General features: G+C 39.8%; 5 protein-coding genes across 11 annotated transcripts; 2 read left to right on the forward strand and 3 right to left on the reverse strand.

Annotated features, from left to right (window-relative positions):
• The first annotated feature begins 8364 nt into the window (after positions 1-8364).
• On the forward strand, positions 8365-11332 carry LOC135436905 (uncharacterized). 3 transcript variants are annotated; one of them, XM_064694675.1, is made up of 3 exons: positions 8365-8489; positions 8571-8946; positions 10564-11306. In XM_064694675.1, the coding sequence occupies exons 1-3, from the start codon at positions 8430-8432 to the stop codon at positions 11226-11228; spliced, it is 1101 nt and encodes a 366-aa protein (XP_064550745.1). In that variant the 5' UTR covers positions 8365-8429; the 3' UTR covers positions 11229-11306. The 3 variants fall into 3 exon arrangements, with proteins under 3 accessions (XP_064550745.1, XP_064550744.1, XP_064550743.1); XM_064694674.1 differs by lacking the exons at positions 8365-8489; positions 8571-8946 and adding an exon at positions 10412-10497 and having other exon boundaries at positions 10557-11332; XM_064694673.1 differs by lacking the exons at positions 8365-8489; positions 8571-8946 and adding an exon at positions 10443-10497 and having other exon boundaries at positions 10539-11332.
• Positions 11333-12057: 725 nt separating this feature from the next.
• Obp83cd (Odorant-binding protein 83cd) lies at positions 12058-13783 on the reverse strand. The gene is made up of 3 exons (XM_064694077.1): positions 13717-13783; positions 12562-12891; positions 12058-12470 (listed from the first exon to the last, which is right to left on the reverse strand). Exons 1-3 carry the CDS (start codon positions 13756-13758, stop codon positions 12123-12125), a joined length of 720 nt encoding a protein of 239 aa, XP_064550147.1. The 5' UTR covers positions 13759-13783; the 3' UTR covers positions 12058-12122.
• A 10942-nt stretch (positions 13784-24725) lies between these two features.
• Gasp (Chitin binding Peritrophin-A domain-containing protein Gasp) lies at positions 24726-40896 on the forward strand. Of its 2 annotated transcripts, none has more exons than XM_064693710.1 (5): positions 24726-24937; positions 33456-33665; positions 33729-33917; positions 33985-34195; positions 40118-40896. In XM_064693710.1, the coding sequence occupies exons 1-5, from the start codon at positions 24895-24897 to the stop codon at positions 40170-40172; spliced, it is 708 nt and encodes a 235-aa protein (XP_064549780.1). In that variant the 5' UTR covers positions 24726-24894; the 3' UTR covers positions 40173-40896. The 2 variants fall into 2 exon arrangements, with proteins under 2 accessions (XP_064549780.1, XP_064549779.1); XM_064693709.1 differs by lacking the exon at positions 40118-40896 and adding an exon at positions 34564-34912.
• A 14526-nt stretch (positions 40897-55422) lies between these two features.
• On the reverse strand, positions 55423-59013 carry LOC135436082 (solute carrier family 22 member 3-like). Of its 3 annotated transcripts, XM_064693510.1 has the most exons (6): positions 58656-59013; positions 57930-58330; positions 57465-57870; positions 57158-57387; positions 55567-55931; positions 55423-55507 (listed from the first exon to the last, which is right to left on the reverse strand). In XM_064693510.1, the coding sequence occupies exons 1-6, from the start codon at positions 58799-58801 to the stop codon at positions 55466-55468; spliced, it is 1590 nt and encodes a 529-aa protein (XP_064549580.1). In that variant the 5' UTR covers positions 58802-59013; the 3' UTR covers positions 55423-55465. The 3 variants fall into 3 exon arrangements, with proteins under 3 accessions (XP_064549580.1, XP_064549581.1, XP_064549582.1); XM_064693511.1 differs by lacking the exon at positions 55423-55507 and having other exon boundaries at positions 55595-55857; XM_064693512.1 differs by lacking the exons at positions 55423-55507; positions 57158-57387 and having other exon boundaries at positions 55641-55857.
• A 4242-nt stretch (positions 59014-63255) lies between these two features.
• Positions 63256-65097, reverse strand: LOC135436454 (organic anion transporter 3-like). 2 transcript variants are annotated; one of them, XR_010437534.1, is made up of 4 exons: positions 64753-65097; positions 64026-64426; positions 63561-63965; positions 63256-63479 (listed from the first exon to the last, which is right to left on the reverse strand). XR_010437534.1 is itself a non-coding variant. In XM_064694047.1 (3 exons), exons 1-3 carry the CDS (start codon positions 64797-64799, stop codon positions 63874-63876), a joined length of 540 nt encoding a protein of 179 aa, XP_064550117.1. In that variant the 5' UTR covers positions 64800-65097; the 3' UTR covers positions 63518-63873. The 2 variants fall into 2 exon arrangements, 1 of the variants encoding a protein (XP_064550117.1); XM_064694047.1 differs by lacking the exon at positions 63256-63479 and having other exon boundaries at positions 63518-63965.
• Positions 65098-71065: the final 5968 nt, after the last annotated feature.

A 71065-nucleotide genomic window follows, 5' to 3' on the forward strand; every position in this document is an offset into this window, starting at 1 on the left:
CAATGTTTAGTGACTTTCAAACTGTTAAGAGAATCTATGTGAATCTAAAACTGTGATACTCAAGATATTCTTCTTGGGTATGGACTAATTAACTTGAAGGCTGCAAGTTCGAGAGAATGTTTAACGAGCTGCGACTCTTAGAAGACCCTTCTTGATTCTGGGTTAAGTGACTCTAAAACTGTTAATGTAATGCAGTAAATACAAAACTGTGATTCTCAAGACATTCTTCTTGAGTATGGACTAAGTAACTCGAAGGCTGTAAGCCTGAGTGAATGTTTCCTCAACTGTCTCAGAAGAGCCTTCTTGATTTTGGATTAAGTGACGCTAAAACTGTTGGTCTGATTAAGTGAATCTACAACTGTGCTTCTCAAGACATCTGCCTTGATTATGTCCCAAGGGACTCCACAAATGTGAACCCAAAAGAATGTCTCACGAACTGTTTCTCTGAGAAGAGCCTTCTTGAGTGTGGGTGCAGTGATTCTCAAACTGTTAGCCTGAATAAGTGAATCTACAAATGTGCCCCTTCGAAACATCCTTCATAACTATGGGGTAAATAATTACAAAATGTAAGCCTGAGCGAGTGTTTCGTAAATTGTGCCTTTCATTAAATCCCTTCTAATTGTAAGTTCAGTGACTCTTTAACTGTTTGCCTAATGTAGTGGCTACTAAACCTACTGAGCCTTGGAACTGTGCATTTATTTTGTGCTTAATGCATCTCAAACTGTTAGAAAAATTCAAAGACTTTAAGGCAAGAGAATCTAAGAATTTAGGCCATTCTGAGTAACTCTTCAGATGTGTCTCTCGAAAGAGTTTTCTTGATGACGCAGCAAGTGATTCAAAAACTGTAAATCGATGGCAGTGCCTGTAAACTGTGGCTCACTCGGGCATTGCTGATTGTGATTTTTGTAGGCGGCAGTGGGCGTGGCGGGCATTTGATTTTACGAAAGATAATTCGCAAGAGATTCATGATAATCAAAAATATGAATACACATAATTTACACGAAGTTGACATGGCAACAAAATCTTAACGCTTTATATTTCAAGTTAAGAGTTTTTGGCTTTATTTGCATTCAAGTGAAACTGAAATGCCCCTTTGCACTTTATGAGCAGGGTATACAAATTCTGCATACAGCTGGCTGCCGGCCAAAAATTGTGTCAAAATGCATTGAACGCAGTTTTAATTCGTTGGGTTGATAACCTCAGCACCGGCCAGGGAGTACCGCCCGCCCCGCTCGACCGACGATTCATTCATTTGGCTGTCGTGTATTTGTCGATTCCATTGACGAACTGGGTCAGCATGTGGCGGTGCCAAAACCGTTAATAGAAAATGCATTAAAGCCAGCCAACAAAAACAAGGAGGGAGACATATGCTGAAGCGTTTGTTCCAATTCTGAGAGCATGCCGCACATTAGTCTTAAGTAATGGGGCGCTCCGGCCATCACGTGGCGAATCAAAATTTATCAAAAACGTCACGTAATTACGAGGCAGCCGTCACCAATTGACAAACCTAAGCACAAGCTCGCAGATACAGATACACAGCTAGCAGATACAGATACACAGCTAGAGATACAGATACAAATACGACTTGCGACTTCTTTTCAAATTCCCAGCCAGCTGCCTGACGAATTCACCAACAGATGCGTTTGATTTGTGTTGTTGCCTCGTGTTGCCGCCTGCCACAGCGTCTTCCACAGATTCTCAACTCTATTGTTGTCGTCCACATCGTCGTCGTATTGTATCTTATTTTATATTCCAATCACAAAAGGCGTTGTCAAAGCGGCGACAGCAACGCCAAAAGTTGTTGCCAGCTGAAGCCGTACCCGAACCCGTCTTTGTACTTAACATGTGTGTGCGTGTGTGTGTGTTTGGGAGCGGGAGAATCTCAAGAAGTGATCGTCACGTCACTTGCTCTTGGGTTTGTCTGCGTGCGGGGGCAGGTTGTGGGCACGCACTTGGCAGGGGCTCAGCTGCTAATGGAGTCTTTTGCTAGTACGTTGACATCATCTCTCAGAGATTGAATGCTTGACGCATTAAAAAAGATGGTTTCGATAAGCATCAAGGGGGTTTCTTTTCGAAAAGAAATTGGTAGAAACTATAAATACCCTGTACATGCTGATCCACATTTACGAATATCTGATCACATTCCCGCTTCAGACCCGGCTCGAAAGGAGTATCTGCCAGTCAGGCTTTAACGTTGCGTGCACGTTCATCTTATTTATGGCATATTTTGGAATTCTTAGATATATATTGTATTTTTTTTTTTTTGCTACCTCAGATGTGAGTAGATGTGTCTTATAATGAGAAATCACTTAGGCAACCGAACAATATGGGCACGGCTTCAAATGCCAGCCTTAGTTAAGTTTTTGGATGCCGTCAAGTTTTGACGGAAGTACATTACGTGGCAATAGCTGTAAAAGTACATCGAATCATAATGTTTCAATTTTAATTTTAACTTTCATTAAAAGAACATCGAACCATCAAGGTTTCAACTTTTTGCCAAAGTTAGTTTTAATGGGCTTAGCTCGATAAGTTGTCGATCGTTCGATTTTCAAAGAAATGTTGTTCTCTCAGATTTAAAATATCGTAAGCAGTAAGCAGTAAATCTACCAAAATGCCTCGAGAAGAATCTGTTAGTCTTTGCAAACTATGTTTCTTGGAAATAAAAAAGTATTATATGTTGATTTATGGACATCGAATACTCCGATACATCGGGGAGTCGCATTTTACAAAGACTTGCATAACTGCTTGATAATTAACTTTTTTCTGATGTTTAAACAATATATACATTTACATATATATATAACAAAAACTCGTGTTATTCATATCTTAAATAGACTATGGGCAAAAAATGCAATTATCTTAAAATATCATCAATATTTGCAACGCTCTTGACAATTTGTTGCGCCTGTTGGCCAAGCCCGCATATATATATAAACATATATGTGTGTATATTTGTGTATATCTATTTTTTTTCTCATTTCAATGCCTCAATTACTTTGACTTTCGATTGGATGACACAGCAGGGTCTGTGGCTTGAATTTTATCGCCCATCGTTGGGTGTTGGCTGAGGCGCAGCTTACGCTAAACCTTTTTCCAATAGCTGCCGCTTAATTGCCCATTTAAATTAATATAAATTTCAATTTGTGTGCACCAGCACACGCCCACCATGTTTTTGTCGAATGCCTGGATTGGCAATATGCAAAGCACAATGCGCATACCACATGTTGCCATTGCCGCCTGTCACACCCCTCACTCTCCCCCTCTCCGGCAACAGCCTCGCCTAACCAAGCGCATGGAGCGCGCGACATGCGAGCTGTAAAAGAAATGTGAATATCAGCGCTTATAATACGCATGAAAATGAAATAAAATCGCATTTTTGTGATTGATTGAAGCATGAGTAATGAAAAATTGAGCGCGCAGCAGGCGAAAGGTGCCGCCAGGGGCGAGCAGGAGGGGCGATGCGTGTTATGTATATGTCTGCATGACTCTGATTTTATGCACTACATTACCTTTGGATTTCAATTTGAATCAAATCAGGCAGCAATTTACCTAAATAAAAAGAAAATATGACGAAAACTGCAAGCACATGGGATCAACATAAAAACGAGCGGGCGGCAGAGTTTTCTTCACTTTTCTTTTTTTTTATGTGAAAATTGAATAAAACTGAAGTGAATTGAATTAACTGTCTGCAGCTGCAGGCAATAGCTTCAGCTGTTGTCTATATACAAATATCTCAATCTAAATACAAATCGCTGGCTGCTGCCTGATGACACGCACGTAAGCTGAAGGCGACAACAACAGCAAAAAAAATCGGCACAAACTTCCAACTAGCCAAACAGCAATGACAACATCAATACAAAAGACGCTGCCAAGGAAGTGGGCGAGGGAGAGAGTGTAGGGTGTAGGGTGTGGGGCGAGGGTGAGTGCGGCTAGATGTGCGTCTAAGCTAAACAAAAGTTACGAGCCATATTAAAATGTCATCGTGTCAATGGTGCAGACGCTTGACCAGCACACACACACACACACATACAGAGACAGCGAGAGCTCTGGCAACTCTGGCAGCAACCAGCAACTAACGACGACATGATGAAGCGTAAACAAACATGTTCAACTAGCAGACAGACGGCGGGCTACAAAGCTAGGGGTTGGGTGTATGTGTGTGTGTGTGTGAGTGTGAGTGTAAAGTAAAACAAAATGAAATTTTACTTTGCATTTGAAATGATTTCCAGCAGCTGCAGCAGCTACGTCTCTCCTCCACACAAACTCACACACACATGCTGAAGATTTTTATTTGTATTTCAAATGTTTTGTGAAAGTGCCAGCAGCATTTGAGGCCAGAGTCCATTTGCTAAACGTACTATGCCACCCCTCCGCCTGCTACCCTGTCCATCAGTATTTTTTATTTGTGTGATTTTTGCAGGCTCTCAACTCCGACTGCGGCACAGCCAGACTGCTACCCAAAACTTACCTACCTAGGGCCACACGCTGCGGAGGCTGAGAAGCTGGCGACTGACCTGCCAAAAAAAAAAAAAGAGAGAAGAGAAAACTGCACAAACTAACATTTTGGGGCGACGCCCAGTGGACACCTAGTGGAACGGGGCGGCACATGACTTTCAAATGCTGCAAGTTGAGGCAGGAACTGAAAACTGGTAACTGGTAACTGGGAACTGTAGCCGGGAGTAGATGACCCGCATGAAAATGCTGGCCCTGGCATATTTTTATGCCGCAAGCATGCAGGACAAATGGCTGAAATTTTTGCCGCTGCTGCTGCTGCGTCGCTGTTGATGATGATGATGGCAACGACCAGGCAGAGGAGCAACAATGCCACTGGGCAATGGACGGCAACGTGGCTGGGAACGTGGCTGCCTGCAGTTAGTTCTCCGACATGTGTACGTGGCTGGCCTGCATCAGTTCCCTTTTTCGGGGCACGCGGCAGGAGTTGAGCAAGAGAACAAAAACAAACACACAAAAAAAAAAAAAAATACTGACTGCTCCTTAGCAAGCTCGGACATATTTTCTTGCTTCAACATTGTCGAGCCAGGGGGAAGTGCGCTGGGGAAGGGGGGGGACAGTTTAGGCAATGCCCGGCAAAAATATGGAGAAATTGAACAAGTCGTTTGTCGGCGGCCCTAGAATTTATGTGTGTGCAGCGCGCGCCGCTGCCGCTCGAGTTGAAAATTAAACATTGCGTATACGCCTAGGTGCATAATAATTCATGCCTGGTCCAGGCAGGCAGCCAAGCAGGCTGGCAGGCTGGCAGGCAGGCTGGCCACCAGGCGACCAACTGCAACGAAATTGTGTGTAAAATGTTTTAATATGAGCTCATAATATACGAGCCAAAGACAAAGACCAGGAGACAGTCAGCCAGAGGGGCAAGGCGGGGGGATTGGAGCGACCGCAGCTCAATTTCTGATTTATAGGCCAAGCAAAAAAAAATAAATAGCAAAAATGTTGCCACTCTTGACAGCCCAAGTGTTGTACGTCCGCCGTAAGTGTGTTTGTAGTCGGCTTGAAAAAATGTTATTGTTTAGCTTTTGGCTGTCCAAGGACCTCGATATGCCTAAAATGGCTGCCAGCCGGATATCCTGTGGCGCACAGCCTGCATGCATACGACGTCCAATTGAATTTGCATTTGGTTTCGGCTATCAAAACAAACGGCAACAAAAATACCAAAATACATAACAGAAAATACCAAAAAAAAAAAAAAAGAAGAAGCAGTAGAAGAAAAGAGCAGAGTATGCTTTTGCATGCAAACAAAACACAAAGCATCGTGTAGTTTTCGCATGTAACTTTTTGACATTTGTTTTTTTAATTGCACTGGGACCTTTTCTGTTGTTTCTTCTTTTTTTTTTGTTGAGTGCAGCAGAGAAAAACAATGAAATTTTATGATGCTTACTTTATGCATCTGGCCACTTTGAATACTTTTGGCAAAGTCCAACAAGGTTAACTGCTTTAAATGTGATGAAAATGCAAGCCAAAGAATTTGGAATTGATTTTGTTTGGCAATAAGTTTACAAGTGTCTGTAAGTTAGTATTTTCGTTTACTTTAATTAAGCGTACTTATTTGAAAATATTCAAATATTCTATTATAAGCATGGATTACTACTACTTCAACATTTATGTTTATGTTTATGTATATATCACATATATGTACATATACATCTATGTACCGCATATAAAACAATTCAAGTATCAATTATCTGCTTCGGCCTGCTTTTAATTCAATATGCTTTTCTACGTTTTCCATTTCAGGCTTTTCGGCTGCAACAATCACATTCGACGCATTTGCATTTCACATACATATTTTCAATAAATGGCTTCGACAAAAAATGCATTTGTGAAGCGTTTTGCAAATATTTTTGAACTGTTGAATAAATACTACACAGCATTCAGGTGGCGCGAGGGGGAGGGGGGGGGGGGCTGCACCGCCAGCAGTTTGTTCAATTTATGGGAGCAAAGGTTAAAACGTTAACTGAAAATGGTGACCCTTAAAAAAGTCACAGGTTGATGGCCGCCCCATAAAATGGTGTGTGCCCAACGAACTGACATTTGAAATTCACATATTTTTTAAACATTTTTATACTATTTGCTCTCTTTTCTTTTTGGCTAAAAAGCAGTGGCTGACAGCTAGTTTTTCCAAGGGGATCTAATTGGATATACCAAATTTGCTAGCCGAAGTCAAGAAATCAAGAAATTATATAGAAATTAAATTAAACTTTTAAAATTTTTTTAAATGTTTTATTACTTATGCCAACTTATTGAAGTCAATAGTGAGATTTCCGTCCTAAATTGAAGAGTGCGCTACAAATTAATTGATTCTCAATTCTAGGCGATTGCAGACAGAAGTATGCGAATCCCCAGGCTATAATAAAGTACATAAGATTAGAGATACGCTCTTTGAAAGTAAAAGAAGAAGAAAGAAAATATCTAAAAACTATGGTGTACCCCATATTTTAGATAGTCGCCATAAAATATAAAATTACCTATATTTAAATACAATTTCTAGCTTTGGTAAATAAAGATTCTCCTTTTTTACTTTAGAATTTTACTTAAGAATAAAGATTTTTTTAACAACAAATATATTTGGTATTTAAATATATTTTCGTATTTATGTAAATTTTTTTAAAATATAGTTAAAATATTTGGGAGTGTAATTAAATTAGCTAAGGGCGATTTTACCAGAAAAGAGAACAGAGTTCTTAAGTCAGGGAATGCATAATTTTAACTACTTTCTAGACAGTTGCTGTAAAGCTAGTCTCAACAAACCTAGTCATCAAAGAGCACACCGTAATAAGCCATGCCAGATAAATTCGTTTTGAAAAGCTGTCCACAACATGTGATTGCGTGAATACAAAGATATGCATCTTATTCTCCAGGCAGGCCCATAAATATGCCTTTCGGCGACTACGACTCTGGGTTTTTTTTATCTGCACATTGGGGTTGAGAACCCCGCACCAATATCAGTTGCAACAAATATTCCCCTGGAGCCATTCGGACGGTGGAGTTGGAGTTGGCAATCTGTGCATTGTGTGCGCCGCCTGCCGTTAATTACACAAATGCAAAAGTCCGCTGGGCGACCAAATTGGTTGGTAATAAATAAATTCAATTGAATAATTTATTTAATTTATTTGTGGCGCTGCGCAGCGACAGAACAAAAAAAAAGACCAGCTAAATATATAAACAAAATATGGCTCTTCCTCTTCTTCTTTTTGCCGCTGCTGCTGCTGTGTGGCAGGTAAAAATGGCTGCCAGGCGAACATTTTCATGGCGGAAGTGTGCAGCAAACTGCCGACGAGGTGTTAGAATTTGCTGCAGCAAAAAGCCAAAAAAAGCCACAAAAAAAGCGACGAGGCGCCAACAAAAATGTTGGTGTGTGGCAGAGCCCCAAGTAAATTTGTGGCACAAAAAACAAATCGTTTAATTGGCTCAAACAAAACGTAACCACCAGGTACTAAAGCCACCGACGTAGCCGTTGGTTATATAACACCAGGCCAAGCCAACGCGCGGCCCAAACAATGCCGTTGACAGCAAAGTCGCAGTCACAGTCGCAGTCGAAGTCGAAACCCAAACCCAAACCCGTTTGGTTAATGCTGCTGCTACAGTTACCCGTTTTTTAAGAGCAAAACTGACGCAAGGGTATCAACAGAGCAGCAGCAGCAGCACCTCCAGCACCTCCAGCACCGCCGCACCACTTGCACCACCAAACTCTTCCCCCGTCCAGTCCGGCGGCAACGGGTTTGGCGTGTTTGTTTCACTTTGGCTTTCAGTCAGCAGCAGCTCGCGTCTTGGTCTTATTTTCTAGTCGCAGCCGATTGGCCATATACAAATTATGGAAAATCTTGGCTCGCCAGTTGGCACATTCGCACTCAGGCCCTGCCAGAAGTCAGTCCAGTTCCAGTCGCAGTCGCAGTCGCAGTTGCAGTCCAGAGATGAAACTTAACGCCTTGTTGCTCAGCCTTGCGGTGGTGGCAACTGCCACAGTTGGCCAGGTAACTTGGGCTTGTGTCCTTGACGAACCTCAACTGGGAGCTACATAAAGGTGTTCCTCTTCTCTTCTTTTCTTTTTTTAGGTCAGCGCCAAGTTTCAGATACGCACTCATGACGATGCAGTGCAGGCGCACGAGGAGTGCCACGAGCAGTATCATGTGCCCGATGACATTTACGAAAAGTTCCTGAACTATGAGTTTCCCGAACATCGCCGCACCGCCTGCTATGTGAAGTGCTTTGTGGAGAAGATGGGCCTGTTCACGGAGCGCAAGGGCTTCAATGAGAAGGCGATTATAGCGCAGTTCACATCGAACAACTTCAAGGATCTGGAGCCAGTGCGTCATGGCCTCGAGAAGTGCATTGATCACAATGAAGCCGAATCGGATGTCTGCACCTGGGCCAATCGCGTCTTCTCCTGCTGGCTGCCCATCAATCGCCATGTTGTGCGCAAGGTTTATGGTCAAAAATAATCTCATGTGATAGCAACTCTCTAAATAAAAATTACTGTTGCCCAACAACAACAAATAAAAACACAAAAACAAATTAGAGTGCTTTGGTCGGGAGTGCACGACTAAGAAGCCGAGCTTGATAAAACTTTCAGGTCATAATTCAAATGTGTGTAAAGACATCCTTGGTATCCTTGGCAAATCGGCAAAAAACACCTGATCTTAGACCCGAACTGAAATAAATTATTTTCAAGGATGGTTTCAAAACAAAGTTAGGTAGAGAAAGGGAAAGGGAGACTCTTTGGGTAGAGATCAAATATAGTCCACCACTCCATTATGACAATGCGTAATACATGCATTAATTTTAGAAAAATTGGCAATTATAATAAATTGAAAATTTCTTTGTTTCAACAACATTTTAAAAATATACAACAAATCAAGGTGTGGACAGCCAGGTTTACGAACCGAACCTGAACGCAGGATATTGGCGAAAATGAACCAGCGACTAATTTTTGAGGTTTGCTGCCCGCATTTTTCCTCCTTCAAGACTATTCTCCCAAAAATGTTTTTTTACAACTTTTGTGGGAAGGGTGTCAAATCCTTCAAATTTGAATATTCTGGATAATGTTCGGGTTACACTATACGGCAATCTGCTTACCACATTTGTTGTCTCTACTTCTTTAAAGCTCCGATATACTTAAAAAAATGTATTTCTATACCGATTTTTATCGATTTTATACAAACGGGGCAAGTTATCGATGATTTGGTTGGGAATATCTCTTATCTTATACCTCTGGTATCGACGCGTTTTCACATCAGGACAATCGGACGGACATAAGATCGGCTTGTCTGTAAGTTCTGAGTAGGGATATGTTTACTTAAAAGACTCGATGATTTTTACCGATTTTTATCGATTTATTTATTTATTGACTTTATTAAGTAGGGAGAAGTTATCGATGATTTGGCGAGCAACAAGAGGAACTTTTTCATATCAAGTGTCTAATGTCTATTATTTAATATCTCCGATATCAACGCGTTCACACAGAAAGGACAATCGTACGGACGGACATTAGAATGACTTGACACTTTATGCCTATTTTTTATCGATTTTATAAAACTGGGGCAAGTTATCGATGTTGTGTAATAAGAGCACACTGATATACGGACGGACGGACATTATACCCAATTGGATGTTCATGTTTAACAAAAGTAACATATATATAATTTAAGGGGTCGGTTAAGCCTTCTTCTGACTGTTGCATACATTTGCACAAGGCAAGTATACCCTTTTCGCCCTTTCCCATGGGTTTAGGGTATAAGAAATAAAAACTGACCTAGTCAGTGCTGGTTCTAGTGGTTCAAGCTCTGCTCTTCCAGTTGCTGCTGCTGCGGCTGGCAAACATTGAACTCTCTTAATCTGAGGACGCAGCTGCTGATAAGCGCAGCTGCATGTTTCGAGGCTGCGACACGACGGGCTGAGCGCGCCGACTGGCGACAGTTGAGATTGTGCATTCCAAGCGTTGAGATGCGTCTGACCGTCAGCCTGTTGGCCTTGTGTGCTGTGGTGCGTTCTGACCCCAACCTTTCGAAACTAGACAAAAAAAGCAACCCAACATTTTGCAGACCGTAGCCGATCTCACGGGCGATGCGCAGATCTTGGAGAAGTGCCTGCGCGAGATCAGCAGCCCGGAGCGCATCGACAGCGATCTGAAGAAGCTGGCACGCTATGCGAACTGGACCAGCGAGGAGCTGCCCTGCCTGATGCGCTGTCTGGCCAGCGAGAAGGGCTGGTTCGACATCCCAGGCAACAGGTGGCACAAGCAGCGCCTGGCCGAGGAGCTGGGCGCCGACATCTACAACTATTGCCGCTACGAGCTGCGCCGCAAAACCCGCGACGGCTGCAGCTATGCGCATCGCGGCCTGCGCTGCCTGAAGCAGGCGGAGCTGCACGCGGGCAACAGCCTGGCCACATTGCTGCTCTGCAGCGGCCAGCTGAATGCCACCAACGTGCAGCTGCTGCAGTACAGCAAGCTGAAGCCCAAGGAGTCCATACCCTGTCTCTTTCAGTGCTTTGCCGACACGCTGCGCTTCTACGACGAGGCCGGCAACTGGCGACTGACCAACTGGCAGCAGGCCTTCGGGCCCAGCCGCCAGGAGCCGCAGCCGGATTACAGCGCCTGCCGCAACAGCGAGGAGCAGCGGCGCCTGGCGGCCAACAAGTGCGCCTGGATGTACGACGAGTATCTCTGCTGGGAGCGACTCAACGGCAATCTCAATGGAACAAACGTTGCTTAACGTGAACCCCAACTGCAAATCTTCATTTCAGCTCGAAACGTGTTTCTGTTCGTGCCACACTTTGCACCTCAAATGCTAATTACACTTTTATAGGCGTAGCATATTCAAAATACACTCAAAAAAATGTTTCTACTTTTTCAAAGGTCACAATAAAATGAGAAAATTTCTTATCCTCTGAAAGTTTTCTTTCACATATACTCTCTATATTTTAAAAAATTGTATAAAACATTTTGAATTACGAAAAATATTTTATGCAATTTTCAAAAATGTATACGTAAATATTTTTGAAAACAGTTTTCACAATATATATTAATTCAAATATAGTTTTCTTTTCGATATTAAAACCCAACGTTGTATTTATGATTGAACACAACTTCGGGCTGATTGTTTCTCTATGATATAGTTGATAATATATTAATCATATGTAAGGAGTGTGAAAAAGCAATTACTGAGATTGGTTAGTTTATCTTAAAAAAAAAAACTGATTCTGCAGTGAAAGTATAATTACCGAAAAAAACAAAAAAATATCTTTATATAAAAAATATATAAATGTATGTTTGAAAGGTGCGAAGTTTTGTTGACAAAAGTATTAAAATCTCTGCAAGGATCGTAACAAAATGGAGCACAAAAATAAGTTATAAATTTAGTATTGTTTGGCATTTTATGAAATAAGAGCTGTAATTTTTAAAAATCACAAATGGAACATACTTTTATTATATTTTCCTATATTTATTGGGACTGTGCGAGTGCTTATGAAAACGTTTCATTTGCAATTTGGATTTAAAAATTAACGTTTTTTTCAATTTTTAAAATATTTAAACGTTTGCATTACTCTATGATTTGCAGACATGTGTCGAGACACTCGTTTTGTTCGCTCAGTGTAACTAACAAGTGCTAAACGGCCACCACAAAGCAGGTGAATTGCTGGTAAAACGTGGCACAGGGATTCCGGCCACGGCGCTGTGCACAGCCAGCCACATGGGCGCCCACCAGGGGCACGCCCAGCACTTGCCGCATCGCCGGCAGACGCCAGCGGCGCGTGCGCTCATCGAAAAGCTGCAGCTGCGAGATGAAGCAGCGCGTAAAACAGGGTATGGGCTCTGTGGGCGGAAACTGGGCGTAGTCGGCAATGCGATTCCACTCCACCTGATCCACCTGCTGCAGGCATTCCTTCATCGCCGACTTGGCGACGCGCGTGGCATTCGGCATGTTCTCTATCAATATGAACGGATCATTCTCCAGCTGCAAATACATATAGATAACATTCTTATCAGCTGGCTGCTCGCGGTCACTGGCCCGGCCAGCAGCTCTTATCTCTCCCATCCACACTCACGCTGACAATGCAGTGAAAGCCCGCATAGGCGTGCTCACAGCTGCTCTGGGTCTGATCCGCGCCCAGCTGAAGCCGCTCTTTGCACGCCTCGTAGACGGCCTCGCCAAAGTGCTGTCGGATGCGGCGCTCCTCGAAGCCCGCCTGGTCGTGATAGAAGTCGAACATCTCGCTGAGATAGCACTGCGTGAAGCAGGGCACCTCCTCATAGTTATCCGACCATTGCGTGTACCGCTCCAGACGCTCCGCGTTCGCCGCACTCAGTCCTCCATAGTTGCGCAGACACTTCTCAATGCTGCGCTGCTCGCCGCTCAGCAGCGCCGAGCTCTCCAGCTGGAAGCGTGTCAACTGATTAGCTAAGATCGGTAAGAATTGCAGAAGACATTTCGCAGTCCATAGAGCATAGATAATCCTCAAGCATTATCTACAGCAACTGAATCAATTTGAAAGCTATCCTAACGAAATTGACAGATAATCGAAATTCCGCATCTTTACTAGTATATGATATAGACGGCTGACATTATAATTGGAATATTGAGTTTGAGTAAGGAAAGGAAAGATGCCAACGGTTTTTATCCAGCTTTGCCCATGCCAAGTTATTCTTTCTACCTTTTCACCTTTTCCCCGATTTTCCGCTAGTGTGAAATGTAAACAAAGTGAAAAACAGGAACTGTGCAAATGTAAGGTAAACTTTACAAGTCACGAAAACACGGGATGAATCTTCAACAATTACGAGATTAGAATAGAGCGAAAATTCAGCATTTGCTCATAAAACCTTTGCGCCGCATTTTTTTCACAAAGATCAACCATTTTCCACGAATTTTTCACTCTTGCAGGTGAAATTAAAAGAAAAAACCTTTAAGCCTTATAGCTATGAATCAAACTCGAGCTGTACCATATTCCTATCAATATCCATCAAATTCTGATCACTTTTGATTACGTCTATACTAAACTATAATTGCTGTCTTGATAGACAATTGCATTGTACCGAAATTATAATTGTATTTACAGCGGCCAACTCAATCAAAATTTATAAAAAAAATATAGAAATTTTCTAACACAATTCTGCTTTCTGCAAGGGTATTTGCACGTTGACACAACGAATATAACTCTGCTTTATATGAATTGCTTTCACAGCCGCTCTTCTTCAGCTCTTACCACAGTCAGCCAGAGGCATGTTGCAAGCAGCACAAGACGCATGATCTATTCGGATTTTTGGATTTCCTACACGTTCCAAGTACGAGCAAATACTGAAGCACTGCCAAATTCTAAGCAGCGTCGAGCACAAATTTCGGTTTTCTTTTCGCTTCTGCCAGACCAGTTGATAACCCAATTTGGGCTGCCTCAGGTTCAATTGAATGATAAGCATGTCGTCTATCAGCGCAGCGTCATGTAGTTCAAGTTTAGAGCTTGCGCAAGAGTTAAAAAAGCTGAGCGAGATTCTCAATGGGATTGCCACAGAGCAGGGTGTTGCTGGAGGCGGGCAGAGCTCGAGCGGCTTACGCAATGGGCCAGGCCCAAGCTAGTTGCATTTTTTTATTGATCAATTGATCAACACCTGCCAATGAGGCCACAAACAAATCAACTTTTTTTGTTTTGTGTGTTGTTAATTGATCTGATGTTTATTTAGTTGTGTTTTGGCGTTTTGCCCGGCCAGTTGTCAGGCATTTAATAATATTACAGAGAGTTGTTGTTGTGCTTTGTTTGTAAAGGAGCGACATCGTCCCACTTTACGCATTTTTGAGCAACCGGATTTCTCGAGCTGTTGATGGTTCGCCAAAACAAAAAAACAAAAAAAAAAACAAAACATGTTTAACACGTCGCACAGTCACTTCTGCCTATCTGCGCATGGAGATCTTCATCTTCAACTTCTTCAACTTCTTCATCATGATCATCTGCTTCATGTGCTACCGTGTCTCGAATAATTGCAATCGAAAAGTGGTTCTGCCACTAAAAGTTGTAGCCACAAGTGCCTCCGCTGACCAATCCTGAATGTTGAATCGCCAGCCACGTTTATTTCAACACTGGGCGAAAAAAAAAAACTTGTTGTCCAACGGATCATATTCGATTTCAATGAGCTCTGCAGCTATGCTCTTCGGCAAAGTATCTGTTTACTGCACTGAGACGAACTGTCCACGCAGTCAGATAACTAAAAACCAGCTTCTAGCTGCGAGTGTGTAGATGTAGATGTGAGCCAAAGCCCAGTTTTACACATTTACAACAAAGTTGTGATAGTTTATAACCATTGCTATATCATAAATAAATCTAATTAATGTGTTTTAATCAGAATGAAGAGCTACACTCGAAATATGAATCAATTAAATGGGTTTCTACATTTATGCAAATGAATCGAGACTTTAAAACACTTTGAAAGGCCAGATTCATGTACAGACACTTTTAGAGCATATTATATGTATGGCATATTTGGCTTGTTTTTTGCCAAAGCTACAAACCGATTTTGAGTCAAACCGTTTTGAGCCCGGAACTGCAAATCAATTTGAACTGTGAGACCGAGACAGCTGAACCGAAATCCAAAACAACAAATATATTATTCGAAAATGATTTGCTTCAAATAAGAAGCTAACTTTTTGGCCAGACTACCTTACAGAATTTATCAGACAATACTTTCCTTTCAAATATGTTGGATATGCAATAGTTTCAGCAGGTTTCTAAAATATATGACACACCAAGGTTTGAACCAGAAACTGGCTTAGAGGATACGGAACCAACAACCATTTGACTTGGAGCTTGCAGCCCTGGTTCCATCTTCTTTATCATGCGTTGGAGCTTATTTTGTGATTATTTCTTTCAGTAAGTTCTCCTCAGACTCGGATCTCGTTCTCTCCGTTCTCGATTGTCGCATTCTTCTTGGTGATTCTGCTCAGTGTAAATGTTATTCCACATGATTCCACAATTTCTTTCGCAGCTTGGCCGCTTCGCAATGACCTTGGCTCGTTTTCTTGCGTGTTTTTTTTTTTTAGCCATTGAAATTATAAAATCCAGTTTTTTATGTTTTTCTTCTTCTTTTTTTTTCACTCTTTCAGCTCGTTTCCTCTCTTCTTTCACTCGCGCGTTGTCAATTTGTACAAATTTTCGTTATATGGTTAATTGCTGTACGCTTTGTTGTTGCCAAACAGCTTTTTGGGATGAATGCAGCCTATGTAGCAATGCTCATGATGATGTCGCTGATGATGTCGCTGATGATGATGATGATGATGATGACACCGTGGCTGAGTGGCGTCTGGGATGCGCTTGCTGCACCGCTTGGCAACCATCGTCTCGGCGTGACCTTTGGCAATTTCAAATGCAACCATCGAGACATCGAGACATCGAGAGGCGGCTGTCCGACCCGTTGGAATATTTTTCAGTTTCTGATGGGATTGCGAAACGGCGAAGCCAAACAGAGACTTTGGCTGTTTAGCATTTTAATGGAGCTTAGCATGGATTTGAATATATATTTACGTTTTTTCTGTTTCTGTTTATTTAAAGTTTTTGTGAGGCTTTCTTTTGATGTGCTGCCCGCCCGGCTTTGTGTCGCAGCGTCATGAATTTATTGATAAGTTTGAAATTTTCAACGTTTCTTTTGTGGGATTTCAAGGTTATAACCTAGTTTTTGCCAAAGGTGCGTTCAGCAAAAATCAAAAAACAAAAAAAAAAACAAAAAACAATGCATATTTTATGGGTGAGAAATGAGCTGAAATCGATTCGAGTTCGATTCGAGTTCGGTTCGTGCATGTTTAATCCATTTAAAACGAAATTGCGAGCGCGCTGATAAAAAGCCAAACGATATGCAGATAACAATAAAATCGTCCTTGATTTACTTTGTGGCCAACTTGGCCAAAAGCAGGCAGGATGGCTAAGCGAAACAAGTGGACACTTTGCATTTATTTCTGTTTTTGGGTTTTGGATTTTTGCTTTTAATTGAAAGCAGGCAAGCCTCGGCGAAATTATGGTATAATTAAAAATACATCAGCTCATTGGGCAAGCTGTGCGATTTGCAATTTGCGTTTTTGGCCAAAATGGAATATGACAGCTAGCCAAGCCGATTAGTTTTGGCCAAAAAAAATATCAAGTGCTCCGAAATGAGCATAATTAAATATACATCTGTGCGCGTGTGGCAAGTGGATTTTATATGCTGCCGCCCAATGTGACAGCTGCGGCCAATTGCACAGACAATGGAGGAAGCAGCCGAAAACTGAAACCGAAAGTGGCTTCCCCACCCCCCCTCCACCCCCCTCACTCGCCCGGCTGAAGTCAACAACCTGCGCGTGTTTGTTGCCTTCAATTTTTCGAGCCAAACTCATTAACTCAACATCTTCGTTAGTGGGAATTAATTATGCAGATGTATTCATTGTATTGCGATTTCAAGTGTGGTAAAATGCAGCGCTCCATTGTCGTGATTGGATTGGGAACGACGGGCTGGGTCTTCGGCGCGGCGACTGGCTGCTAATGGCCACAAGGTGTGGGCAATGATGATCATAATGTTGCTGATGATGATGTTCACAATGTTGATAATGATGATGAAGATAATTGTAATAGCTCTTGTCTCTAGTTATGACAAGCAGCGACAGGCCGGGGCGTTGGCTGTGCCCTAGTTGGGCATAATACACATGTCCCATTAGCTCGGCCGCATTGCAAAAGCTTTTAAAAACATATTTTGTGGGCTTAGGTTTTTGTGTTATCACCACAAATTAATCTAAGAAACGTTTAGGCTTCCGCTTGAGCCGATCGCCGAGCGACTTTTCAGTCAACAGAAAAGCTGAAAAGCAGAAAAGCTGAAAAGCAGATTTTTGAAATTTTCTTTTCTTTTCGTTTTTGTTTTTGTTTTTGTTTTTGAAAGTAAATTTCACTGATCATTGACCTCGACTCTCTGTGTGGTGGTTGCGTGTAAATGCCGTCGCTGAGGCCTGAACGCTTTGGGGATTACGTAAATCCGAAATTAGTTAATAAATGAAAACTGTGAACTGTGAAATGAGCAATACTACTATTGTACAATATATAGAAATCATGCCGTTACGTTTGAATAAAACGCCGCAATGCTGCAGCTCCAAGCTGCAGTTTTCCATCAGCCCAAAGGTAATACTAATATATATACTAGCCACAGGGTCTGTTGGCCAAACAACGTAATAAACTTATGTAAATTGTTGTAAACATTATTGTCGTCAATATTTCAATCGTATAATTAGCTTAAAGTGGTGGCTGCACAGTGGTGAAAAAAATTTGAAAATATATTAAAATCTGTCTTAGCCAGGTTATTCGACTCTGTTGGGATTGAATCAACCAAGGGTCTATCTCATTACTGCTCATATTAATGTATCCTAAGATTCTGGTCATTATTATGCAAAGAAACACATTTACCTATTTAAATTTAAGCAGAAAGTTAATAAATATTTTATTTTCCCTCTTCACACTGGCGTTCGATCCACAATTTCAGCTAAGTATCTCGAAACAAGCGACTGGCTGGGGCCTACTAAAGAGCACACCCAACATCATTGTAGATAAAAGCAAGCTAGGTGAACAAGTATACGAATTGAGAGAACTGAATTTGAACTGTCAACCTGTCACTTCTTAGTCGGACCTGCAGACACCTAAGTCAAGACAGGCTCACGACATCATCTTGAAAAATCACACTTTCGGTCTTTCTTCAATAACATAGAAGCTTTTCCGCCACATGGAGCTCGAGTTTCCCCTCTTAATGATCACTTGGGCTTCTACGTTCATAACGCAATTTTGTATATAATCGCAATAGATTCTGATCTACAAAGTAATCAAATTAGCATACATCCCATTCTCAAATTACTCAAGTCAAGGTATTGTCCAAAAAGTAATCATCAAAAGATACATTTAGATTACGGAACAGACAATCAAGTAGTATAAATATATCCTGAGTCTGATTTTGGCTATTGAAAGTCTTCACCGGAAATCTTTGTTAGAATCGCATAAATCTTTGTAGAACTAATTAAAACTATTTTTGGCTTAAATGTATAGCACGTACTGACCAAAGAACGCTATCATAGATGTTCATCGGAGACCTTTTTTAAGATTTATTGCTGCTCAGAATCTTCGCATAATTAACTTATTAAATAAGTTCGCTCGTTCTGCATCATGTACGGAATATTTATTTCTTTTCTGTTTACAAAGTCAAAAAGATAATGTTGGCTCTAGGCTTACTGTTCGACTGTCTGTCTGAATGAATGACTTTTTTCCGTGCTACTTAAGCTAAAGAAACCTAATTGGAATTCAAACTCGCCTTAAACCATATCAGGAAAATTATAAAAATATAGGAGGGACTTAAGTCTATATGCTTCACAAATTTAGAGCTATAGTCAACAGGTAAATTACTCAAATAAATATTTTAATGAGCTCAAAAACCACCATTATTCAGTTTTTCCTTAGAGTTGCAGTCTAAAGAGTCACCAATTCAATTGGGCAGAAAACTTTTGGGCCCAGTTCTTAGCTGTTTGTTGTTAGTAAACATATGACAAAGCAGCTATAAAGTATCTTCTGCCGACATTGTGTATTTTGATATCAGTTAACAACTCCTGCAAATCTCTTCAGGAGTTGTCGCCGGCAATTTTCAGTATGCCCAGTCCACAGGGAAATCAATGGCAACTGTCGAGCAGGTGACCTGGCAAGGCTGGGAGCTGCCGATGCCCTCCTTCATACGGCTTCGGCTGAAATTGTAGCGATGAAAAAGAGAAGGATACGCAAACTCTGCACCTGTCCAGCTCCATACAAAGCCAAGTTTCCTTGGAACCTAATTTCTTTCGGATACCAAACGCATTTTAGACTTTATCCGTGCCTCGGGTGCATAGTTCCAAAAAGTTTCTTTGGTCTTTGCCAAAATGTGAGTGGGATCAATCAACTGCAGCTGCATAATCGTCCACTCATAGTCTAGCGAGTCGGAGGTGAACTGCATGACGTCTGCTCCACTAACATACCTACAGAGAGGTCAGACAGGCCGAGAATTCGCCAAATTTACAAGCCATGTGCCTAAAGGCTGTCAAAACTATGCTTCTTGACAGACAGACTGCCCGCCGATTATCTGCCTAAAGAAAATTGTACAAATTGTTGTTGCAGGCAGATCTGGCTGGCAGATCTGGCTCTGTGGTCAGCCATGTAGCTAAACGATATTCATAAAAATTTTATAAATAAACGACAAAATCTTGGAAATTAAGAGCTAAAAGCGAATTCTAACGATGTTGCTAATTCGCTTAGCGCAAGATCTTATAATTGACTTTACGATTCTTGTTACTCTATTAATTTATATTTTACTCTATTTGTTTATATTGCAACTAATTGCATTAGTTATGGCCACAGACAAATGATCTTATAAATAGCACAGGCTTTGGCCTTTGGCGAAGCGAAAACGACAACGCGGCCCTAGTTAAGTTGCGTTAGCTTTAACTCGGGTCACTTACTAACGAGGTCGTTATTTAATTAAAATATTTGCATTCAGCCTTAATTTGTTTAGTTATTAACGACAACGTGTCAACGCTTGACCTTAGCCAGACATAAGCTCAACCTCCCGATTAACTAATTTCTGACTGGCACACAAAAAAAAAAATAGTTGAGCATTTCTTGGCAACACCTTCGCTGCGTGCGGGAGTTGAATGCAATAAAAACCCGTTCTAACGGATTTTTTTTTTATTCTTTATTTCATTTTTTTTTTGAGCAATGACAAACGAAAGATTCAACTAACGAACCGGCGGCGGCCACAGTTAACGACAAATTACCGTTTCGAAATGCACTTGCTAAATACGAGTTAAGAACTTGCCAACGGCCAAATCGGACGAGCCCCAACTACCGGTCAAGTCTTCAACGTTTGGCTTAATTGAATGCGACGCACACACACACACACACACACACACATGGTATTCATTGCATGGGTGTGTGCGACGAATCAGATAGCATACGAATGGCATGCATTTGAGCAAGGTGAGCGGAACGAGGCGCCCAGCTCTGAGTAGGCCAGTTCGAGCCAAACCAAACCAAAGCAAGCCAAGCCAAGCCAAACCAAGCCAAGTCGGGCCGGGCAACTTTTCTTCCGCGTTGCACATGCGACGTCAACGTGGCAGCGCCGCACCCACCCACAAACGGTCGCTGCTAAAGTCAACAATTAAAAACCATACGGCTCACACAATCTGCGCAAAGTGCTGCCAACGCTGGCTGATGCAATTTTTGCATTTTTCAAATACTTGAAAATTTCTTGTCTACAAATTACTATGAGCGAGCGCATGGTGTTGGCCAATCAGTTTAGTTGGCGACCTGCGACTTGCGACTTGCGACTTGCTGACTGCAAGTATTCTCAACGATTTGGCATTCAATTTAGATTGGACCCCCGTTGCCACAAACACACATAACTCGCCCTGGGCAGCACACTCCCCGAAATGCCAGGCAAACCAGCCAGGCAGCCAGATCTATAACGGGCCAGACGCCAGTCTGACAGCTGCATGGCAAACAAGTTTTGGGTGCCTTTTTTTTTGGGGGGGGCTAGCCAAACAAACCCTAAAATTCGGGTGCAAGAAATAAAACAAGCAAGAAATCGCAGCAAACGGTATACAAAAGATTAAATACCCTTTCATACCTGAGTTTTTCAGTTTCACATTTTGTATAGAAGAGAGTCGGACAGACGATCCTGACTATAATAGACTGTTGCTATAAAGGTCGCTTTCTAGCGAGAGGCACCCAAACTCAGATCATTATAGGGCATATAATTCAACCATTACCTATTAGGGTTCGATGCGTAAGTGCAATACTCATTGACAATAACAATCATAATGACAATTATATTGCTAATGCCAATGCTAATGCTAATTATATTGCTAATACTAATGCTAATGCTAATTATATTGCTAATGCTAATGCTAATGCTAATGCTAAAGCTAATGCTAAAGCTAATGCTAATGCTAATGCTAATGCTAATGCTAATGCTAATGCTAATGCTAATGCTAATGCTAATGCTAATGCTAATGCTAATGCTAATGCTAATGCTAATGCTAATGCTAATGCTAATGCTAATACTAATACTAATGCTAATGCTATTGCTAATGCTATTTCTATTGCTAATGCTCATTCTAATACTAATGCCATAAATGATAATGATAATGATATAGATAATGATAATGATAATGATAATGATAATGATAATGATAATGATAATGATAATGATAATGATAATGATAATGATAATGATAATGATAATGATAATGATAATGATAATGATAATGATAATGATAATGATAATGATAATGATAATGATAATGATAATGATAATGATAATCATAATGATGATAATGATAATGATAATGATAATGATAATGATAATGATAATGATAATGATAATGATAATGATAATGATAATGATAATGATAATGATAATGATAATGATAATGATAATGAAATGATAATAATACCAATAATAATAACAATAATAATACAAATGATAATGATAATAGGAATAAACTATTTATGCATTTTTCTTGGAACTTGTACTGTTTTTGAAAAAACTCGAATACCTTTTGTAAGAGTATAATCAAAGATTTGACTTTTAGATTTTCAGCTCTACGACAATATGTTTTAACTTAAAAAGGCTATAGGCAGTGGCCTTTTATTTATGCAGTATATACAGTATAATATAATATGCATGCATACTTCAACTAGCAGCAGCAGCAGCAGCAGCAGCAGCAGCCGCAGCAGCTATTAACTGCATCGGTGGCAGCTATTGAAAGCGAAAGCATAACTGACAAGGTAGCTTAGTTTGTGTTTATATGTTGTTGTCGTTTTTTGCACTTCTAAAACTGGTTCGCTGTCTGGCACTGTGGGCAGCCGCAAGTTTTCTAGAGACCACTTCAATAACACAGTAAAGCCAGGCCAGGCCAGGCCCGGCTACAGACCAGCTCAACTCTTGACTGCACAATTTTTGCAGTAGTCACAAGTCGTTGGCAGCTGTAATTGTTCTGCAAAGCCGCCTCTTGTTGTTGTAGCTGTTGTTGTAGACTGTAATTTCATATTCTTCCTGCATTCCGAAACCTTGAATCACATTTCTTGCATTTAATTGCACACATTTACAACCAATGTTTTTTTTTTTCGCAAGCGGCGCCGTTGAGTGGCCGTCGTTGACCGCCGCGCTGGGTCAGTTTTAATAGTCGCTGCAGCGGCTGCTGCCACTGCTACTGCTACTGCTGCTGCAACTGCTATTGCAACTGCAACAGCGACTGCGACTGCGACTGCAACTGCAAGTGCGAGTGGCTGGCCTACCTTTTACTTGCACGCATCGACAGTTGACGGCCTGTTTTTAATGCCAGCCCCAAGCAATGAGTGCGTATTTGTTTATATGCGAGCGCGGCGGCATATCAATTGCATACATTGCCGGCCACCGGTTGACCATCACATTGCTTTTACATTAAGAAATCATGTTAATTGCATTGATTTACATTTAATATGGTTGCGCTGAGTCAATTGACACACGGCACGAATAGCTGACTTCGTTGGGCCAAAGAATTGATACCCTGCTTGCCGGCAAATAGCCGAAGTGCGTCATTTAGTATACAGCGCTTCAAGGGGCATTCCTGAGTAATTGATTCGACGAGAAAGTAATTGCATGTTGATCAAATATAAACAAAAATATTATTATAAATATTATTGAAAATATATTGAAAATTATAAGAGTTGTTCGTACAAAACTTCTATTTTAGTCTGTCAATTCATGCAGCATCAAAGTTGTTCAATGCTTTTGTTTACTATGATAATTAAGACGAAGTTTAGTTAAGATTGAAAAACAAAATGTTAAACTTTATTTTCGATCAATGGTCACCAACCAGACAGTTAAAGCATAGAGTTTTCCCATGTTTGTTAAGTTTTCACTTAAGTGTAAAGATTTTGAAGAAATTCTTAATAGATGTATACGAACAAGATTTCTTAAGACACAATAAGGTATGCTTGTTCAACAATTCTAGTTGATGACATCTAAATAATATCGGGCTCTGATCTGATTGAATGAGGAAGAACTACAAAATGCTGCAAAATTACGGCTTGCGAAGCTATCTTCAAAATTAAGAAACTAGTTTGCACGAAAACAAAATATTCCTGTTCTACATTTTTCTGAAGAAACTGTTCAAATATATGTATATATACTTTATAGAGTCGAATATATGTGTGTGTGTATCACATTTCGTGACCAACTTTTAGCTCAGTCTGCAAGGGTATAAAGTAACATTCTACACAGACAACGCGGCGTATGCGCAATGCGCCTAGAGCTGTTGCTAGAAATGCCAGGCGCATGACTCAGTCGCAAGACAGACAATACACACGCACACACACACCCACAGACACACACACACATACAATATATACAGCCAATGAGGTGAAGTTCAACTATGAATTTCGGTTTTTTGGGTAGGTAAATAGAAGCCGTGCCCTGAGGCCGGCAGCACTCGCCCAGAGTCCCAGGCCATAATTAGCTACAAGCGTCAACAACAACTCGAAATGGATGCTAGCGTTGGCTACACACACACACACACACACACACACACACACACACACACACACACCCGTTGAACTTTCAGGTATAAAATTCCATTTGCAACCCCCGCCTCAAAGTGCAAAACGTAACGCCGCAGATCAATTGAACGTCTGGTTCGCTTTGGAGGCAGCCGAAATACAACAATAGTGCGACGCTGGCGTCGACGCTGGCAGCGCTGCCAACGACGCTGGCGGCGGCGACAGTGCGCTGCGTGCATACAAAACAAGCAACTTACAGTTAAAAGCGACGCGTCGCTTACAATTACAATTACACGCGCGCACATAGACAAGAGAGTGTGAGAAAGACAGAGAGAGAGAGAGAGAGCGAAGGCAAGAGCGAGTGAGCCAGCGCGCTAGCGAAAGGAAGAGAGATGGCCAAGACGCACGGGCGCGACAGAGAGAGGTAGCGATTGTAAAGTAACACACAAAGCTGACTGCTATGAGCCCCGCATGGCTGCGCTTGGTGGTACCGTTGCAAGCGTCGTTGTCGGTGAACGTGCGCCGTCGCTGCGAGCGGCGCAGTCAACGCCAGCTGCTGCCAGCGTCGCTGCCGCCGTCAGCGTTCTCTGGATTGTTCGCGGCTGGCGCGCATGCGCAGCGGTATAAAAAGCTCCCGCAACAGCCACAGCCACACACAGTTTCAAGTCGTCGGTCCAAGTGGTGCGCTATATCAAAGTTTTGTTCAAGTGCTGCGAGCCGCCTACCCCCCTCTACTTTAAGATTCGGTTACGTTTCGTCGAGCAACGGTTAAAAGCGTTATTACCAAATACACAACAACAACAGCAGCAACAGCAACAACAACAACCAAACACAATGAAGAAATTTATAGTTGTATTTGTGGCATTATTCGGAGCCGGTATGTATTATCTGTTAGTTATATGATGTTAAGGAGAAAGAGATAGAAAAAAAATATAAAGAGAAGAAAGCACGCTCAAGGAGCTCAAACTCTCTCTCTCTCTCTCTTACGCAATCAGCCACACGCTGAAGGACACTTGACAAAATGCTCAGCGGCCCAGTGTTAAAAAAGAAGATACAAAATGTGCTTTTTAAATCGAGTGTGTTATAAGAGCGGGCGCTTGTGCAACAGGTGATCAGGCGGCTATGATCAACTATCGCCCAGCTTGGCCCACTTTTACCAACTTGGCAAATAGCAGGCGGAAAATATGAAATGAAAAACCCAAAATAACTAAATAAATAAAAAAAAAGCGAAGGCGCAAAAGCCAAATGCAAACACCGTAAGCGTAATCGAGCTGGAGTTGGCCATGTTGCAGCAATCCCCGACTTGACGTTTACTTGCATTTTCTGTACACACACACACACACACACACTCGATTGGTGTGTATCTGTATCTATTGGTTTGCTTCGATTTCATTACCTCATCGCGAGGCGACGCCTTAAAAAGTGCAGAAGAAATTACAACAGAGCTTCGGCAGAGGTTCAGCTTGGCTGCATCGCTTACATCATCATCATCAACATCATGATGATCTTTCTTATAAATGATCTTTGGCCAGAGCTGAGCCAACTTTTAGCCACATTTGCATGACATTGACATTGAAATGCTTTTTCAATATTTGCGCAAAAAACTGACAATTTTGAAACACGTTTCGAGCCGGCTAATTGAAAAGATTGCTGCGTGATTATCGGCTTGTTTTTTTCTTTTGGCGCAGGAATTTTAAATACGCAGCAGCTGCTGGGCCACGCCCAGTTGGCCCATTAACCAAACTTGTTTCGTTTGGGCCATCAAAGTGATTTTAGCCGCAACATTGTTGACGCTTTTTCAACTGGCGAACAAAAGCAAAAGCAAAAGGAATAACAAAAAAAATCGCTTTTGGCCAAATTGCGTGCTATGCATTTTGTTGTTGTCTGACTTTTAATTGGCAACAATTTAAAAGTTATTAAACTAAACAAGAGCAACATTTAATGGGCCTAAGCAACGCATTGTCAAGTTCAAATCGTTGTTGTTGCTGTTGTTGTTGCTGCTGTTGCTGCTGTTGCATAAGAGCAGCAGCAGCAGCAACTGTTGCTCGGCGGGGCATTCAGCAAAAAAAGCAACTGGCCAAATAAGCAAACACTTGGCCCAAATGTTGCCGCAAGCATGCTAATCACGGCGATAAACAATTTAAGCGTTCAAAAGATTTCCGAAAAGCGACGCAAAACACAATAAATTTCCGCATTCGGTTGCGCGACTTTTTTACCCCCTCCCCACCTTTTTTTTATTTTTTATTTTTGTGGCGCGTTTCTGTTGCTGCTGCTGCTGGATTTTTGCATTGACTGGCTGCTGCGGTTTAGTATCAGCGGCAGCAGCAGCAGCAGCAGAAAAAGCGTAACAAATGCAAACAATATATGTGTGTGTTGCCATTTTGTTGTTGCCACACAGCAACAACAACAACAACAGCAGCAGCAGCAGCAGCAAGTCACGCTTGAAAAGTTTTTATTTTGTGGCAACAAAATCAAACGAAATGGCCAAAACACACACACAGCTGCGCGAGCTATGGCTTGCATTAGTGGCACAACAAACACACACACACACACACACACACACTCGCACACACACTCGCACACATTAGCTGGATATCTGCGCTGATTTATGGGGCCAGGCAAGTGTAGCGCGCGGGTTGGCCCAAAGTAAAAACAACAACAAATAGGAGCCCGAAAAAAAAGATGTATATATAAATAAAAATACGCCACTCGAAAGTCAATTTGCGTGCCACATTTCTGTATTTTTTTTGTTTTTTTTTTTGGCCGCAGCTCAGGCTGTCGTCGAAGCGTTAAATTTGAAAAATAAATCTATAAGTTTTCGGCGCGCGGCTCACATGGGCTAAGACGGATTTGTGGCTCAATATGTGACGCGTCAGAAACTATTCGAATATATATGACACGGATGACGCACACGAGACACGCGCCAGCTCTCAGCAACAACAGCAACAACAATATCAACAACAACTGCAACAACAGCAATAAACATTAGGCAAACAATTGAAAGGCAGATTAACCCACATATGTGGCATGCCGGCAGCTATGTGGGCAAATATTTAAATATCATTATGGCGCTATAGGGCAAAAACAGTTTTTGGCCAAAAGAACAAGCGCCCGAAGAAGGCAACAACATTTAGCGGAAATGCTGCTAAAAGAGTTGTTGTTGTTGTTGTTGTTGCTAGGTAAATACCAAAGCCGAAGTGGGGCCAGAAACGAAACGAAACGAAACGAAATGAAATGAAACGTGCTTAAATGTCAGCAATTTTCTTGATTTATATGGCCGGCAATGTCTTGGCGCTGGCAGGGCCCAGACAACAAAGGCAACAACAATACAAACAACAACAACAACAAGCCCAAATGATAGATAGTTACAAGTGCCACAAAACACCTATTGTGGAGGCAAAGAATAAATAAAAAAGAGAAACAAAATACAAGCAAAGCTCTGATTGCAGCTCTTGCGGCTAACGATTATGAGTCGGAATACATATCTATAAATATATATGTATATAGACATGTACATACTTTGGCAGCGGTCTGGCAAGGAAACTCTCAGCAGTTGGCTTCAAGTGTTTTTCGCTGGAATTTGTTGCCTTTCGAGTGGGTGTGCGTGTGTGTGTGTGAGTGTGTGTGTGCACTTCTAGTTCAATGAACTGCACTCTGTTGATATTCATATTTATGAGTCAGCGCTGCGAGCAGGCTGCAGGCTGCATGACATGAAATGCAAATTTGTCACTATTTGTCATGATATCGCTTGCAGGACACGTAGCCATAAAATTGTGATATGCATCTAGAAGGGAATGCCATAGATGACAGGCCAATTGATGAATGGCTTGATCAAACGCTGGCTTAGCTCCGACTATGCTGATCCTTAGCCATTAAATGTTAGACACGCCCAAGACAACAAAAAACTCACGCTGCAAATGCATCTGAAACTGAGTTTGTCTGAATTCTAGACGAAGTCTTCGCAGCTGTCTGCGATATGTTTTACTATCTGAAATATCGTTTAAGCTTAAACGAACGTGGAATTCGACTTGTTGTTTTAATTTTCGTATAAAATGCATTCCCTTTCCTATATGGAAAAAGAGTCGAAATGTTTGACACAAGGAAATAATTATTTGTTGGGGATGGACTTGGCTGTCTTTCCCATCGATATTTTAATCGATAGTCTCGATTCGATGTACATGCTTCAGTTCATTTAGTTTCAACTTCAATTGATTATTTTAACGATGGACTGGCACATTTTCTATTCATAATATAACATTTCAAGATTCTCTCTCTTTTAAAATTCAACTTTTACGAAGCAAGATTTATCACATTTCGATAAAAAGTGCTGAGCGAACTTGGTGACTTTTTAAAATCGTTTAATTCATGTTCTCAATACTTTTATGTGAGCTTCAAAGCCATTTAAAAATGTTCTGCTTATATAATTGATATATAGTGCGACATTATAAAAGAAGATAGCTGAAGGATCTAGTCGGAAAAGAAGCTGAAGCTAGCCTCGGGGATATGTAGTCGGTGCTAAATATAATATATGCCCAACTAAAGATTTATCGGTAAAAGCAGGTGACATAGAAAGCGAACTGATTTATATATATAGGAGAGGTACAGTGCCTGCAATGTCTCCTTTAAAAATTCAAGCTAGAGATCGTTCAGTTTTAGAGTCCCCAAAGGATTACCTTTATAAAAATAAATAAATAAATGTATGTATGTTTATATGATTTTCACCTTAGCTACCCTGCGATATGACATGCGACTAGTTATTTAAATAAATTGCGCAATTATAACTCTCACTCGCTGCCCCATTTGGGAATTATTTGAATGGGGGGCGGGGACTATGGGGGCGGGGCCTGGGGGGGCGTGGTCTGCAATAATAAATGTAATGCTCTGCCATGTGCATATCACATATCATTTGGCATTGTTGTGAATTAATAATGTAGTTGCAAATTGTGAATGTATTCATTGTTCAAGTTAAATTATTCATTTATTTGTATTATTTGCATCTTGACAATGTCTGTCATTTAGGTGAAACATAAATTAATTCAATTTTATTATTATATTATTTTTGTCTTGCGCTTTTTATTTATTAATTTCTGCATTATGAGCCGCTTTATCAGCCCGTGTGTGTGTGTGTTTGTGTGTGTACAGTTTTGGTTAATTAAATGATTATGTTAATGGACGACCGGATGAACGGCAGTAGATATAAACAACAACAACAACAGCAGCGGGAATGATATGCATTCAACCGACAAGACCAATACAATTGGCGGTTTTACTGTTAAAATGTCAATACAAATTTATTATTAAAACAAACACACACACACACTCACAGACAACAACTACATTGTTTACAAAAAACTGTAAATAAAAAACGTAATTAAGCGCTCAAAATTGATAGATAAAACAATTATTGCAAACAGCAAATTAAACAGCATGCAACATGCGGCAAGGCAATCAGTTTTGGCCAAGTAAAGCTCGGCTAATTTACGAGATTGGCCAATTGGCCAAAAAAAAAGGCGTGTGCCATATTCAAAATGCAGGGCGTGCCGCCGACCGGAAATGTCGCCCAAAAGAACCCAGAGACGACAGAACCGACAGCCGCGGCGAGTGGAGAGTGGAGAGTGGAGAGTGGAGAGTGGGTTAGTAGTATGTGGCAAGGCAAATGTGGCCGATTCTCGTCAAACCGGTTCTCGAATGCGGCCTAGAATTGAGTTTTTGCTTTCGTTTTCATTTAGCGGGGCAGCTTCTAGAACGAATTAATTAGCAGTTAAAATATTCCGCAAATGACATCAGTTGTTGTCGTTGGTTATTTATAAAATCAATCAAGGAAATGCCAAGGAAAATATGCTAAAAATTGAGCATCCAAATTGGAGAATGGTTTTTAATTTAAATTGGTAAATAAAAGATATACTAGATCATGCGGCAGGTTTTATATATGCATACTGTAAACATGGCTTGAGTACTTTTGGGATACAAAAACTCGTCATGAATCACTTTTCAGCAGATTGATTTCATATTTAATAGAAAAGTGTAATTTAATCGAGTCTAAATAAAAGAACTCACATCAAGAGAACAAATATATATACAGAACAGAACAATCCAGAAAAGAACAAATATATGAGTTATTCAGAAGAATTTACCATTATAAAATAAAATAATTATAGAAAGTGGCATTAAATAAATTAAATTTAACACAATTTAATTAAAATAAATAAAAAAAAGAGTTACAATAAAATATAAATTTTAAGGTTGACCAGAGTTCAAAAATAAAATGACTTCGTATTCATTTAATAGAATTTCTTGAGGAATAAAACTATAATATCCAAACATAATGTAAGAAAAATAAATATAATTATATATATAGATATATTTATATATTTATAAATAAATATATTATAAAATAAAGCAAAAAAGAGTAATAATAAAATAGAAATTTTTTAGGGCTGGCAAGAGCTTAAATATAAAAAGACTTCGTATATATTTACATGGAATTTCTTGAGGAATAAATCATTTAAAAAAAATATATGCTTATAGACATTGAAGGACCTTAGAAGGCAAGGTACAGCCTTTAGCGCGCTTTAGCGGCACTTTGATCAATGTCCAGTTAATTTTCATTAGAGCAAGCCGTTCACTTTTCTGCTTTGGTAAATGTTAAAATTTATTGCGTATACGCCACTTGGGCCAGCAGCTAGCAGCAGCTGCTCAAAGGTAATTGTTTAGTTAACATGTGGTATTTACGCTGCGCGACAAATGTACACACCCCCTTCCCTCACACACACACACACGCACACACAGATACACACACACACACATACATAACTGAATGTAATCATCAGTGTGGGCATGGCAGAGCAGAGTGTGTACATATGTAAGCGCATTAGTGCTGCGGTCTGCTGCTGTGGCTGCCACTGTTGCCGCCAGAGGCCGTGCCCCTTCTCCATGACGCATTTCTATTGCCTGTTTGCATTAGAGAGGGGGGGTTGCCAGTTGGGGCTGCACTTGGGTTGAATTGCGCTTTTTGTGCATTGCATTGCTTCAGTTGTTGCAACAACAAAACTAAATTATTATAACTGTTGGCTGCGTACACTCCGAGAGTTTGGCTTTGTTTGTTAGTTGTTAAATGTTGTGTGTACATAGTCTCTCCCTTTCTCTCCCCTTCTTTCTCCCTTTCTCTCTCTCTCTCTGTGTGCTCAGCTGCTAAGTGCTCGAAAGTGCCTGTTTGAAATGGCGCTGCGTTTGCAGGCACACCTGAGCTGGGCAGCCGCATTAGAGCTTCTGTTCAAAACCAAAAACTGTGCCCTGAAAATTACTCAACAAGTTGTATGTGCATAAAATCTTTATTATTTTTGGTCTTTCCAAAACTCATAAACAGAGCAAAATTGCAAAGAGTAAATTGTTATTATATTTCACAATAATTGCTGTCTGCCAAACTCTTGTTTTAATAGTTAGAGCCGCAACAACTTATTGTTTTCTTTTTTTTATATGTTTTTAACTTAAAAGCATAAAAAGTGGCAAGAATAAATAAAGTTATGTGAGATTAGATTACTTTATGTAAATCTCTAAAATATTTGTTGAAAAGTTTTAATTTGTTTTCAAGCAGAGGAAATTGGCGAAGAAAAATTAACCTAAATAAATTGTTAGTATATCTATACTTTATGCTCATATCTACTTTGAAATTTATAACAAAATTATTTTAGTCATACAATAATTTAATAGTTTTTTTCCTTTAAACAACACTTATGTTGCGCAGTGTTGGGAATTATTGTAAAAAAAAAGTTCATATACAAATTTATGAAAATACCAATTTTGACTTTACTCTCTACAAATCTCTTGCTTATCATAAAACTGACTGCTGATTAAATCTAAATATCTCCATAATTAACAATATTCGAGCAAACAAGTGAAGGGTCAGGGGGGGGGGAGAGAGGGGGAGAGCATGTTTATTTTAATTTATAATGCAATTGACTAACTGCTCCCAACTGACCCGCTGACCAAAAGTGCGAATAATAAATATGAGCCCAACATTTATAAAGGTGTGTGTATGTGTGTGTGCGCGTGCAGTTGATGAGTGTGTTTACACACACAAACACACACACAACCGCACACACAGCTGTAAAATAAATTCCATATGAAAACAAAGTTTTTAATTAAATTCTGCAAATAATTTGATAATCGCCAACGGTTTTGATTTCTGTTGTGCACAACCAAAAACTTTTATGTATATTAAATTTGATATTTGATTAGTTTACACAACATGAAAATTGCATGTTGTTTGGTTTATCAAGAGTTGCTTCAGGCTTAGTATACTGTTTTTTTTCTCCCTCATATATTTATTTATTCTTTTTCCAATCTTTTTGGCCTGCTGCCCTGGGAGGGGGGGGGGGGGGGCGTGGCAGGTGTGGCAGGCTGCACTTCTGATTGGGCATTTGTAGCCCGACCGCAGTTTTGCGGCTTTGCAATTAGATTATCACACAAGGGGGGCGGGGGCGTGCCAGGGGCCAGGGGCCAGGACACTTGCGTTTGTTCATTTTGTTGCGAATTCGTTTGGCAAATGTTAAAAACGTGAATAATTATTTGCTGGCTGCTGTTGCCATTTGATTTCGCTTTGCAATGAAATGAAATTAAATAGAATAAAATAAAATCAAATGCATTGCCGAGTGCAGGCTAAAAAATACCGCATTAGTTGGGGTATATAAATGGAATTTAGTTCGTTACGCTTTGCGGTTGCACTAAGCCCGGACGAGCAGCGCGACGGGCGCGGGGCAAGGGGCGCAGCTCTGACAGAGCGAGAGGCGACGATAAGTCCTTGGTGGCGCGTTTCAGGTGCTTCAACCCAGCCGCACAGGGTTCGGTGTGGATATCGATATTGTCGGCGGTGACGCTGTAATTTCATCGCCGAAAAAAAACACACAGAAAAAAGAGAAACAACAGCCAGCGCAAAAAGTAAATGCAGTTGGCCCTGAGCTGTCAACGCAACACAACACACACGTGTGTGTGTGTGTGAACGGGTGTGCGTGTGTGTGTGTGTGTATCTCAGATCTCTAGAGCTGTCTGTTGAAAGTTGCCAGCAAGATTTATTGCCAGCCATCGTCTGGGACGACTTTTTAAAGTGAATGCCTTTTGCACAAGTTGACAAATTGTTGTGCGTATATGTGTGTATCATGTAAATACACACATATATATATGTATATATGTGTGTGTGTGTGTAACAATTAGCCGCCCATTTGGCATTGGCCATGCAATTACTCAGGGGGCCACTTTGGGGCCTATTAGGCGCCACGCCTCGCTGTGCCATAAATAATGCAATTGATGCAGGCCAACAAATTGATTTCGATTAGTTTTAATATTTTTATGCACTCGAGTCTAATTGGACACTTTCTCCACTCTTGCCACACTTGCAGCTGTCGCCCAACAGAGCTTCAAGTGTCCGGATGACTTTGGCTTCTATCCACACGAGACGTCCTGCGACAAGTACTGGAAGTGCGACAATGGCGTCTCCGAGCTGAAGACCTGCGGCAACGGCCTGGCCTTCGATGCCTCCGACTCCAAATTCCTCACGGAGAACTGCGACTATCTGCACAATGTCGAGTGCGGCGAACGCTCCGAGCTAGGTGAGTTACCACTTAGACATATCTAGTCTGGTGTCAGATCTTAAATGAATATTTCTTTGGCAGAACCGCCAATTACCACGCCGCACTGCACGCGTCTGTACGGCATCTTCCCCGATGAGAACAAGTGCGATGTGTTCTGGAACTGCTGGAACGGCGAGCCATCCAGATACCAGTGCTCGCCCGGCTTGGCCTACGATCGCGATGCACGCGTCTGCATGTGGGCCGACCAGGTGCCCGAGTGCAAGAACGAAGGTGAGTGCCAAAGCTCAACTGCCAAAGTTTTCTTTCCCCAAAAAAACTAAATGTTTAATGCTTGCAGAGGTTGCCAACGGCTTTGCCTGCCCGGCTGCTGGTGAGCTGGCCAACACCGGCTCCTTCTCTCGTCATGCACATCCCGAGGATTGCCGCAAGTACTATATTTGCCTGGAGGGCGTGGCACGCGAATATGGCTGCCCCATCGGCACAGTTTTCAAGATTGGCGACAGCGATGGCACCGGCAACTGCGAGGATCCCGAGGATGTTCCCGGCTGGTAAGTTGCCCACTTTTTGTTTGCTTTTTTTATCGTACCTTATGCGTGTATACACTATATTAAGCACTTGGGTTTTGCTTGTTTTTTTTTCGGTTGTTAAATGTTTTTGCTTGGAAACGTTGATTTTGAGTTTCGAGTTTACTTTGCCACGCTTGCACCACAGACCACAGACCACAGTCCACCCAACAGTTAACTCAAAGCCGCCTTTTCGTTAGCACCCATCACAACAGACTCGATTCTTTCACTAACCTCTTATCACACACACACACACACACACACAGTCACAGACACACAGTCACACTCAATTACATACATTTCTCTTGGCCTATTCTCACATATGTCTTTACCTCGTCCCTTTACAATTGCAGCGAAGACTACTATGGTGATCTGGACTTGAAGAGCATCCGCAAAAGCGAGCTTCTAGCTGGATTGAACACTGAAGGTCGCACTAAGAGCGCGCCCAAAACCAAAGCTGCCACCTCATAAACATAACAACAACAACTAAAAAAAAAAAACAACAATTAAAAAGAAAAAGAAATACTATAACAAGAACAAAAAGAAACTACAACTACAACAATATCAACTCAACTCAACTCAACTCCTTTGCCCCCAACTTTCCTACTCTCACATATCACAAAGTCACCTCTAACAAATTGATAAAAAAAAAAAGAGAAAAGAAGTACTCAAAATCAATCTATTTTCTACTATATATCACATCAGTTTCCGTTCACTATCCTTTCGTTTTTTTCTTCTTTAACCTATTCATGAGTCAAATTGTTGATATATGGTATATATACATATATGTATATGTTCGGTGTCTTCCAAATTTTTGAAAATCTTGAGAACATGTTATGTAATCAAATGTGCGAACAACAAAAGTGTAAACAACATCGAGGAGAGAGAAAAATATCTTTCAAATTGAAGAGTAAAATTGAGAGATTTGTACATTTAAGTGATCTTTGTTTATAAGCTTATAATTTTATTTTATACATAAAAAAAAATACACAAAAACTAAAAAACAAAAAACAAACAAATTTAGTTATTTCTATATGACATTTATTTAAAAGCCTTTTCTGGCGACATTTTTCTTGTTTCAAGCTTCCTTTCTCATTAGCTGCCTTGCCTCTAATTGGCCAGAATATATTCCTTTAAATAAATATGTGAAGCTTCTTAAATGAAGAAAGAATTTGGGGCTTCGCTCTAAATCAATAATTTTATTTTCGGATGCATTCTTCTATGCGAATCACTTCACCTGCATCTAAAAACGAAGTCAAATCGAAGTTTCCTGGTAGATGTTGCTTTTTTCTCCGCAAATGCAATTCATTTGCAACATTTTCTGTTTGAATTATTTTAATAATAATTGTTAAGGATTTTTGGCTATAACAGACGGTATCAGCCAAATTGTATCTGTTGCCATAGCTAATCTTTCTCATATGGATATTGTTCAAGTAAATACATGAAAGAAGTTCTATTTATTTTACTTGTCCTTATTAGAAAACCACATAGAATTTGTACCTTTCCTAGAGTATTAAAAGGTTGGAGGATAAAAAACTAAGAATTTGATCCAAGATCTTTACAATTATCATCTTAAAAATATGATGGACTATGATAGTTATTTCGTAAGGCTGTAGTAGTTAAAATTGCAGTAATAACTTATTGACAATAGAGATATTCGAACTATTCATTTTTCTAACTTAAAATCTAAGATGAAGCCTTTAACTTTCATATCCTTACTCACACCAACTAGTCCAAAATTTAACAGAATTTGTACTTTTCCCATGATATTTATTTCATAAAAATGCTTCAGTTCGGAATATAAAATAAAGGGTGTGTGGCTAACTAAGGATTTTCTCCAAGATCTTGATATTTATCAACTTTAAAAGTAGATGGGCTACTATGAGAGTTATTTCGTAAGGCTGATGCTGTTATGTATATGTTAACATATTTATAGTAAACATATTTACAGAGCATCGAGATATTAATAGTTCTTATCGTTTTTCCACTCTCTATCCAATCTGAAATCAAGTCTTTAGCTTTCATACTATTCACCACTTCAAATAATCCAAAACGTTGTCGTAATTTCTACGGGATAATCAACCTGTGCCTCTTGAAGACGTACTGAAAGTAAAACCGAACTGCACCTAGGTCAAAGTTGAGTTGCCCGACCCCACGATTTGAAGCTCTATTTTGAGCAACTAGAAGTCGAACAATTTTTGGCTGGGAAAAGTACGAGCAAACTCGTAAACACTCGTAAATTATTTATAAATTTGCCATTGGGCTGTTGAGGCATGTGAGCTGGGGCCAGGGTGTTTGGGGGGGTATTTAGGAGGTGTGTCAGGGGGGGCTGGGGCAGGGGCAGGGGCATGTGTTTTTGCGCTATTTCGTTTGGCTGAGTTTGCCGTCTGAAGTCGAAGAGTCTGCAAATAATAAGTAAACAGAAAACTTTGCGACGCCAGCCATATTTGTCGCAAATGAAAAGTTGGCAGCCATTTCGACTGCCCAGGAAGTCTTTGCCAATGCGGCGTCGACAGCGGCGTCGGCGGCGACGACGGCGTCGACGTCAGCGTCTGCGTCGTTGACATCTTTTGAAATGCACAAGAACTTTGTTAATTATTCATTAGATTCTATAAACAAAAACGCGATACAAAAACTTTAAATGAATTTTCAAATTATCAACACAATTGCAGGCAGAACCAACACACAGACAGACACACACACACACACCCACACGCACACACACGCACACGCACACTAGCACGTGGGCAGAGGTGCGACGATAGAGGCGATAGCGAGGCAGGCGGGGCGGTTGGCCGCCCCACTAAATCATAAAAGTGGGCAAAACTTTACTATGCCGTTGACTTTTGGGTGTGTGTTAAAGTGTGTGTGTGTGTGCATAGCCACACACACGCACATTCGCATACACTTGCCACATTTTTGAAAGAGTTTTAAAACTAATTAAATAAAAATTATAAAACTCAAGGCGCAGCCAAGGCAAAAGGACACTTTTAGCTAGGCTGTGTGTGTGAGTGAGACTATGTGTGTGTGTGTGTGTGTGTGTGCGGGCAGAGCTTACTGGCAAATGTTTGAATGCGCGCGCAAAGGACTGCAACATTTTTGAAAATTAGTACAAAGTGGCCGAAATGCACATAATTCGCTGTTGGCCCCTGCTCAAAACTGCGGCAACAGAGAGAGAGAGAGAGAGAGAGAGAGGGGGAGGGGAGGGGATATACACACACAAATCCCGGCAAGAACAGAGCTCTTGTTATCATATTTTGCTTTCACCTGCCTTACAAGAGTCGCCTGTAGTTGTTGCAATCTCCAATTAAAAGTTGTTGCACTGGCAACGAGTCGCTTGCCCCGCACAATTTTTGTGGCGACGGCAAAATACGCCAAGCACATAAAAGTGTTTTATAAACATAAATGATTAAACAAAGTTGGACAACCCGGCTGCCACAGCAGCAACAGTTGCCCGGGCACAAGCACAAGATATTCCGGGGCAAATAGAAATAGAGTCGTGTCCGGGGCTTACAGCAGGACAACTGCTGCTGCTGCTGCTGCTGGCTTTACTGCTGCTGCTGCTGTTTCTACTGCAACTGCTGCTGTTTCTACTGCTGCTGCAACTGCTGTTGATGGATAATAAGCGCGCTTTAGCTTTCGCCATCTGTCCGCCTGTCTGCGTCTGTGCTGGCTATGAAAATCCTTTTAACGTTTTGACTCTAATTAATTTTAATGATCTTATAAACGCACAGCAAGCACAGAAAACTAACAGCAGCCAACTGCCTGCCAATACTAAGCAGCACGGACCACATAAATACACAATATGCTGGCAGATATACAGACTAGTGATCCATGCGAGAGCGCATTAGCTGGAACACAGAATAAACAATGTGCAAAAAAGTACACTAAAGTACAACTATCGCCGAAGTTTAGATACACTTTTATATAATTGCTGAACTTGGTCAAGATAGGGCTATATTAAATAGTAGTCCGATGTTGACAAGAGCTTGTGGCTGCTGGAAGAATTCTTAAATGCAACTCTTGGTTAAGTTAGCTCAAGCTACAAAAAAGTTGTTTATACAAGAACTTTATTTTTAACTGATCGTTCCTATGTGATATACTGAACCGATGTCAATAAGACTTAACTCATATGTAAGGGAGAAAGTAAGACTTATAAATGCAAGGATTCTTCAAGATATTTTCCTAAAGAGAATAGTTGTGGTACAAGAAAACGATCAACGAGCTATATATGATCCGACTTTGATATTACTTTTGCATACTTGTAAAGAGAAAAGACATATATGCAGGGTTAGATCAAGACATCTTCATAAAAATATTATCGTATATGCAAGAACGATTAATTTCTATGGCAGCTCTATGATAAAGTGCTTCAATCCGGCGTTTTTCGCCATATGCACTGCCTGCAACAGAAAAGTGAACCTACGCAGAGTTTTATACATACAGCTTGTCAGCTGATTCAACAAATGTCTCCTTATTTTATACCCTCTATGTATAGAGAGAGAGATTTATATATGCGTTACTCATTATCTGACAATATTAAAATATCATCTACTGAAAACTTGCTGTGACTGATATAGTTAAACGATATTAAAAAGCGTTTTCTATGATCTATTGAAGCGTACTTAAGCTAAATATCTGGAAGGCCAACAGAATTGTTCTATCTGACATAACATTCGCTTCTGGAGAGACTTGTAAGGAAAGATACTCAATTTTGCTTAAATATATTCAAAGCCCAAAAAGTTGTTCCTACTAAAACTCTCTTTCGACCGATCGTTTCTATGGCAACTATACATAATATACTGATCGACTCTGGTTGAATCTGATATATAAACTGATAGAAAAAAGCGAAACTTTTATTTTCTTCCAAGCGTCACATATTCCTCGACACTTTTGTAATACCCTTTTAGCCAGAGAGTATAATAAATAAATTTTATATAAAAAAAAACAAAAAGATGGCCAAACAATTTCCGTTCATATTTTTGTAGCTTAGAATGCCATGTCCTGGGGTTTTGCCCAATTCCATTTAATTTAATTTAATAGCTTTGCGCATTTTGTCATTTGCTGGACGAGACCAACAGACAAACAGACCAACAGACCAACAGACCGTTAGACCACATCGCGCATTTTCTATGAAGAGCGCTGCGTGCATGTCCTGCTGCTGCTGTTGATGCCTGTGTGCCTGACAGCGTCTGCCCATTCCCGGAGACCGCCGCTTTAAAGGCAATTTGCTGTTTCCCTATGGTCTTTCTCTGTGTGTCTGTGTGTGTGTGCGGTTGATGTTGTTGTTATTGCGGGATGCCAGGAAACAAGCGAGCATCTTCTTTTAATCCTTGATGTCCTGTTGCTTTGCCCTTGCGCCATCCCATTCCATTCAGCTGACTGTGACGCAAATCCTTGTACAGTAGCGTTCGCCTTTTCATCAGAGCCTCGCCACTCGCCACTCGCCACTCGCCGGTCGCCACTCTCTTAACAAGTTTTTAACAATATTATTTTTTTTAATTATGGTTTTCATAAAAAAATCTTTTGTTGATTTATTAGACAAAGGACGGGCACTTCAGGCGGGGCATAGCTTCATAAAAGTAGCAATCTGAATGTGCCAGCATACCACCACAAAGCGTCGACAACAAAAAATGTGTACAAAATCCTCTCTCTGTCACTTAAAATAATTTTGGCCAGCTAACCATACACACACACACACACGTTCAGACTCTTGTGTCAAGCGTGGCAGTCGCAACAGCAGAAGAATTTAATTAAACAAATCAACGCAAAGCCAAACCAAAAATTAGTGTATATTACGTATACGCAGCGTAAAACAAACAAAATTTATATTTATGCATGTTTCCTTTCATTCCTTTCTCTTCTTTTTTTTTGTTTAAATATTTTGTGTTTTTTTTTTCTTTATAGCGAGGATTACTACGGCGACGTAGACCTCAAAGCTTTAAAAAAATTGGGCTTTTAAATAATACAAATGAAAAATATTAAAAAAAAATAAAGAACAAAAAAATAACAAAGCACACAAAAGCCAAGGCAGTTGGGCCAACATCCAGAAATCGCGACGTAATGAGCAAGAAGCCGGCAGCCAGGAGCCAAGAGGAGCCGGGAGCCAAGAGGAGCCGGGGGCGAGGAGCGAGAAGCCGCCATAACAGCGGGTTGAAAAGGCTTGCCACACAGCGTTAAGTATGCACAAAGAATATTAAGAAATACTTACACACACACAGACACACAGACACACTCGCACACACACACACATATATTGTTAAACAGTTGACTTTAAAGACTGAACAAAAGTAGAGACAGCGAAGCCTTAACAAAATATATAGAATGAAAGCCCACAAGCGAATCGAACAACATTTAAGTATTTAGTAACCAAGACAATAGCTTAAAGAACAACGCATACTAAATCTGTACAATATATTATTATGCTCACATATATTTGGCTTCATTAGCATTCGCCAGCAAACCTCACCCCAAACAAAAACAAAAAAAAGAAAAGTCGTAGTTATTAACAGAGCAAAGCTAAAGCAGCAAATGGAAGCAAAGTCAAATTTAAACTTAACTTATTAACCAAATGTCAAAGAAATACATAAACAAATACACAGCCGAAGCACATAATTATATGCAATGTATATAGCTGCAATTTATATATTAAGTTTCATACAAATAAAGGTAAACATTAAAATAAATATTGAACAACGCATTTGTTTTAATTGGCAAATAATACTAAAGGACGCCTGCCACTGTGTAAATACCCCAGAGCAACAGGACAATATGACAAAGAGAATAACTCAATCTATATATAAAAGAATTTCTCCTGACTTAATTACCGAATCAAAAGAGCTGCGCGTCGAACCAGCATACGGCAAGTCGCCGGTTCAAAGTCTGCAAAAATTGGTTTGTTATATATTTGTTTTGTTAATTGCTAATTCTTCACAAAAGAGGAAAAAATGGAATTGAAAACCATTCAACAAAAATAAATAACTTCAGTTTTTTGTATGTTTTAACACGTTAAATGCTGTCACATAAATTTTTAATAGGTTTAACTAATTGATTTACTGTGCTAAGCGAGGGGAGACTGAGCACGAAGTTTGGGGATCCGATTCCAGTAAAAGCCGAAGATTAAAGTTGATTGAAATCCTTAATTAAAGAAAAATCGACAAGATAAACATATCTTTAATTGGAATTATACTTAATCTATACATCTATTCATAACCTTTTACGCTAGTTTTAGGCATGCAAATTCTGTTAATAAGTATTTAATGGAGCCTTCTTAAAGCCATTTGAAGTAGCAGACTTCACTCTATACAAAACTTTATATACAATCGATTAGAAGAAGCTCTAAATTTGTATGCACTGCTGTTGGGTTAAGCTAGTTGCATGCAACAAAAGTGGAACATAAAACAAATATTTTAATCAGTCGAAGAACAAGCTACGTAGATTGCAGCTGTCCAGAGCTTAGGGAGCATAGTATTGGTATCAACCAATGTCAGAGGCTAGGCCCACAATTTATAGGCCGAACTTAAAGGCACACAATATACTGAGAAGCAGTGAGAGCAAATAACCACAACACAGTAAAAACACAACACGCATACGCACTGTTAGCCCAACAAATGCCTTAAAGCAAAAAACAAGTAAATAAACAAAACATGCTAGATCTGCACACACACACACAGACACACAAATTGATAATTATTGAAAGAAGAGCAGCAGCAGTGACCTCTTCCACAGACACACACACACACACAGATAGAGCACACACATGCTGCAAAATTGTAACGATGCACAAGTGTAACATTAGCCAACGAAAAGATTGAATAGCAGCAGCAGCAGAAGCAAGGAGACGATGCCTGGCAGCGGCAACAACAACAACTACAACAGAATGTTGCATGCCACACGACTCGTGCAACAATGCAGCCTGCTATCTATAGACAGTCTGTGTCTGTGTCTGTCTGTGTGTGTGTGTGTGTGTGTATTTATACACAAAAGAGACATGCTGTTGCATGTTAATTGAAATCAATAAGTGCAACACACACACACACACACCAACACACACAGTCGCACACCCTGCTCTGCTTTCAAAATGTGTGACAGCGGCTTTAATGGCAGCCAGACAGCAGCAGGGGCAACATCAAACTGGTTAGATATCGAAGTGAATGTGGTAAAGTAAATTATTTGCACAACGGCTAATGACAACGACAACAACTGCAACAACTGCAGCAACAACAACTAGGTCCTGCGGCCAGCATTCGCATATCCTTTTCTATTTATTATTTAGACAGGCGGCAGTTACTTTGCCCATTGCCAGCTGCTGCTGCAGTTGGGGTGTAACATTGCCTTGACTTCGGCCAAAACGTAAATTATGCATTGTTATTTTTAGAAAATTTTTACCTAAAACTGACTTTTACTTGCCGCCTGGCAGCGCACACACACACACAAACACACAGCAATGGCAATTACCGTGCCACCAATGGAGGCACCAGAGCAATAGCAAATGGCAACAGCAAATGGCAACGGCAACGGCAACTGCCGCAATGCAGTCGCATGTAGTTGCCTGCTGCAAATGGCTCGTATAACGTGCAAAAACTGCAACTGCAACAACAGCAGCAACAACAACAAAAGCAACAACAGCAACAACAACAGAAGCAACACACACTCGGCAGCTAAGAAAATTATGCTTGCAATAACATTTACATGCTTGTAAGAGTGTATGTGTGCGTTTGTGTGTGTGTGTGTGCTCGAAATTTATACGCCAATTGCTGCTTGTAACAGCCGAAAGCAGAGGTCAAATTTTCATTTCAGCCCCAACGCAACAGCATCAAGTTGCTAAAACTTGGTTAATACCAAAAGCTGAGCAGCTCAAATGGCGAGAAAATTTATTTTTAAATAGCATTTATACTTATAATTAAAATCAGCACAAGGCTTAAGTGCAAGGACTTGCAAAAGATTCGAAAGAAAGTGAAAAGAGCTAAACACTAAAATTATTTTTTAGGAATGCGCACAAATGTTGCCTCTACAAATTGAGGAGAAAACGCAATCTTTAATAATGCATGTTTGCAGTTGAAGATAAGTAGGGATATGTGGATATATGCGAAACTTTATATACATTTTTATGTTTTTTAATATTGCATTTTATTCTTATTCTGGAAGCCAAAATTTGAATACGAAAATATTAATTCGATTTTCCTCCTTTGGAAAAGACAATAAGTTTTCGAAAATAAGTAAGGGCGGGATTGTAGAAATTTAACAAAGAAATATATTCTTGCTTGCAAAATGCTTAAACTTTAGCATTAATTTAAAATATTTAATCATTAAATTAAAAAAACTTACCATGGTCAAAATAGTTGCAAGAATCTGAAAAGAAATTTAGTTATGATAAAGTTAGTTGAGTTTAAACTTTTGGGGATGATTATCAAAATTTAGATCTAAATTATTTACATGAATTTCAACCAAAAGATAGACTCAGTCAACAACAATTGAAATTCGAAAATCTGTCCGAATTCATAAAGAATTAAATTTCAGTTTAATTGAAAATAAGAGAAATCTATTTGTGTTCGAAAATTTCCAATCAATTTTGATTTAAATGCATATTTTCAAATAATATGCAAAAAGGTCTGAGGCAGAGCAACAATTTCTCACATATATAAAAACAATTTAGTTTCTGAATGCATTTTAAATGAAAAAGCAAGTTAAAGTCCAATCAAAGTGTAAAATGATCTCAAGCAGTCAAATTGGCAAAATTTAGACAAGCATTTGTCAGTGCAAGAAACAACAAATTGATGCAGCAGATAAATTTGTTGAAAGCACTTGACTTAAGACAAAGCAATTGCATATTACGTTGCGTATACGCCGTGTGCTGCCATAAGCTCTCTTGGTTTCATTTAAAGAACCGGCCACAAGTGTGAGCTGAAAGCCGAGCTTATCAATGTCACAACAGGCCAGATCCTGGGCCAGCTCCAGCTCCAGCTTCAGCTTCAGCTCCAGCTCGAGAGCATAAGCCGTCATTCAAAGTGGGAGACTTGAGTCTGATGACGACTCGATTCAATAAAAATTGGCCTCTGCCGGTCATTGTTAAAGTGGCCACTAATGCGCTGCAGCTGGCAAGTGCCTTTCGTACTACTTATATACATAAGTGGAAAAAGCAACAAAACGGAGCGAGAAATGAGCCAAAAAAACAAATAAAAAAATAAGTAGAGAAACGAAAGGAAAATTATATTCCACTTGCAGGACTGGCTCGGCTGCTGCGAAATGCAATGACAATGTCCAGTGCTGCTCAGCGCTTGATGTTCAATGTGTTTCGTGATGATGACAAAAACAACAACAACACCAGCAGGTCAGCGCACTTAAGTCGGAGAGTGATCGACTGCCAGATACCCTGTAACTGGTAGCTAGTAGCTTTAATTGTGTAAAATTTTATTTTCAATAGCGTCTTTGCTTAAACTGAGTCTTATTATTATCATTTCCAGGTATTTCAGAGCATTCGGAAAAAGAGTGAATGATTCGCCCGATTGAAGGCCTTGGGAAAAGCTAGTTTAGGAGTCCCTCTTTTTTATCTCTATTAGAACTCTAATGTATCAATTGTAGCGCCTCAAGCTCTTAAATTCACCAAGATATAATCTAAAAATGCGCTTATTAGAAAATCGAAAATCGGAAATTAACCGAGTTATGCGGGTGGGAAATTTCTAGCTATGTCTATATAGGATTTTTTAGTCTACCATATTTACATGAATTTCGATAAAAGGTCAAGACCATGAACAAAAAGCCAAAACTTATGAAAACCGCTTGAGTTTTGACCGAATTATGGGACTGGCAAATTTTTACCTATGTCTATATAGGATTTTTCAGGGTAGAATTTTTACATGAATTTTTACGAAAAATAATGTTGCCAGATTTAGATGCCAAATTGATTTAGAGGCCAAACTATGAACAAAAAGCCAAACCTTTGAAAATCAATTAAGTTTTGACCGAGTTATGGGGGTAGGTAATTTGGACCTATATGTCTATATAGGATATATGTCTATGTAGGATTTTTAAGGGTACCATTTTCAAATGAATTTTGGCCAAAAAAAATGTTGTCAGATTTTGATGCCAAATTGATAAAGGGGTCAAACCATGAACAAAAAGCCAAGCCTTATGAAAATCGGTTGAGTTTTGACCGAGTTATGTGGGTGGGAAATTTAGACCTATATGTCTATATAGGATATATGTCTATGTAGGATATTTAAGGGTACCATTTTCAAATGAATTTTGGCCAAAAAAAATGCTGTCAGATTTTGATGCCAAATTGATAAAGGGGTCAAACCATGAACAAAAAGCCAAGCCTTATGAAAATCGGTTGAGTTTTGACCGAGTTATGTGGGTAGGTAATTTGGACCTATGTGTCTATATAGGATATATGTCTGTATAGGATATTTGAGGGTACAATTTTCACATGAATTTTGGCCAAGAATAATGTTGTCAGATTTAGATGCCAAATTGATATAGAGGTCAAACCATGAACAAAAAGCCAAACCTTATGAAAATCGGTTGAGTTTTGACCGAGTTATGGGCTGGGAAATTTTGACCAATTTCATATGATTTTTGACCAAAAATAATGTTGTCGGATTTGGATGCCAAATTGATCTAGAGGATCAAAGGGAACATATCAAACCATAACCATATGAACCATAGCAGAAGAAGCTGTGCAGATTCTATCGAAATTCTACTTTCTTCAGCTTGGCATACAGCTGTGAAGTTTTGCTCAACTGCAATATACCCTAGTCTTGAGCACTTGCCGTAGTTACAGGGCATAACAAGAACAACCGCAGTGACAAAGCGCGACCAAGCATTGCTTATTTTTATTTGCCTGACCAGGACTAATGCCCAACACCAACAGCAGCAGCAGCAGCAGCAGCAGGAAGAGCAACAACAACAAATGCGCTCTAACGCCCTTATCCCTTATTCTTGCAAAGACTTTGCCGCTGCGACTGCTGCTGCGCTTTTGCGGTTGACCGCATTTGCTGTGAAAAAAACCAACAAAAAATCTGTTGCCAACGTAGTAGCTGCTGGCGATTGGCTGCTGCTGGGTCCAAGCTGGGAGCTGCTCTTGACCGAGTGGAGGCTATAAATATCTGCGATAGCGAAATGCAATTACGTGGCAACAATGAATACAGCAGCAGCGATTGCTCGCTTGGCCGCTGTTGTTAGCCCCCCCACCCCTCTCCTACAACCTTCACCATTCCCCTTCCCCTTTAGCAGTGCCCCTTTTGGCCTGTGGCCGATACGAATCCAGATGCCCAGGTTCTGGCCCACATCCGGCAATTGACAATGATGATGTGTACGTAGTTTTTTGTCTTCGCGCTGCTCTTTATGCGAAATACAGGGGACATTGGCCATCGCAAGGGGCAGGGGCGGTGGCGGGGGCGGGGGCAGTAGCTATGGCCAATGTATACGGCATTTGCGCCACAACATTTTGCTGCATTGTTCGCAGCACATCTCGAAGAAATGCCAGGCACTGGTCCAGTCCCAGTACCAGTTCTAGTTTCAGTTTCAGTTTCTGTTACTGTTTCGGGGGCAGCTACATTGGCTACGTTTTGTGAATTTATGTGCGCTTTATAGAGAGTTCAATGGCAGCCATCATAAAATATTGAAAATGACAGCAGCAGCTGAGCAGGCGAAGAGAGAGAGGGAGGGGGGCGAGAATTGACGGGCGAGTGGGGGGATTCCAAGTAGCATTCCATAGAAGTGTAGCTGAGCAGATTGACATAAGAACTGCGAGTTTGCTGTGCAGGATCAAAAGCAAAAAAGCAGAGGCTAATCTGTGCTGAGATATCAAGTAGTTAAGTATTTTATCTAAACAAATATTGTGAATTAAGGATAAGCTCGAATGTGAGAGCTGGCTAAATGATTAAGTATGATTGAATATGCCAGTGTTGCAAAACCATCTTCAATGCTGTGTTAGTGTTGATAAGAACTGCGAATGTGCAGGATCGAAAGCAAACAAGTAGAGACTAATCTATGCTGAGATATCAAGTAGTTAAGTATTTTATCTAAACAAAAATTGTGAATACCAAGGAAAGAGCTGGTTTATGAAGTAAGTATGCTTGAATATGCCAGTGTTGCAAAGCTATGCAAATACTGAGTTAGTGTTGATAGCTGTATTTTACATTGGGTTTTTGCTTTGGTTAATTCTACACACTTTTTTCTTATTTAAAAAGCCTTGTCGAAATAAATAATTAATCAAAATCAAAAGCATTGCAAGGTAAAATTTAATACGTATTCCAACACTAGTATTTCCATTATAAAATTTTATTTTTACGACAACATCTGCTGGCTGTCATGCCTCTCGCGAAGTTCTATTAATGATTGTTTTTATACAATATTTTTTGAATTAATGAACATTATTTTATCATTTAGTGCTATTGACCATCAAGGCCATTGCAAGAAAGTTATTAATAGCATTCCAACACTAGTATTTAAATTATGCAATATTATTCGAACGATGACAGCTATTGACTGTCTTGACTCTCGCGAAGTTCCATAATTGATTATTGTTAATCAAGAATACTTGACAGATAAGAGCTATTGACTATTAAAGCCATCGCAAGGTAAAATTATTTACAGCTTTCCAATACTCATTACATTACTTTTACAAAAGCAGCTACTGGCTGTCATGACTCTCGCGAAGTTCTATTATTAATAATTCATAGGCAATATTGTTTGAATTAATCAACAGTATTTGATAGAAAGTATTAAGTGGTTCCATCATTGATAGTTTTCCAACACTGGTATTTAAAATCGACATGGATCTTTGCGCTTGTCACAAGCATTATTAAGTACAAGCTTTTGTCCGGGATGAATTATATTCTGTGAAAATATGCGAATCGAACACTATTATTATGCGAGCCCTCTCATTTATTCAGTGCAATAATACCCCTTGTGAAACTGTAAATATATCGTATATTTTATCTACAATTTGTGTTAGGTAAGGCTCTGCCTTGCGAACAATGGCGCACAAAGTAATTGCCGAAGGACTGTGCTAGACCAACCCTATACGCTTCCCTCGAGCCGTTGTCGGGGCAAATAATAAAAGTCGGTTGGCATTTCGACGCTTTGCTATTAACTCAACGCATACCGAAAAAAAACAGTAGTAGACAAGCTCCAATTGTCGAGCCCGGCGGAGTGGACACATTCCATTGAGGGAGTTGGCCCCTCCAGCTCCTGCTACGTACCATAAAAAGGCAATTTTTCTAGTTGTCAACGGCAATAGCGTGGCTTAAATTACGGGCCCTGCAAACGGATGCCGATTGGCTGACAGTTAACACCCCAGCCGCATAATTACGTACTACGCCGGACTGGCTTTCGGACTGGTCTCTGGGCTTGGCTTGGCCCAATCGCAATTGTAAGTCATTTGAAAACAATTTTGATTATATTTTTTCCAAGCGATTTCACAAATCCGTTTTATGCTAAGGCGTACAGCAGCAGCAACAAAATGTGCGTTTGCTTATGGGTAGTTAACAACATGCCCCATAATAATAACATACATTTGCTTGAAACAACACACCCGCAGCCCCCCGCCCCCAGCTCCTAACATTCGCCTTTCCCTCACCCCACTCTAGGCATACGCACATTCCCCGACGAAATGTTTGCTGTAAACGACCTTAAAAAACCGAAGGCAGAAAAACAAACAAAACTGCCAGCACATAGTATAACAAGTAAGAGTGTTCTGGTCGGGAGTATTAGACTGGGTAATACCCTTATTCTAGAGCCAAGATTACTCTAGCTTTCTTCCTTAAACTATCCACTTGCTCTTCCCTTTCCCCCACTTCATGCATGGGAAATGCGTTCTCGTTTAACTTCGGTGCTTATTGTCCGATCTTTAAGAAATTTTGGGTGCTTAGATAAGGCTTACAAAAGATTTTGCATACCTAAGTGCAAGGCAGCAGCTCGTATAATCCTCGAGTTATGCCTTAGAAAACCTTCTTTTAAGAAGGATATTTACTGATATTAGGCAAAGGAGAGGAGATATAGAAAGAATTTACTTCTTCTCTCTTATATTCAAGTCTCTAGTTTCTTCTTTTTTTATTCAAAGGCGCTAGATTGACTTATAACTAATATACCCTTACTAACTTACTTTCAATGGGTGCAGGGTATAACAAAAAATCAGAGGCTGTTGCCAATGCGGGTTGTTGTTATTGTTGCTGCTGAAGCAAATTGCAAATAACAAGCAAAAGTTCACAGGATCGGGCAAAAAATGTGCGTAGCATTAGCCGTAGTCGACTTGATTTTGATCGCTTCAATGAACATTAATACACTGGCAGAACACCGGAGCTGGGCTGGGCAGGGCAGGACAGGGCTGGGCAGGTGGAGGAGGGGCGGAGATGCCGAGGGGCGTGGCAAGCTGCTTAAGTAGATGCCTGTTAACATGCATATTTGTATTTAGCTTTGGCAGCAACAACAACAACAGCAACTAGTACGACGCAAGCTCACGTAGTTAGCCATGCCTCAAAAATGCCCTGTGCTGAAAATGGGCGGGTAGCTTAGGCTGCACTATAGGTAGTCCTATTTGTAGAATCTACAAGTGCTGCTCTTTTGTATTATAACAATTTTATTTCATTTTTTATTTTTTTTAATTTAAAAATGTATTATTTATTAATATAGATTAAGCTTCTTCAAATTTGCAGTGGACCAAAGTATTCATAACAATTAAAAAAACAAAACTGGCCTGTAAATATGTATAAATATATAACCAGCTATTACCCGGCTTAACCCGGCGGGTTCAGTTTATAATGTTTAAAATGCAGCTGGCAGTGGAATTGTGTATTTTTAACCAACTTCTGACTTTTATTAATTGATTCAACAAAAAACATATTAAGCCAAATGCTTTTGCTTTTAGATGCAAACTTTTTGCTTAGACTGTAAATAATATAATAACTGAATTTAGGCGAAAAATAAAATGCATTTCCCTTCTATACAATTTTATTAACCATTCAATCTGATATTTGCATGCTAGAAACTTCTCGCTTTTATGTAACCAAAGATACAAAACATTTAATAAATAATTAACTATTTGTTTGGCTGGCTCGGAAAGGTCGCCAAATCCAGCAGTATACATTTAATAAATATGTAATATAAAAAAATTCGTTATTTTTTAAACAGACATACAAGTTGAGTCGGTTTTACAAATTCCCAAGTTCACAACGTTTTAACGACAAAAAGTTGTTTAAGTTATTAGTTAAGAAATGTGTAACACATAGAAAGGGCAGATCCTCGATCCTATAAAGCATATACAATTCTTGATCATTGTTGAGCATCAACAGACGTGTCCGTAAAAACATGTCCATCTGTCTGTCTGTCCTTTGCTATGGAAACTAGTCAGTCAGTTTCCAAACTATCTAGATGAAACTTAACGTAGATCCGTCTTTCGGTTGTATATACTCACTATATATATAGTATATATATAAGTATATATGTATGTCGGAACCGCATGGATCGGACGACTATATCATGTAGCTGCCATAGCAATAACCAGTCGAAAAGTATGTGCTTGTAACTATTTTGTTTCACAAAAAACTCGGTACTTATTAGTTTAAGTATGCTTCTTACATACTTATATATATGAAATAATAATATCGGACTACTATATCATATATCTTTTTAAGAAGAATCAGTTGATAAATGAGTTTTTGCATACAAAAATGTTTAGTTTTTCGAATTGAACGAGCTTCACAATGCTTATCATTTATTTGCCTCATTTATCATTTATGAGCCACATGCTTGGAAGGGTATTTAAGCTTCGGTGTGCCACAGCTAGTTGTACTTTCTTGTCATTATTTGATTAGAACTTGAAATATGGATATCACATGGCTGATAAAACTGGCAGTATTAAGTTATAGGGTATCTAATAGTCGTGCTCAGCCCTAGCTGTTGCATTGATGCGTGCTGTATTGTTTTTTTTTGGTTTTTTTTCGTTTGCCTGGTAAATGAAGCCTACTTATTGGGGATCTTGAACTGGCAGCAGCATGTAAACAACACAGAGCCTGTGCCTATGTGTGCGTGTGTGTTGGCGTGTGTGTTGATGTGTGTGAGTGTGTGTGTGTATTTTTGGGCTACTATATGCGGCGCTTATTTCCGGCGTGGCATATCTCGTTTTAGATGCGTGCCACGGCAATCTCTTTTGTGTCGGGTTCTGCGCTGCGTTTCGCGTTTTCCTGTCATAAATGTTGCTGAACCTTTGTTATGTTTCCGTTTTACTTTTATTTTAATAATTCATACAGCATTTATGGCATGCACACAGATACTTTTATTTATACACATTTGCTCCTACTTCTCCTCCCTTCGAAATGGTTCCGGCATCAGCACCTGTACTTGCCACCTGCCCGCTGCCCGCTGCCGGCCTCCCATTGCCCATTGTGCACATCATAAATCTCATTTTTCCGCTTCCGTTAAGCGTCCATTGGCCATTGGCTCTTTGGGCCGGCCCAGCTTTTGTAACGTATCAAAATCATTTTAATTAAATATTTGCTTAAATATCTGACTTTATTACGTTAACTCGGGGGCATGCCCCATTCGCATATTTGCGCCCCGCATTTTGCTGCCCCGTGTGGCAACAAGTGAAAGTCGAAAATCTTATGCTCAGCCGTTAAAAAAAGAAAACGATTTGAATTACGGAGCTACAAAATGTACCACCGAAATTTCCCCTGAGTGTGGCGCACTCTTATACGCACGCTTCCAGTCAGCGTTGTGCCCTTTGGTGCTAAGAGAAAATTTCCCTTTTACTAACACTCGACTGGCAACTGTTCGGCAGTTAAAAACAAAACACTTTGAATTACATGAATTACAAAATGTACCAATGAAAATTCCCTGTGCGCACTCTTATACGCACGCTTCCAGTCAGCGTATTTCCCTGGCTGTGCATTTTCTCTTTTACATTGATATTCACGTGAGACACTCTGTGCTCTCTTTGTTTGTGGTACTTTTGCTCTTCTTCTGTGCTTGTTGTTCTTGTTGCTCTGGGCTTTTGGCATCGTTTGCGGCCGCCAACAATTGTTTGAGATGTTGACTTTTTAGTGAGTGGGAATTTTCGCCCAACCCTCCAACCTTTTTTTTTGGGCAGGTGAGTGGCAGACCCACCCTGCCAGGGATTTCAAAATATCTTGACGCTCATTACGCGGCTCACACACAAACACACACACACACACAGAGGTGGCCACAAAGCTGGCAGCTAAACGATGCCATTTCCGCTGCCTGTTCAATTGAATCCGCACGGGGAACGCGGCAAATGCGATATATAAAAATAGCAATAGAAATAAATGCCTGAAATCTATTAATTGCTCGACAGCTGAAAGAGCGACAACTATGCAAATTTTGCCCACCTCCTTTTTTTGGGGCATGGAATATGATTGAGTTAAATGTTTCAGTTTTGAGTTGGAATTTATGGATAAATAAATATTACAAATAATATGCATACAGATTTTGACATTAACAAGTTATGCGAGAGCAGCAAAAATATAATATTAAAAATAAAATCTTTGTAAAAAAGAAAAAAGAAAATTATTATGGGAAATATGTTCAGTAATAGGCATAAGTGTGCTAACAGAGCTGGTAAATTTCAGCATAATTTAATAATCTAAACTACTTTTGAAGTTTCGATAAACTTATAAGAAGAAAGTCATGGTCCTGGCTGACCGCATCACAAGGAGGCGCCTCCAAGGGTCACAAACCCGCGACCTACCTACAAGGCGCATCAGATGAACACTTTACTTAACCTCAATCATTGCTATGTCCAATTCATTATAAATATCTCATAAATACATTAATGTAAATACCATATTAGCTACATGAAGTCTTAATTATAACCTTATCCTAGTATTTCGCCTGGAAAGGATCAGAAGGAACTGATCGATTCCAGCGCAGATTAAAAAAAAAAAAATAAATAAATAAAACATGATAATAAATAAAAAAAAATATATATATATGTTTAATATATATATATGTGGGCCACTTTTTACCAACACCAACTATTCAATGTTGTACATTCTGCGTGAGTGGGAGGATAATGATATATATATAAAACCATTTTCCTCCCACTCACGCAGAATGAACAACATTGAATAGTTGGATTTGGTAAAAATTCGCCCATCATAGAAATGTGACTGGCCAAAATAACAGCGAGCAGAGTCTTCCAGCTTGTTTCCACGCCTTATCACATATCCAGTTCGTTTCGCTGGCAAAGTTTTGATGGCCCATGTATGACTCATAGTTGTGCTTTTTGCTGGTGCCAGAGTTGCTTGAATTAGTTAAGAGTGGATTGCAGCTGGTGGTGGTGCCCCCAAGCCTAGGCCATCAGCACACCTGGGTGTTATTGACGGGCGTTAAGTATACGCCATGTAATTAATATGGTCCTTATACATACCACAAAATTGATTATCGCTTGAGATTCGTAATGCATGGTCAAGTTCTCATTTAGAAGACTAGTAAGTATTTGTTTTGTTTTAATTCACTTCCAACGTTGTGTTATTTATGTTTAAAGCAGCTTCTGCAGTAATACTCACTGAGTACCTTTCACAAGAATAGGGACTTCCCAGAACTTCCCGGTGTACCGCTGAACTTGTGGCACTTGCATCGCCTCTCACTTTGTTAAATTTGCTTATTCACTTAATTATTGCAGTCATTGAACGCTTTGAGTTGCCGCTAAGTCGCAGCTTCATAAAAAACAATTTTATGATTAAGATTTGATAGGTATTACAGAGAATTGTATGTGTGTGAGATATTGACAAGTAAAAGACTCAAGTCGAGATCTCCCGACTAGGGGATACTCCGAACCCTCTTCTTTCAACACCAAAAAAGTAATAAAATAAATTAAAACAAAAAATAAAAATTGTTCTATAAAATGGCAATTGCAATGCTGTTGATAGAATTCAAAGAAGACACGCGTGAATGTGTGTGTGAACATGTATACAGAAATTCTTGCGCTTTGCGCTAGCTGTCGCTCGTGGGCAGCCAAAAGACATTTTCTTTAATAACTTCTTTGTTTCTTAACCGATCTTGATAAAATTTTCCACAGTAGATCTTATTGTGCTGTAGAATAATCGTGTATTCTCAAAATGACAATTGCATTTAAATTGTGGCTTATATTGGTAGGCAGTATAAATTGTTTTTTTTTTGGTATTTGATTTATAGCTATGAGATGGTAAAGAGGAAGTTGTGAGCTATAAAATGAAAGATACTAGATATGTATATACTATTCTAGAAGCTTTATGTCAAGTTTGGTGACTGTAGCTAATATTACTTACCAAATTTTCTCAAAAAACAGCATTTTTATTTTTATCGATTACTTGAAAACGGGGCAAGCTATCGACTATCGGAAACAAACTTGTTCTACTAGGGGGACATACAGCTAAAATTGCAAGTCTCTAACTCTTATAGGTTTTGAGAACCTAGCGTTCATACATACGGACAGACAGACGGACATGGCTTTATTAACTCGGCTGTTGATACTGATCAAGAATACATATATATCTGCTTCTATGCGTTACACATTTCGAGACAAAGTTATAGTACACTCTGCAAGGGTATAAAAATAATCCTTTAGCCCTTTTGGAAATATTCGAAGTCAGCCAGTCAGGACGAATAGTTCGATTTATACAGACATTAATTGAATACAAATCGGTTTCAAGTTTCAAGATACCTTTAAAACATACGTCCCGGTTTCTGGTGCACGCTGTACATATGTCGGAACCGGCTGGATCGGATGAATATAGCATATATCTGGCATAGGACCGATCGGTCGAATAGTAGGCTGTTGTATGAAGAACTTTTTTGTTTATTAAGATAGCTTGACCAAACTAGGCCTTTATTAGTTCTACTATGCTTCCTATATATATGCAAAATCCCATCAACATCGGACAAGTAAAGTTGTTGTATTAAAAACGTTTTTGATCTTCAAGATATTTTTGCCAAATTTTATAAGTTTAACCATGCTACATTTATGCGAAATCCTATCAACATCCGACTACTATATCATATAGCTGCCATAGGAACGATCGATCGAAAATGAGGTTCTTGCATGAAAAATATTTTGTTTTACAAGATATCTTAACCATACGTGGCACTAACTACTTTCCCTATGAAAGGATTCGGTATGCAAGGGTATTTAATCTTCGGCGTGACTTACACACCTATAAAATTTGTAATTTGTCCACGGGGGAAAAATAGGTGGAACATTGATTTAAAATGTCAAGAAATGCAATTTGAATAGAATAGAAATACCCTACCATTTTATATCCCATTTCGCGGTGCCAACGAGCTATCAAGCTCTTCCTAAAAGATTGGACAAATTAGTTGGTATAGAAAGAAATTTCCGGAGCGAGTCTATTTACCGCCTCCTTTCGCTTCTCCATGCACCTAAATGTGTACCAATGCTCGTCAATGCCAAGCTTCTCGCCATCCTCCAGTGAACAGGGCAGCGTGCGATTCAGTGTCTCCGGCAGCAGCAAGAACAAGCCGGCACCCAGCAAAATGAGCACGCCCAGAATGATTTCCGGCAGCGGGAAAAAAATGTTACGCATGTTCAAAATGCAACCGTTGCATATTAAAAACGCATAGCCTATGGAATAGAGAGCACCCAATGCCTGACCACGCACACAAGTCGGAATAAGCTCCAAGGTGTACTGCGTATTTGGAAAAAAGGAAAGGTAGCTAAAACCTAACCCAATCACATAAAACGTTAACAGTACTCTGGGGGCTGAGGGCGAGAATACAGAAAGTCGACAAAGTTTTGATTGTGGTCAAGAATTGTAAGCAAAACTAAATAAAAAATTAAGAAATTTGTTTGTTTTTAATTTTTTTCACTGTCCAGAAGTAGAAGGTATTAAAATTTGTCATGAAACCCCAAGAAGTGTTCAGTCCATATTTAAATATTAGTTTTTACTTACACACCGCTTAATTTATGTAATGTCCTAGGTATCAGTACCCAGCGATATGGATCTATTTTGTATTATCATTATGAATTAAGAGGATTCGGGAACTCCCGCCTAGAGAATACCCTGAACCCTCTTCTACTAGTACCAAGTGAAGGTCGCGGTACGTGCTCGTTTGCTTTAGGGGTAATAAAAATAAATTTAAAAACAAACAAGTTCCTTCAATATGACTCGAACCCGTAGCAGACCACACTACTTACCGCCGCCTCTATTCAACAGCTATACCACCACAACACAATTGACTCTTAGCGGCAAAAAAAAAACGAACTAAAATAGCAATACATACAGCACAGAATACATTACAATCGCAATTGTAATGCTGTTGATAGAATTTAAACGCGCATGAATGTGTGTGGGTGCATGTATACAGAAATTCTTGAAATTTGCGGTAGCTGTCGGTGCCATGTGGGCAGCCAAAACACATTTTCTTTAATAACTTGTGTGTTTCTTAACCGAATTTGAGGAAATTTTCTACAATAGATCTTATTGTGCTGTAGAATAATCGTGTCTTCTCGAAATGAGAATTGCATTTAAACTGTGGCTTAAATTGGTTGGCAGTACAAATTGCATTAAAACTGTGGCTTAAATTGGTTGGCAGTACAAATTGCTGTTTTTGCTTAATTTATATTATTTAGGGGTGGTGGGGATGCCTATAAAATTAAAAATACTTGATACTTGTTGCCTATAGGTCTTATAGCTAACGAAATTTACTCAAAAAACAGGCTTTCGATTTTCATTTTTATCGATTACTGGGAAATGGCGCAAATTATAATTGTACTCTTGTTATACGACAAAAAAATAAACTGCAGTATTTAAAGAAGCACATATTACGACATCGTACACCGATGACTTATCAATATGTGGGCGTTAACATAATACGATTACAATAAACTGGCTCATGCATCGTGCGTGAAAGAAACTAGTTCGCAATACTTTGTCTAACTGTTAGAAACTGTTCTTCAGTAAATTCAACAAAATATACAAGACTTACAGCGATTAGCAGCGGGTGAGAGGACGACGCCCGTTACCAACAAGAAAATGCACATGAGGAGCAATATTGTAAAAGCCATCGCCTTGCGTCCGATGCGATCTTGCAGGATAATTGCTGCCAAGCTAGCAGGCAGAAGAGGAGTTACAGACAGTGCGGCCATAACAAATGACGAAATCCCAAGGCTATACACACGATAAGAGACTATTATGTCGTAGAAGGGAAGTACCAAGCTATGTAGATGAGCGAATGAGGGCGTAGAAACAACAGATGCACATTAGACAGTTCATTCGATGAGATGTCTACTCACAACTCAAACAACAATATTAAAAAGGTGCGGCGTAGGCGGGGAGTTTTGAAGAGGTGCAGTAGATTTGGGTTGGTCTTCGTATTTTGCTGACTTAATTTGCAGTCCTCAATGAATTCCTCAAAATCGCTGTCATCAATTTGGCGGCCATTAATCTTGGCCACACGTCTCAGGGACTCTATAGCCTGGTCATATTTCTGCCTTGAGATCAGCCATTGTACGCTTTCCGGCACAAAATAATAGAAAATCGGCACCACAATTATTGGCAGCGCATCGAGAAGCATGAAACGACGCCAACTACCCATAAGGATCGCTATTGAAGGTGTAATTACCATGCCCAAATAGATCAAGAAACCGTAACAGATGTTCAGGCAAACGGTGTGCAAAGAAGGACGCATATATTCTACAACTGCAAAATGATTTTTGATTAAATTAAACATCCTTTAACGCTGTGATTGTTTTGCTCACTAAGAATGCGAATAATCGAAAAGTTGCTGTTAACGACGAAACTCATAAGAAATCGCAACATACAAAACAGTTCGAAATTCACGCCAAAGATTGTCAAAAAGTTTCCCAATACGGTAATGACATTGGCGAAAACAAGAATGGGCACCCGACCCAGTAAATCTGCCAAATAGCCCATAACTAGAGTGCCTAACACGCAGCCCGCCATTGCAATGTTGTTTGCCTGTTTCAGTTTCCACTTGTCATCACATATCCAGTTCATTTCGCTGACAAAACTCTGAAAGCCCATGTATGACTCATAGTTGTACTTTTTGCAGGTGCCAGAGTTGCTTGAATTAGAGTAGAATGGCTTGCATTCGTCTATATTTGGTGGTGGTGGCCCCGAGCCTAGCCCATCAGCACACCTGGGTGTTATTGACAGACGTTAAGTATACGCCATGTTATTAATATTCTTATAAATACTAGAGCCCTGCGTCGGTTAAATTATATGAATCAGGCTTGGATACTCAATCGACAGACTATTGAGCTAAGCAATGTTTGAATAGACTGGATTCACCAAAGCCGAGGACATTAATGGAATCGAGCTAATTTCTTTGGTTGGGCCGAATTTTCGGACGAGTTGACTGACACATATTTTTTTATGTAACCCAAACGGATCAAAGCGATTAAATTTGAGTCAGGTATACGGAACGCGTTTCGGTTGATTCGATGCAGGGCTCTTTTACATACCAATGCTTTGGCACAGTGTTCATGATCGAGGATGATACGAAATGCATGGCTGATAGTAAATTGATCAGAGAAGAGAGAAGCAACATGATTAGCTGCTGTCGATTGAAATCGCCGCATTTTTCCAACATTTTGTCCACTTCCAACATTGTGTTATTTACATATAATTCAAGTACGTGCTAGATTCAATTCACCATACACCTCTGTCCAGAATAGAACCTTCCCAGAACTCGCTTCTAGTTAGCCAGTGCTCTCAATGTACCGCTGCACTATTTCATGGAAAAACAAATTTAATAATTTAGGTTTGACATATTTTTCAGGTAACTGTCAGTGTGTGTATAATGCTTGTAAAATAAGATTAATGAATATCAACTGTATTAGTTCTATCTATTTGTATAGATACATATATGATTTTGTACTGTAAATAACAATAACAAATTTACCACACAAGTAGATCTTCAGACTCTGGTATGACTGATCGACTTTCAGAATACTAGAGATGTTGATGCGACCCCGTTCTGTACCCACCTACCACCGATCAGGTCACTTCACTTTTCTAAGTGCTTGTTTCATATTTGGCACCGACAACCCGACAAAGAATCAATCAGCATCGCCGAAGAATTTAATTACCAATTATTTGCTGCATACAAGGTAAATTTCACAAGTTTCCTGATCTGTTTGATTATATCTATGCTATAAGTTGTTTTAAGAATAAATCGAAAACAAATAAGAGGCTCCAGTCGGGAGTTTCCGACTAGGGGATCTCCTGATCACTTTTCTATCAACATCAAATGCAGCTCCCGCTATGAGCTCGTTTGCCAATAGGACTCGAGCTCGTAATATACCGCACTACATGTAACCGCCTCTACTCAATTCCAACACCAACAATTGTTTCTTACTCGGCATGGACTTGGACACCGGAGCAGCTTCACCGAGTGGTTGACTTCATCCTTGACAGCTTCGAGAACTCGCTTCGAGCTAAAAACTTTGCTAAACTAAAAAATATGGCATGGCTCCTAGAAGAACTCAGCAAGCTTTCTCTGAGCAATAAGGTGCTGCTGTATAAAACCCTACTAGCCCCAGTTTGGCGCTATGCAAACCAAATCTTTGGCACGGCAGAAAAATCCCATTGGAGGAAAATTAGTGTCTTTCAATCCAAGGTGGTCAGACTAAGTACTAGGGATCCCTGGTACATACGTAACCGGGCCTTAGCAAGAGACCTAAATGTTCCCTTGGTGGGTCACCCGTCTTTCTGCCCACCCAATATATTGGCAAGAAGGCTTTGAAGTAGAAGGCGACTGAGACTTCGCAGGATCCACTCCATCGATCTCCCAAACCGGGTACTCAGATAAAGAAAAGCTAAATCAAATAATTATAAAACTTAAAAAGTAATGTTAAGTATATTAATCGCATTATTGTAAATCTAGGTTAAGATGATCAAGAATAGAATCAATACATTAGCTAATAAAAGAAAAATAAATAAATAAAAAAAACGAGTCAGTGAGAAAACAACAGATTAAAATAACTGCACTGAAAATAAAACAATCGCAATTGCAATGCTGTTGATAGAATTCAATAAAGACGCGCGTGAATGTGTGTGTAAATGTATACAGACAATTGACAATTGCATTAAAATTGTGGCTTAAATTGGTGGGTTGTACCAATCGGTGTATTAACTTGATTTATTAGCTATGTGGTGAAGGTGTGGCGATAGTTATAAAATGAAAGATATCTCTATATATAAAACTGTTTGTCCTGACTGACTGACTGACTGACTGATTGGTGATCAACGCACAGCCCAAACCGTAACAGCTAGGAAGCTGAAATTTTCACTGTAGTTACTTTATGTGGTGTAGGTGCACGTTAAGGCGGGGTTTCGGGAAATTCCACCCGCAAGTGTGGAAAAATCGCGAAAAACGTTTGCATGTAACTTTTTTGTTTGCCATACGATCGGCCTCGAACTTATTTTCAAAGATCTTTGTTCAAATTCATTTGAGGGGTGTTTCACACTTTTCGAAGAATCCTTTCCTCCTTGGTGGAAATAGAGGTCAAAGATTTAGTGGGTGACGTTTCGCGCTCAAATTCGTTTCCAAAGATCTATAAGAAAAATCATTTGAGACGGGTTTCACACTTTTCGCAGAATTCAAACTTCTTCGGGGGGAATGCGATTTAAATTTTGGGCGAAGTTTTAAGTTGTGTCCGATTTGCTTCAAAATTATTTTCAAAGCTCTACATAAGAACCTAACAGCGATTTGGGAAATTCCACCCGTAACAGTGGTAAATTGGCGGAACACGGTTGTATGAAAGTTTTTTGTTTACCATCCGGTCGGCCCCAAACTCATTTTCAAAGATCTATTTTCAAATTCATTTGAGGGGTGTTTCACACTTTTTGAAAAATCCATCCCTCCCTAGTGCAAATGGGGGTCGAAGATTTGTTGGATGACGTTTTGTGTTCAAATTTATTTCCAAAGATCTATAAGAAAAATCATTTGAGACGTGTTTCACATTTTTCGCAAAATCTAAACTCCTTCGGTGGAAAATGCATTTCCAAGATTTTTTTTGGTAAATTTTAAGTTTTGTCCGATTTGCATAAAAGTTGTTAGATTCCCGTCCGATCAGTTTCAAAATCATTTTCAAAGCTTTTTGAAAACATTGATTTTATAACAGACGTGCCACGGGCAAGGCCGGGTTATACCCGCTAGTAATATATATACTATTTATGAAGGTACTTGTCAAATTTCTGGTCTGCAGCTCTTATAATTTACGAGCTTTGCTCAAAAACTGGGAGGACCTACGTTCTGAGATCCTTGCATTCGTATATATGGACGGACGGACAGGGCTATTGACGCTGATCAAGAATATATATACTTTATGGGGTCGGAGATGCTACATGTTACATATATTTTCACAAACACATTATACCCATTTTTAATGGGTTCATGGTGTAAAAGCAGAGCCCTGCATGTAATCAACTAAAACGCGTTTCGGATATTTGCACAAATATTTGTCGAGCAAGTAAGGACTCAAATATATATTGGATCAAGATGTTCGAGTTGCAGACAAAAAATTTAATCGGTCGACTCGACTGGTTCAATCAAAAATTAAGTAAAAATGACAAAGTAAAATTTAATGCCCTTCTAGACGTTTCCCTCTCGCAGATATGGAGAAATGTGTTTGTTGTTATAAGAACATACGATTTCACCGATCTTTCCTATAGCAGCTATATGATAAAATGGTCCGATGCTGAACAGTATTGGAAATTCAATGTTGAATAACCTCTGTTTTTCGACCGATCTTAATAAAAGTTTGAGGGCATAAACATGGCGTTAAAATGTATGTATAAATCAAATCAAAAGGCTCAAACATTAAAAATGTATAATTTTCAATATGAGGAGAAATGGGGGAATATCCAAAAAAATAAATATTCCAAATACATACCAAATTTGGTATGAAAACCAAGTCTCAACATCAATTTGTAGCCATTATTTTGGAAATGGAACGAGATACTGACAAAAAATTATGGTTACATGGTTATGGTTAAATATATATATATATACACACATATATATTTATATAATGATGATGGTATATGTATACCTATCGATTAATTATAATATGTGGGGTCGAGGTGGGAACAATCATAAAATTTGGTACTACACAAGGCTATCACAAAGTTAACTTTACTGCTTTAAAGTGAATAGCACTTTTACGCACTGCCATCTGACATCTCCGACCCCATAAAGTATATAAGTATATCCTTGATCAGTTTCAACAGCCGAGTTAATAAAGCCATGTCCGTCTGTCTGTTTCTATGCGAATTAGTCTCTCCGTTTTTAGGCTATCGTCATGAAACTTTGCAGTAGTGGCTCTTTCGATTGCACGCAGTACATATGTCGGCTACGGCTGGATCGGAGCACTATATCATTTAGCTGCCATAGGAACGATCGGTCGAAAATTAAGTTGTTCAATGCAAAACGTTCTTGTTTTTCAAGATATCTTAACCATAATCGGCATTAACTTTTTTCCCTATCCTTTTTAGATACAAGCAAAGCATTATGAAAGGATTCGGTCTGCAAGGTTATTTAATCTTCGGCGTGCCGAAGATGGCCTTTCTTACTCGTTAGCATTAAAATTTTTAATGATAATGGTGTGAGTAGGTTTGAATTTTCCACGGGGGAAAAATGGGTGGAACATTGATATTTAAAATTTTAAGAAGAGCAATTGGAATAGAATAGAAATACCCTACCTTCTTATATCCCATTTCGTGGTGCCAACGAGCTATCAAGCTCTTCCTAAAAGAGGGGACAATAAGCGACCACAGGGGCGTTATCTATTTTTATGCTGCTAGCTGCAGTTGTACAATATGGTGTGAGATATAATTTTACCGAAGGTCAAATTTAGACTCGGTTCACGTGCTCATGTGTGAACATACACCGATGACTTATTGATATGTGACCGTTAACCTAACGACGAAATGCTAATAAATACGTGTAAAATAAACTGACTCATGCATCGTTCGCAATAATTTGTCAAACTATTAGAAACTGTTCTTCAGCACAAACAGCTAAGTAAATTCAACAAAATATACAAGACTTACAGCGATTAGCAGCGGGTGAGAGGACGACGCCCGTTACCAAGGTGGAAATAAACATGACGAGCAATATTTTAAAAGCCAACGCCTTGCGTCCGATGCGATCTTGCAGGATAATTGCTGCCAAGCAAGCAGGCAGAATAGAAGTTGAAGACAGTGAGGTCGTTACAAATGGCGAGATCCCAAGGCCATTCACATGATAAGTGATGACAAAGTCGTAGCAGGAAAATACCAAGCTATGTAGATGAGCGAATGAGGGCGTAGAAACAACAGATTGATGCACATTAGCAAGTTTATTCGTTGAAATGTCTACTCACAATTCAAACAAATTATTAGAAAGGTGCGGCGTAGGCGCGGCGTTCTGAAGATGTGCAGCCGATTTGGGTTGGTCTTCGTATTTTGCTGACTTAATTTGCAGTCCTCAATGAATTCCTCAAAATCGCTGTCATCAATTTGGCGGCCATTAATCTTGGCCACACGTCTCAGGGACTCTATAGCCTGGTCATATTTCTGCCTTGAGATCAGCCATTGTACGCTCTCCGGCACAAAATAAATGAAAAATGGCACCACAATTATTGGCAATATTTCGAGAAGCATGAAACGACGCCAACTACCCATGAGGATCGCAATTCAAGGTGTAATTACCATGCCCAAATAGATAAAGAAACCGTAACAGATGTTCAGGCAAACGGTGCGCAAAGAAGGACGCATATATTCCACAACTGCGAAATGATTGTTGATTAAATTATAAAAAAAAATAACGCTGTGATTGTTTTGCTCACTAAGAATGCGAATAATCGAAAAGTTGCTGTTAACGACGAAACCAATAAGAAATCGAAATATACAGAAAAGTTCGAAATTCATGCCAAAGATAGTCAAAAAGTTACCCAATATCGTAATGACATTGGCAAAAACAAGAATGGGCACCCGACCCAGTCTATCTGCCAAATAGCCCATAATTGGGCCTCCTATCGCGTAGCCCGCAAGTGCAATGTAGTTTCCCATTTCCAGCTTCGACTTTTCATCACATACCCAGTTCATTTTACTGACAAAACTCTGGTAGCCCATGTATGACTCATAGTTGTACTTTTTGCAGGTGCCAGAGTTGCTTGAATTAGTGTAGAATGGCTTGCATTCGTCTACATTTGGTGGTGGTGGCCCCGAGCCTAGCCCATCAGCACACCTGGGTGTTATTGATAGACGCTAAGTATACGCCATGTTATTAATATTTTTATAAATACAAGAGCCCTGCGTCGGTTAATTCATGTGAATCAGGCTCGAATACTCAATCGACAGACTGGATCTTTCGACTCTTGAGCTAACCAATATTCGAATAGACTGGATTCACCAAAGCCGAAGGCATTAATGCATCACGTGAATGAATGAATTTTCAGTCGAGTTGACCGACACATATTTTGTTTTGCAACTCAAACGGATCGAGGCGATAAAATTTGAGTGGGGTATCCAAAACGTGTTTCCATTGACTCGATGCAGGGCTCTTTTACATACCAATGCTTTGGCACAGTATTAATAAGCGAGTAGGATATGTTATGCATGGCCGATAGTAAACTGATCAGAGAACAGCAGCATGATTAGCTGCTGCCGATTGAAATTGCCGCATTTTTCCAAAATTTTGTCCACTTCCAACATTGTGTTATTTACATATAATTCAAGCTCGTGTTACATTCAATTCACCATATACCTCTGTCCAGAATAGAACCTTCCAAAAACTCGCTTCTAGTTAGCCAGTGCTCTTAATGTACCGCTGCACTATTTCATGAAAAAACAAATTTAATAAGTTAGGTTTGACAGATTTTTCAGGTAACTGTCAGTGTGTGTATAATGCTTGTAAAGTAAGATTAATGAATGTCAATTGTATTACCACCATCTATATGTATAGATATATGATTTTGTACGGTAAATAACAATACAAATTTACCACACAAGTAGATCTTCAGACTCTGGTTTGACTGATCGACTTTCAGAATACTGTAGCTTCTATAATAGAATATATAGGTTAAGATCCTTCATTTCAAAGCTGGCGCCAACGCCGCTTCCCTCATACGTTATCACATCGCTATAAATCAATTTAAACTATCTACTTATTTCAGCCACAATTAAAATCCTGTTGTCTTTTTTGAGAATGCTGAGATATATTTTATTTTATAACACAAGATCTACAGCTGAAAAATTCATCAAGCAAGCCACGTGGCTGGAAGCGCAAGAATTTCTGTATATGTGTGCGTACCACAAATAGAGTTACAATTACAGAAATGTAATTTTTGGTATGACTGTAAGGTATAAGTTGAACGCGAGTAGTTGAATCGGTTGAGGGACCGACACCGATAAAGGTAACTGGCTTTTTTCATTTTGAAGTTCATTATATTTTCATTTTAACAATGGAAATTTTTAATTATAAATTTTGAAGGTTGAAACTATTTGGCAGTTCAATAGATGCCTGTATAAGTGAGCGCAGTTTTCGGTGTTATTTTTGTAGTTTAGTCGTCTGTTGTTTGTCTCTTGTTATAGTGTTGTTCATTTTGTAAAATTGTTGTCGCATCCAAACTTGGTGTGTGGTTGCTTTTCATACAGTGGGTCCTGAGTTCTGTTTTTTGTATATTATTTTGATGTCTTAATTTGAAGTCCGATTTGTGTTGAGTTATTCTTGTTTTTAGCTTGGATTTTGTTGTGCCGATGTACAAATATTGTTGTTATCCCCGCCACATGGTATTTTGTAAATGACGTTACTTTTGTCCATTATATTATTAAAGAATCTTGGTACATATGTTAGAGATTTGTATATTTTTGGAGATTCTGTTGGCTTTTGTGTTCTGATATGTTGTCTTTTAAATAATGTTCTAAATATATTCTTCGGGAAGTCATTTATGGTCAATAGTTTTTTAATATCATGTTCAATTTCTTTATGTTATATTGCGTCCGATATGTTTGTCATTCTTCTCGTACAGCTTAGTACTGTATCTATAATCAAACTTTTTGGGTGGTTAGTGTTAAAGTTTAGTATTCGTCCAGAGGCTATAGGTTCCATATACCACTTAATTTTGAGTGATTGTCCAGTCTGTTTACCAATGCGTCTAAAAATGGTAGCTTCCCGTCTTGTTCTAGTTCCACAGTGAATTTGATGTGTTTGTGAAACGAATTTAATTCTTTTAGAATGTTTTGTACTTCTGTTTTTTCCGTTACAGCAAAAAGGTCATCTACATATTTTGTCAGAAGTTTTGGTCTGGTTGTCAATTTGTCAGTAATATTGTCCATTATTATGTCAGATATTACTGGAGAGGCCGGTGATCCCATTGGCATTCCTTTCAATTGTATGTATATTCTGTCCTCATATTTAAAATACCTGTTCTCTTGAATACAAAATTTAACTATATCCATAAATAATAAATAAATAATTGTTTAGGTATAGTTGTGTGTTCCCCCAATTTGATCCATTTTTGTCTTATTGTGCCCAGTACCAATTCTATTGGTATGCTGGGAAACACGGATACTACGTCAAAAGATACTAATATTTCGTCTTACCTGATAGTGGTGTTGCTGACTCTGTCTTTGAACTCTAACGAATTCTTAATGTTGTATTTAGAGTACAATGTCAAGTTTCCTAATATTTTTATAAAATATTTGCATAGTCCATATGATGGGGAACCGAGGAGCATATTGGTCTCAGAGGTGTTCTTTCCTTGTGCATTTTCGGTAGTCCATTTATTCTTGGAGGTACCGCTGTGGTAGTAATCATCTTAATTCATTCGTCCTTTGAAATAAGTCCCATCTCAAATAATTGCGTCACGAGGCTATTATTCTTTGCCTGTAATCTTGTTGTCGGATCCAGTCTTAGTGTTCAATACGCGCATGTCATCTAAAATATTTGTCATTTTATTCTTGCAATCGTCGATATACATTGCAACTGTTTTGTTCCCTTTATCAGAAAATAATATTTTGATATTGTTATTTTCTTGTAAGAATTTACGTATCTTTTCCACTGTGTCCAGTATTGCTCGATCCCTTGTGCTTTGGCTGTTCTTCGTTTTGTATTCTGTAACTAATAAAAAGAATTTGCAAATGATTTAGCAGTTATATACAGAACTCACATCAGCTTTGCTCATTTGATAAGCCGTGGCTAAAAATAAAAAAATCTCTAATTAAAAGAAATACCCGAATATAGCGATTTTATTTACTTTAAGGTAATCATTTGATTGACTGCATGCAGAACATATATTCGAAAATAAATACATAATAATAAAAATTACATATTATTTAGAAGTTATTTGCCAGCAAAGACTGTAAATAGGACGCTGGGAATAATAATTTTTAACTTGAAAATTATGGGTAAGAAACTATAATATATATATATATTTTTAATTTGCTTATATCTTTACATTTTTTAAATAGGTTTTAAAATTATCATGGTTTTATGTTGAGGAAAATATTAAAAACTTAAAAGTATAGTACCCTTCAATACTTTAAAATATAAGAATGTTGTTTTTAGTTTAAATTAAAGAGCATCTGTTATAAAGTTATGTTTTGACAGTAGCAGTTTCTTTTTATAACCAAAAGTATACTAGATTTATGTTAAAGATTTACTTACAGGGTATCTATGCGTCTCTTATACACGCTAATCGCATTTACTGCTTTTTTAGCTGTATTTGCATTTATTAATTGGCCTTATTTGCTTTTAAACATGAGCGATTGCCCAGTAAAGTTTAAATTTTTGGATTTGATTTTTACTTTTGTATACTTAACGGCCGTCGAGCTGGCTGAAAGGGTGGCATTTCCGGACCCAGCCTACCCCAAAGGGCGGCATGACAAGTGGACAGGCAACCATTTTTAGCGCAACAAAAGAGCAATACAATAAATGATGGACGCAGTTGGCAGGCAGTCGGGCAAGAACAAGGACAGTGGCACAAAAAGTTATGGCACACCTACAGCATTTAATCCGCAGGCGATGTCAACTGCTCAACAGTGTATCGAGACGGCGCGTGTGGAGTGTGGCAATGCAGTGCGTCCAGCCCAGCAGTGAGTGATAACCATCAATCAAGCTGCTTGGCTGAAAGGGAGGCGTTACACATTGGACGCTGGCTTCTCTGCCTAAGACCAGACATGACACGGAGTTCATTTCAATCATTAGCGTGCCGAGTCCAGTCGAGTGAAGGCAGCTCCTGTTGATGCTGTCAAATTAATAAAGAGCCCGCGGGCACAGCCCTGCCAGTTGGCTGCTGTCCTCTGTGCTCTGCGCTCTGTGTCCTATGTGGACTCCATGTTCTGACCAGCCCATGCACTTTGGGCAAGCGCAATGTTTTGCTCATAACGCCCATAAAAAATTTGTCATCATTAGCTGGCGACGGCCATAGTCGAGGGCATCGTGTATCATTCCAACAAAGGAGCGGGCTTATCTATCAATGTGTGTGTCAGTCTGTGTGTGCTGGTTGTGTGTCTGTGTGTTGTTGCTGGCGACTCTTTAAAAGATTGTGTGGCTGTTGCCTTGGCCGTCTGCGGGTATTTGTCAAAAGCTTAAAGCGCTAAATTGATTGATTGTGCATGTGTACATGTATGAGTGAATATGTGTGCGTGTGCGTGTGTGTGTACCAGTTAGATAGCGGTCAAGGCGCACGCTGGCAGGCGCCTTTAAGGCTTAAAGCTGCCCATTAAGTTTTTTAAAAACTGGCCTTTCGTTTTAGTGTGTATGTGCGTGTTCGTGTGCATGTGTGTACGTTCGTATTTGTATATGGAGTGTTATTAGAGACGTAATGGATTGCGAATATTAATTTCTTTGCATGACGAAAGGCATCAGCCAAGAACAATGCGCTTAATCTTTATTGACACGCCAAGCCAAGAGGGAGGGCTGCGGTGTGCGTCGGACTGAGATAGCAATTGCGAGCGAGTTGCGCCAAAAATGATAACCGGAAGCCATTAAAGGAAGTTTCAATACAATAGCAACGCACACACACACACAGACACACGCGCACATGCACACACACAAAGCGCGTTTACAATAGCGCCCAGGCGGCAGCTTGTGGCAAAGAGCTTCTCGCTTCAGCGGGCTTCCTTCCTCTTGTTCTCCCTCTCCCTCTCGCTCTCACCGTCTCTGTCTGCCTCTTCCATGTGCGTGCATGTGTTGCAGCGTCAATATTGTAATTTTTATTCCTCTTTCATGCCACAAGCAACAAGAGCCAAAGCCGAGTTGAGTCAAGCCGAACGATAGATTCGCATTGAATAGAGTTTGGGGCAGGCAGGCAGCAGCAGGCAGCAGAAGGGGCGGCAGGCTGAGCGTAGGCCATGCCGACAAAGTCAAAGCCGCACACGCACATTGGAATCCGGATAATGTTTCATCCTAAGCATCTTAAGATTGCCGCACTATAGGCTGCAGTTTGTCCTGGGCAAACAGTCGCCAAATGCGGAAGTCAAGTTGGGCCAAGAGGAGACACACGAGCAGCAGCAGCAGCAGCAGCCAAGGCTCTCCCTCAATGCTCAGGCCAAACAATTGACTTGATGTGACTTGGCACACACACACTCACACAGAGACACACATGCACAGTGCCATTTACAATTGATTAAACATCAAATGCACTGACACACACCTTATTGTTACACACACAGATACGCACACACACACACACCCCCCGATTGTGGCTGCAAAGTTTTTGGCTTGCATTTTTTACGTGCCGCAGCGCAAAATGTTTGAGCACATTATACAAAACATAATGCCCCGGTATATACATATGGTACATGTACATAAGTGCCCACATAAAGAATGGCGCTATATGAAATTCCATTGCATTTTATGGCCTCAGCTGGAGCAGGAGTGTGAGTGAGAGGATGGCTGCGGGGCCAGAGCGAGCGAGAAAACACAATGGCAGGCACTAAAAACCTGCGGCAGCGCCATTGTGTGGCATAAACAAAAGATGCAGCACGGCGGCTGAAAGGAGGACTCGTCGAATCGGTCAGAAAAAAAGAAAATAATAAGAAAAAAGCCGAAGGCTACATACCCTTACAGAAAAATAAAGCAAATTTAAGTTATAGAATGTATACTTATATGTTAATATTTTAAAATATAAGAATGTTTTTCCAAAAATCCATTTGGATCGCAATATCCGCCTCTCGTGAAGAAAAAACGATGGTTCAATCGCAACTTTTGGTTCGATGAGTTTAAGATACTACGTTTGCTTTTCCGCTGGCAGCCGAGTAAAGTTTAGTCAAGGCAAAATAACTCCTTCTTAGACCGATTGTTCCTATGAGAGCTATATAATATAGGTGGCATCGACATTGACATGAAGACACATGCATTGTTTCATAAATTGAGCTTTGAGCCTGAGCTACTAGATCGAGACTTATCACTGATTCAGATTAGGAATTGGAAAATCAACCTCCTATGCGCTGCACAGTTTTTGAGCAAGTTATAATACCCTCTGGCAGAGTATACAAAAACATACCACACAAAAAATGAAATAATAAAAAAAAACACTAAGCTATTCGAGCGTGCAAAAAGGTGAATCTCTGCGTACGGAGCGGGGATGAGGCTTGGGGTAGATTGGCATTTAGGAATGTGGCCAAAGTGAAATTTATAGCTTGGAAATTAATAATGATGAGCACACAATGAACTAGCTGTAGAAATCAACTGATGTGTGTGTGACAGAAAATGGCCGAAAGGCTCGACTAAATAACAAAGCGCATTCAACCTGTGTGCCGGGCAAACGGTGCGTATACGTATCGAACAATGGCAAGACACATTCAATGGCATGCGTACCACATGAAATTACATTTTTAATGAATTGCCAAAGGCAGCTAATGCACTGTTCGATACAGTGTA

Source organism: Drosophila montana, unplaced genomic scaffold (assembly GCF_035044405.1).
Source record: "Drosophila montana isolate Dmon_TW-CO22-7 unplaced genomic scaffold, ASM3504440v1 contig_3733_1, whole genome shotgun sequence".
Taxonomy (NCBI): domain Eukaryota; kingdom Metazoa; phylum Arthropoda; class Insecta; order Diptera; family Drosophilidae; genus Drosophila; species Drosophila montana.

Bases quoted from the DNA above. Each gene is read 5' to 3' on its own strand.
- Gasp (XM_064693709.1), top strand. From the start codon at position 24,895: ATGAAGAAATTTATAGTTGTATTTGTGGCATTATTCGGAGCCG. The intron at 24,938-33,455 runs GTATGTATTATC...CCACACTTGCAG, and splicing joins TGTGGCATTATTCGGAGCCG to CTGTCGCCCAACAGAGCTTC. The intron at 34,196-34,563 runs GTAAGTTGCCCA...TTACAATTGCAG, and splicing joins CCCGAGGATGTTCCCGGCTG to CGAAGACTACTATGGTGATC.
- LOC135436454 (XM_064694047.1), bottom strand. From the start codon at position 64,799: ATGCATAACATATCCTACTCGCTTATTAATACTGTGCCAAAGCATTG. The intron at 64,427-64,752 runs GTATGTAAAAGA...AATAACACCCAG, and splicing joins AATACTGTGCCAAAGCATTG to GTGTGCTGATGGGCTAGGCT. The intron at 63,966-64,025 runs GTGAGCAAAACA...ATCATTTCGCAG, and splicing joins TTCGATTATTCGCATTCTTA to TTGTGGAATATATGCGTCCT.
- Obp83cd (XM_064694077.1), bottom strand. From the start codon at position 13,758: ATGCGTCTTGTGCTGCTTGCAACATGCCTCTGGCTGACTGTG. The intron at 12,892-13,716 runs GTAAGAGCTGAA...ACACGCTTCCAG, and splicing joins CATGCCTCTGGCTGACTGTG to CTGGAGAGCTCGGCGCTGCT. The intron at 12,471-12,561 runs GTGAGTGTGGAT...ATGTATTTGCAG, and splicing joins GCTTTCACTGCATTGTCAGC to CTGGAGAATGATCCGTTCAT.
- LOC135436905 (XM_064694675.1), top strand. From the start codon at position 8,430: ATGAAACTTAACGCCTTGTTGCTCAGCCTTGCGGTGGTGGCAACTGCC. The intron at 8,490-8,570 runs GTAACTTGGGCT...TTCTTTTTTTAG, and splicing joins CAACTGCCACAGTTGGCCAG to GTCAGCGCCAAGTTTCAGAT. The intron at 8,947-10,563 runs GTCAAAAATAAT...TGCAGACCGTAG, and splicing joins TGTTGTGCGCAAGGTTTATG to CCGATCTCACGGGCGATGCG.
- LOC135436082 (XM_064693510.1), bottom strand. From the start codon at position 58,801: ATGTTGGAAGTGGACAAAATGTTGGAAAAATGCGGCGATTTCAATCGA. The intron at 57,388-57,464 runs GTGAGTAGACAT...TCATCTACATAG, and splicing joins TTAATATTGTTGTTTGAGTT to CTTGGTACTTCCCTTCTACG. The intron at 55,932-57,157 runs GTAAGTCTTGTA...TCTCGCCCTCAG, and splicing joins CTCACCCGCTGCTAATCGCT to CCCCCAGAGTACTGTTAACG.